Below are 66,598 nucleotides of genomic sequence, written 5' to 3'. Positions count from 1 at the left end.
AGATGGTAAATAATTGCTGTTTTAAGTTATTAAGCTTGGGGATGGTTTGTTATGATGCACTGGATAACTAATACAGGAACCCAAGCATTTCTCACTCCCAGTGCATCCTGAGATAGCCAGTTGGTCCATGTCACTGTGATTGAAGCCACAACTGTGTACAGTCCAGCTGTTCTCCCAGGAAATCATCCTCCACTGGCTCTTTTGCTTACGATGTGGAAATTGAAAACCTAAAAGCCTAAGATGTTGAACTCACAATATAAAAGGGGGACACAGGAGGCAAAGATACACACATCGGATGCTTGCACTTGCAAAATAAAACCACAAGGCAAATTTGAAGAAGGCAGAGTTCCACTATGCCCAGCTCAGCACTGATATGTTGCCTGGTATTCAGGGATAGGTGGGTGCCAGCCAAGACCAGAGCACCCAGTCTGAGAACAGCTGCATCCACTTCCCAGCCAGCCTGCCACACACGCCCTGGGAGCCCTGAGCTGCCCCCTGCTTCAGCACGGTGAGGACTTTCTTTGTGAGTTTGATGCCCACCTGTCCTTTCTCTTTTCTTGGGACTGCTCAAACTAGATATTCAGCTGGGCTTTTGAAAATCCCCTTTCCTCTTCATTGCCTCCCCCAAACTCACGCACCCAAAAGCTAATGAACCTGCGCGATCCCAGGTGAGGCCTGTAGGAACCCTCAGACACTGGCAATTGGGCAAAAACAAGAGTTGTATAGCTGCTCAGAAGTAAAATCTTTTACATCTCAGAAAGTTACAGTTATTTCCTTGCCTGGGATAGATCTGGAAGGGACTGATCTAAGGTTCCTGTTGCAGAAACCTGTCGTTGGAAACTCTCAGAACCTAATAGACTCTGGGAAAACACCACAGATGACCTGCATTCCCAGGGACCTTTGAGCTCGGAGCTGGATGTCTGTGGTGAGGAGGAAGGAAAAGCCAAGGGCATGGGGTGACTGAGGAGGAATGGAAGCCCTGCAGCCAGCTGTGGGCTTCTGATTGTGGCTGTAAGAGGGAAGACCAGGCAGGGCACAGGCAAAGTCTAGATGCAAAGCCCTGGGGCTGAGTCAAGATGCTTCCTTAACTTCAAAGTCAGGATTTCACATAGTACCAGACCCTTAGAGAAATGTTCCTTTGTAACTGATGCCTAATGTACTTCTGGATCCTGTGATCAAACCTAGAGCTAGAACTGCCCAGATCACACAGCAGAGGCTGTAGATGAAAGAGGCTCAGGGGACAAGTGCTGCAGGTATATTGCTGAATGTCACAGTTCCTCTGGTTTCTGTGCTGTCCACGGCAAAGCCAAGCCCAGACAGGCTGGGTTTTGTCTATCATTTCATTTCTAGAGGACTTGAAGGCAAGAGAATTTCTAGAATCTGGGATTGGGCAACACTTCTGGAGTATGGGAAGGCTGGATGTTTAGGGGTGGATATCCAGAGAGGGGAAACTCTGGGGAAGAAGGGCAGGAACATGGGCTTCACGTCTGCAAGCGCTGATGTCTGCTTCCTTTGCTTTGGAAAGAAGCAGATGAACATCTTTGCTCGGGTCAGTGATGTCAGCCCAGCCTAGGGTTCAGGTCCAGCCTTCAGAGAGCCTGTAAATTAAGGGTGGGGACAGGATTTGACCCAAAAGTATCCCTTACAACTAGTCACAATGCCCCATTGCCCTGCTTATCTACCAACTCCACTGTCCCTCAGGCTACACAGGATTAATGACAGGGAAGAACACCGTGTGACAATGGAGGCAGAGACTGGAGGAATGCAGCCACCAGCCAAGGAATGTCAAGGGTTGCCAGCAGCCACCAGAAGCTAGGAGAGAGACATGGAACATAGCCTCCCTCAGAGCCTCCAGAAGGAACCAACCCTGCTGACACTTTGAGTTTAGACTTCTGGCCTCCTGAACTGTGAGAGAATAAATTTCTGTTGTTTTCAGCCACCCAATTTGTGGTAATTTGTTAACCGCAAACAAATACAAGAGAAACTAATACAAGCCCTGTGAAACTAATACAAGAGGAGTAAAAACATATGCTCACAAAAAGATCCGTACACAGGGGCTTCCTGGTGGCGCAGTGGTTGAGAAACTGCCTGCTAATGCAGGGGACACGGGTTCGAGCCCTGGTCTGGGAAGATCCCACATGTCGTGGTACAACTGGTCCCGTGAGCCACAACTACTGAGCCTGTGTGTCTGGAGCCTGTGCTCCGTAACAAGACAGGCCGCGACAGTGAGAGGCCTGCGCACCGTGATGAAGAGTGGCCCCCACTTGTTGCAACTTGAGAAAGCCCTTGCACACATTCGAAGACCCAACACAGCCAAAAATAAATAAATAAATTAATTAATTTTTTGAAAAAAAGTAAGCAAACAAACAAAAGTGAAGACTCCCCAGCATCAGGGTGACCAGCAAGAACTATTTTGAAGGGAGTAGTGGATATTAAGACAGATTTCCATCTTTCAGGGAGCGGTTTCTAAAATTCTGGTGACATTGACATCTTTGCTGAGAGCCTGCTATATGCCAGGCACTGTACTTGATGTGGGGAATATGAAGATTATCAATAAAACAAAGTGCCCGTCTCAGGGAGTGAGACAGACCCGTGCACATATCATTATAATCAGGGCCAGTGGAAATACCCGGATTTTCCTCAAACCCAGATATGTGCTTATTTGTTTAGAGGAGAGAGGGACTGAGCTGGTCAGGGAAAAGGGCAGAGAAGAACAGCTTTCAGACCTAAAATCCCTGCAGACAACTGAACCCACCCTCCACAGAAGGCAGTTTCGACATCATGTTTTTCTGAAGGTCTCTTGGGTGTCCTACCTTTGTCCCCCAACTGTCCCCACAAGGCACTTATCCAAGAATTTCTTCCAGGCACGTATGGTTGTCTCCACAAGAGAAATCCAGATAAAAACGATATTCTCCATCTTTGTACATTTCTGGTTAATTTTAACCCTCCTAATGGACTAACTCCCTGGGAAAATGTTTGACTACAATATCCCTTAATCCAGCTTTTATTGTAATACAAAGAGGTACATGAAATTAGAGGGTTATGAACATTGAGACATATTGGTAGGGCCCTTAGAGTTGGGATTAAATTATCTCACATGAGAAGTACTTCACGAGTTGTTTTACAGAGCATAGGGGGCATTTTTGATGGAGAGGGCAACCTGCTTCCCTCATTCAGGTGACAGGTGAGATGCATTTCAAAGCCTGGTGTCCAGGCATTTGAGATTGGGAAGGTGAAGATTTCCAGTAGCCAGGTGACTCAATGTGGATTATCAGGATTTAAGTGACACCAGTAAAGCTGATCTCCAATGTCCAGCTAGTAAATATCAGCGAGTTTTGCTGCCCAACATCCATTCATCCCTTTTCTGGAATCTACTATAGCAATTTTTCTCTGGAGAATTGCTGTCTCCCTAACTCCTTGTCTAATGTACTTCAGATGACACTGCTTTTTGCTCCAGGTGGCTCTAGCCTGACCAATCAGAGTACTGCATTTTCCTGGCCAGAGATTTGTTTCAAGGATGGATCCAATCAAAGCCCACAATATATCGTGAGACTTTGTGGAAACCACTGAGAGAGCTTTTCCACGGAGTTGATCCTGGAACCGCTGGTACGCACCTTGTTTGCACAGAAGAAGCCTGAGAATGAAGCCAGTGTGAGACAAGCAATGGAGAGAGAACAGAACATACACCATACCTGAATTAAGCCCTACTGCTTTTATTTTTTTTATTTTTTATTTTTTTTTGCGGTATGCGGGCCTCTCACTGTTGTGGCCTCCCCCGTTGCGGAGCACAGGCTCCGGACGCGCAGGCCCAGCGGCCATGGCTCACGGGCCCAGCCGCTCCGCGGCATATGGGATCCTCCCAGACCGGGGCACGAACCCGTATCCCCTGCATCGGCAGGCGGACTCTCAACCACTGCGCCACCTGGGAGGCCCCAGCCCTACTGCTTTTAAAAATTGCAAAAAAAAAAGTTTATAATACATCTTCTTTAAGCAGTTTTAGTTGGGTTTTTTGATACTTGCAATAGAAAAAGTCCTGACCTGTACACTAGGTGATAGAGAATTGGTTTCCTTGGCCCACGCGCCATGAGTAGAGCAGACTTAGTAGGCTTCCAAAGTACAGGTGACCCAGTAGAACTTAGTCTCCAAGGTCCACACTAGTGAGTTCCAAACCTTATTGATGACCAACAGACACAACAAAAATATCAGTGGAGCTCCTTACCAAGAAATTCTTGATCACTCTATCTGGTGAAATGGAGGATAGGCAGAAATGGATATTTTTCAAAAGCACCCGTATCATTTATCTATTGCAGCACCCCAAAACTTAATGGCTTAAAATAACAATACCTATTTGCTCACAGTTCTCAAGGGGCTGCTGACTTGGTTCTTCTCTTAGATTTGCTTGGGATCCTCATGTGGCTGCTGTCATGTGGCAACTCATCTCCTGTCTCAAGTGCTAGCAGTTGATGTTGGCTGAGGATTCTCCACCAATCTAGCTGCAACTTGTCCATATGGTGGCAGCAGATAAGAGAGAGAGAGAGAGAGAGAGAAACTGTAAGGTCTCTGAGGCCTAAACTCATGAGCACACAAGACCAATTCCATCCCATTCTATTGGTCAAAGCAAGTCACATGGCTAGCCAAAGTCAGGAACTGGGAAACTAATCTCCACCACCTAATAGGAGAAGCTGCAAAGAATATGTGGCCGTGTCTAATCTACCATAGTACCCAAGCTTCTTAAGCTTTAATGTACCAAATACCACAAACTTAATGGAGTAAAACAACACAGATTTAATATCTTACAATTCTGGAAGTCAGAAGTCCTAAAATCAATTTGTTGGCAGAGCTGTGTTCTTTCTGGAGGCGCTAGGGGAGAATCTGTTTCCTTACTTTTTTCAGCTTCTAGAAGCCACCTTCATTCCTTGTTTTGCAGCCCCCTCCTCAAGCTTTAAGACCAAAACCAAGCATCAGATCTCCCCACCTCCCCGACTTCTGCTTCCATTGTCACATCTTCTTCTCTGACCCTCCTGCCTCCCTCTTCCATTTTATAAAGACGCTTATGGTTACACTGGGCCCATCCTGATAATTTAAGATAATCTCCCGAATTTAAGATCCTTAATCACACTGCAAAGTCCCTTTCGCCATTTAAGGTGACATACTGACAGGTTCTGGAGATTAGGACACGGACATCTTTGGAGGATGATTATTCTGTTACCACATTTGGGAATCTTAGATCAAGGGAAACTGTCACATAATTCAAAGGATCCAGTGATCTAGTCTGGGTTACCCTGACAGGCTCTGCATGCTCAGGCAGCGTACAGGCAGTCAAAGGACTGGGCTCCATTTTTTTTTTTAATATTTATTTGTTTATTTAGCTGCACCAGGTCTTAGTTGTGACGCGTGGGATCTTCGTTGCCGCATGCAGGATCTTCATTGTGGTGTGCAGGATCTTTTAGTTGCAGCATGTGGGATCTAGTTCCCTGAACAGGGATTGAACCCAGGCCCCTGCATTGGGAGCATGGAGTCTTAACCACTGGACCACCAGGGAAGCCCCAGGACTGGGCTTTAGATTCAAGCAGACCAAGGTTTGAATTCCAGTTCACCACTGTCAACTGAAAAAAAGTACACAACGTGAGAGTGGTGATTAAGTTTTATTTGGGGCAAAATGAAGACTATATCCCAAGAGACAGCCTCTGAGATAACTCTGAGGAACTGCTCTGAAGAAGTAAGAGGGGAGGTCAGTATATATGTGATTTTGGTGAAGGAGGATACGTGCAATCAAGCACACATTTTGGTAGAGGGTTGCTGTTAGTCACAAGGAACAAATGTCTCCACTAATGATTTTAGTATTTTTCTACATACGAGAAGATGCAAGAAATGGGGCTCATGAAATCTTACCCTAAAAATATCTTTCTGAAGGCCTGTTCTGCCAGTTTTTCCCAGAGCACAGAATGCCTCATCCCTGATCTCTTCCCCGAACTCCTTTCAGGGTGTGTTGAAGGTCAGCCACTGCAGTGGCCAGTGACTTCATTCTTGTGGTGCCAGATGGCAAGTGACAACTTTTAGTTGGCAGTGCCCGATCACGGTCATAAATTCGACCATGGTTTGGGAGGCACTTCGTGACCATTTTGTCCCAGAGTGCTAAGACATTCCTGCGCCAGGTGAGGAATTTTTCGATAGGCAACTCAATGTGCTGTTACTGGACTAGGCCCTATTAAGAGTAGCCAAAGTCTCTGGACCACAAGACAGTCTCACTAGTCTGTTATGGTACAGGAAATGATTCCCTCTTGTTGCCTTTTCCCATATCTAGAGTTACACTATTATGGTCATTGATCTGATATAGAACTATGTATCTGGTCAAATGTTCCAAGTTCACCTAGTCATCATTTTATCAAAGTCTCAGTCACACATTTGATAATGCAAAAAACAACAATTTTAGGGCTTCCCTGGTGGCACAGTGGTTAAGAATCTGCCTGCCAATGCAGGGGACATGGGTTCGAGCCCTGGTCTGGGAAGATCCCCCATGCCACGGAGCAACTAAGCCTGTGCACCACAACTACTGAGCCTGCACTCAAGAGCCCGCTAGCCACAACTACTGAGCCCATGTGCCACAGCTTCTAAAGCCTGTGCACCTCAACAAGAGAAGCCACCGCAATGAGAAGCCTGTGCACCGCAACGAAGAGTAGCCCCCACTCGCCGCAACTAGAGAAAGCCTGCGAGCAGTGACAAAGACCCAACACAGCCAAAAATAAATAAATTAAATAAATAAATTTATTACAGAAAAGATTTTGTAAAACAGGCAAAATACAAATGATATAGCTAGTAGTATTAGTAAGGTTATAAATAAGAATTTAAGCTTAGAACTTCTATTAGGTGCAGCCCAGTATATCCCCAGGTCATCTGACTTAGCCTGTTCTATACCAGTTCTTATCTTTAAAGGAAATTATATATTGGTATTGTTTATAAGGCACCCGACCCAATTTCCTACTGTTATTAGCTGGTTATCCTTCGTATGATTTAATATACTAAAAGAGCCTTTAAACTTGAGCATAGCCTGGTGTTAGCCACATAGATACATACCAGAACTGTGTGAGGTTTCCTTGTCATAAACAGGAGGTTATGGTTTTTGACTGAGATTCTGCTTGGTGTTCTGACTGAGCTTGAGTGACCCTAAAAGAAAATTCATATTTATGGTCAGAGTCGGAGCAGGTATTATTAATTGGCCAGGTGAGGGATATCACCTAGTAATATCAATAGTGGCCTAAAGAGAACTATAATTTCTTTCTTCTAGAATAAATTTCCTAAGGGCTATCCAATTAGAGCCTTGGAGTGGAGAGATCCACCAAAGTAATCCAGAAGAACTGGATATAGGTAAATAGCCATAAAGCCAACAATTGGATTAACTTTAAATGCAGTATAAGATGGTGAAATACATTCGGTTCATAAGCAAAGTTGTGAGCAATTATCAGAGTAATTGGTAGACAGGCCTGGTCCAGCATCTTGGGTCAGATGTCTATTTCAGATGTCATCTTCTCATCCTAGTCTGGAAGTTTCTCCTCTGTTTGAGTCTTGTTTTAAGGTGATTTTAAGGTCAGCAATCCTCTCTCTAGGCCAGTCCAGTACAGGGACACTTTTGGAAACATTAATCCAAGAGTCAATTCCTTTCAGTTTCGCTGTGCATGAGCTAGTTAAGAGTACCTGATAAGGGTCTTTCCATCTAGGTTGAAGATAGTCCTTTAAATGATGTATTTTCCAGTATGCATAATCCCTGGCTACAGGTCATGAGGCATCTGATCTTCATCCAAAGATAGATTACTGAGATAAACTTCAGAAACAACTTAGAGTGTCCTTTTAATAATTCAATTAAACTTTACAATAATATAACATAATAGCAAGGAGCTGAATCGGAAGTGAGGCTTAAGCAGTAAATACAGACCTCAATTAACAAAACTAGAATTTGATATCCACTAAAACATAAATTTTTCTCTCTAAAATTACCCTCATTTTTACCAAATATAGACAAATTAAGATTAATTTGTTTGCATATTAAGTCTAATTTCAATAACCTTGGCCTGATTACTTAGGTAAGTGTAATTGATCATATAGGGTCTTTAATATTGGCCGTGGGGAGCTTTTCATTAGGAGTCTCGGACTGAAGTTTTCTTTAAAAAAGCCCTCTCAGGGACTTCCCTGGTGGTGCAGTGGTACGAAATCTGCCTTCCAATGCAGGGGACACGGGTTTGATCCCTGGTTGGGGAACTAAGATCCCACATGCCACAGGGCAACTGAGCCTGTGCACCAAAACTACTGAGCCTGAGCGCCACAACTAGAGAGAGAAAGCCCACGCACCACAACTAGAGAGAAGCCTGCGTGCTGCAACGAAGACCCAGCACATCCAAAAAAAAGTGAAGAAAATAAATAAATAAAATAAAGTAAATGAATATTAAAAAAAAAAAAGGCCTCAAGATCAAGGAAAGCAATGCCAAAGGCTTGTCACAGATTTTGCCTTACAGATTTGGGTGAATTACTCCCTTTTCAAGATCCCCACAATATCACCAGCCAGGAGGTTGCCTTCCTTATTTACCTGATAAGGCTACTGGGAACCTATGAGTTTCCAATTTCTGAAGGAATCAGGTAGACAGAAAAGATAAATGTTTCAATTCTGTTTACAGAGGTACAACTTACCAAATTGCTGTAAGTCATAACTAGCTTGAGGGAAGGGTCTGCTTATGTCTGGAAAACACAGATGAAAAGCCAGTAATGTTTTAGACAGAAACCATAAAAATTATAACCACATTCATCAGTTCACTCAGTCCTATGTAACTAATCGTTTCTGTTAATAGTTTCATGAAGCCATCCGGTTTTCCACTAGAATTTTTAAATTTCTTACCCAGTTCAGCAAAATGATCTAAAAGTTATCAGAAATCTGTACTTGTCCAAAAGTCCTTGCTATGAATCTTCTTGAAGAGGAAGCATTTTTGCAAAGGCATAAGTGTAAGACAATAATTGTCTATGAATGACAAAAGACTTAAGAAGGCACAGTTAAAGACCTGATTACAATGCTATTGACAAAGAAACTTGGTTACTGCTGTGACACTTTAGGATAATAACCAGAATTATGACGGATAAATTTTACCAGGACATACCAGATTTTTAGGAATTTTAGGTAATTTCTAGACTATGTATATTAATGATATTTACCCATGCAATACAACCTAAGAAGACTTATTACTCATTTGACAATAGTTCCCATGTAATTTAACATACCAAATGAACCTAATTAGTTTAATACCTCTCTTTGGGATGTTTCAGGGAGCCCTTTGAAGCTAGCTAGAGGTCAAAGTTAGCTAGAGGTCAAAGGAACATCTTTAGAATTTGATTTGGGAACTTTGTCAAAAAATATCTAAAAGGTTTTAAAACTCTTGGTCAAATAGGATCATAGGTCACTGTGAAACAATGCTTATCCACTTAACCAAAGTGACAAAAAGATTTCAAAGGCAATTACACACAGTTATAACATGTTACAAGTTAAAGGTAAAAGAAACTTTATAATCTGTTATCAAAAGTGGATCAATATTCTAAGAAAACTGAGTCATCTTAACAGAGAGAAAAGCCAAATTCAGGTTTTGCACCAGCTTATTTCTAAAATTCATTTACTCAATTAAATTTATTCTATACTTAGCCAATCCTGACCATGCACAGAACTCTTTTCTCAGGATTCCTTTTCCATAAACCTTCTGTAACTTTCTGTATCCATACTAGTTTGTCCCTTATTTTTTCCCATCCATAAACAACCAGCTCTAGAACAAAATTACTTTTTTTCCCTTAACAAAATGCAATTCCATTCCTCATACCTTCTTTTACTGAAGACACACATCCTACTTTGCTACTATATGCTGAAATGTTTCCTTTATTTTTTCTAGTAGCTTTAATTACATATTTAAATTAGAATTCACAACTCTTAAAACCTTACTTTCTAGTGAAGACTAAGAAGTATGCAATTATGAACTGTTGTTTACATTTTCATTCTGTAGATTGGCAAACATAAATACCAGTAATAATTTCTAAAAAACATGTTTTTTTATAGAAAATATCTCAGTGTGGCCCCAGACATGTTTATGAATAGTCCTTAATGCCTTTAGTTTCCCTGTAAAAGGAGGCCAGTGTTCAGTACCTAAGGTTTCATTATCTTATTTTATTTGGGAATGACCTAGTCATTCAATAAACTTCCATCATTTAGCTTAATTTAGTACATCTCTAAACTTTAAAGTTGCCAAGTATCTGGAGAGAATATTTTTAAGTAGATATTCCTAAAACAATTTTCCTAAAGAGTTCACCCAAAACCTCTTTTCTCATTTATATTTAATTTAGTAATAAAACATTTCATTATACCAAGTTATTTTTCTTGTGGACAAATTTGCAACAGATATAATAAGATCTTATTTGACTTTTATTAAACCTAGGTACAATAAAAGTATACTTAATGTTGATGACTCTAAGACATGTCTGTATTAATTAAATCTACAGACAAACCTTAATACCAGGTATTAATTTAATGCTGAATATTTCCCAGTTCACATGAACTTGAAATTCATTCTGGATAGTTTCCTTTTTTATTTCTGAGAATTTTTATAAATGCTTAATTTACTTTAAGCCAATTAAGTAGAGCTCATTTACAAGTTAATTTTGATAATACCATCCAAAGGTAAAGACATATGTGCACACATGGACATATAGACAGACACAATCAGAGATCTCATCGTTTTATTTTAAAACTTAGTCATGAATCGGGTGTTACAATATAAAACTCACTACTTTGTAACAGTTAGAATAAGTCAAATTTCAAAAGGCCTCTTTCCTCCCTGTTTTTCTCCTCAGTCTCTGGAATTAGAGATGGTCTAGATAACTGTTCCTGAGAGCCCTGATCTCAAGGCACAGGGAGAGAAAAGCATGTTCTCCTAGAAGGACCTGTTCCCTCAAGGGTCAGAATTCTGAAACGATGTTTTATTAAGCCAGCTTTCTCTAACAACTGCATACAAAATAAAAGAGCCCATAGTGGCTATTTTCTGGGCAAAGTTTCCCTTTAATTCCAAATAAGTAAGTACTTGTAAATATAAGTTTTGTACATACATAAACCTGGCAGGGGTGTTAGTCAGAGGCTGGCTTTCTGATGCTCCTCATGTCTCTGTTTGAGAGGCTCTCTATCCCATTTTAAAGTTGAATTTGTCAGGGGTAAAACTTACTAATGAAATTGTGTGATGGGCCAGTGTGCGGCTTGTGAGCTTAACTCCTCCAGGCATCACCCTAGAGTCGTTTCAGCCCTCTTATGTGGCTCAGTTTCACCCTTCAGTGGTCTAAGACCACTGTGAGTGCTCGGATCACTGAATGGCCAATTCTTATACATGATTCCTGGATGAGCAAGTCTTTTAATTAATGTGTGGATTGCCCTGTGGGACCATTGCACGGTATGAGGACTCTGCCTCCACCACTCCCATACATATCTCAGTTGCCTGAGAAAGCTCTAACTGACCAGGAGGAGTCTTGTCCCTCTTCTTTGGAGCAAAGCTCTCATGTAACATCTTCACTTTTATCCTGACAAATTCTATGAAGGCAGCCAAACTGAGGAAAAGAGTCAGATCAGCTTCTTACCAAACTACTCAGCCCAGACCGCTCAGTGTCTTTAAACTGAGCAAACCCCATTGTTTTTCAGCCAGCCCACCCCCGCACACCCCGGAAAGTTTCAACCGGGGGCCAGGTACCTGTTATACACTGCCAAATAAAACTCAGGATCATCAACCAATACAGGAGATCCAAGAACCAGGATAGACTCACCCAAATTCGTCTGGACTCTCCAAGGAGGTGGATGGACACAAGAGGTCTCTGATACTATCAATGTTCCAGTTTCTCCCAGAGTTCAGGTAAAGGAGAGTAGTCTGCTCTGCGTCCCTTCATGGTCGCCAAAACTGTCGACTGGAAAAATATGCACAACATGAGAGTTGTGAGTTAAGTTTTATTTGGGGCGAATGAGGACTATAGCCCAGAAGACAGCCTCTCAGATAACTCTGATAAACTGCTCTGAAGAGGTAAGGGTGGAAGTCAGTATATATGTGATTAGGGTGAAGAGGGATACATGCAGTCAAGCACACATTTTGGCAGAAGGTTGTTGCTACTCATGAGGAGCAGATGTCTCCATTTATGATTTTAGTGATTCTCTAGATATGAGAAGATGCAAGAAACTGGGCTCATAAAACCTTCTGAAAATATCCAACTATCTGAAGGCCTGTTCTGCCAATGTTTCCCAGAGCACAGAAGGCCTCATTCCTGATCTCTACTCTAAACTCCTTTCAGGGTGTGTTGAAGGTCAGCAACTGCAGTGGCTTGAGACTTCATTTTTGTAGTGCCCAATGGCAAGTGACAATTTTTAGTTGGAACCACACGCCAGCTGGGTGAACTTGGACAAGTTGGTAATCTTTGAGAATGTTTTCTGAATTGTAAAATAGGGATAATACCTATCTCACAGGACTGTTATAAGTTTTAAATGAGAAAATATATGTAAAGCACTTCTGATGGTACCTGGAACATAATAGACTTAATAAATGGTAATTAGGGATTTCCCTAGTGGTCCAGTGGGTAAGACTCTGCGCTCCCAATGCAGGGGGCTGGCTTCTATTCCTGGTCAGGGAACTAGACCCTGCATGCATGCTGCAACTAAAAGTCTGCATGCCGTAACTAAAGATCCCACATGCCTCAACGAAGATCCTGCGTGCCGCAGCAAAGACCCAGTGCAGCCAAAATAAATAAATGAATATATTTTTTAAAAACGGTAATTATATTAGAAAGAGTCCTGGTTAGGTTTTCAAACTTCAGAAACATACTTTCACATTGCCCCTCAGGTCTGTCGCTGGAACTGGTCATGTTGACTTGGGAAGAGTTAGAAGAGGTGACAGATATTTTGGGAAAAGACGAGTCTTTCTGGGGTTAGGGATTAATAAGGACAAACTTCAGGATTTAGGAGACATAGAACCAAGTGTCTACAGTGTTGGAAGAAGCATCGGGACTTTATTTGTTGCTGTTGTTGTTGTTTTCAAGATCCTGAAGCATTAATGGGGCAACTTTCAAAGCTTGGGGAAGAGAGAGAGAGGGAAGAAGTACAGGAAGTGAAACCTTGCAGGACCCTGTGGGGCCCTCCAAGGCATAAATCCTTTCCATGTCCCCTGTTTCTTCTCTGTAGGAAATAGTCTTCATTCAGCCTCCTTGACCTTTCCTGAGTTCCAAAGGGTAGATTCAAACAGTTGCTTATCAGGGAAGGGAGGGATTGCAGAAAGAAAGGAGGAGCAATCAGGAAACAGTAGTGCAGCATGGGGCAGGTTCCTGGTTCCTCTTCAAGGAATATACATAACAATATATGTTTGAGTTCTTCTGCAGGAACTAGGGCCCCCTCCCAGGTGGAGGATGGTAACTTCAGGCTAAGCACTAGATTCTGGGAACACCACCCTCTTACCTCACCACCAACCAATCAGAAGTCTGTCCAAGGTAGAAGATAATGAAGACTCTGACCCCCTCCCCAAATGATTCTCCTTTTGAAAACTTTCATGGTCCAGCAGAATCTCTGGAGTTGGTTTTTGGACACAAGTCTGCCTTCTCCCCAGGTTGCCAGCCTCCTGAATAAAGCAACCTTTCCTTTCCAAGCAACACTTGCCTCTCAAGTATGGGTTTTTGAGTGGTGAACAGCTGAACCTGAGTTTGGTAGCAGAAGTCCATGAGGTTCAGAAGAGAGACAGCTTTCTGAAACTTCAGAAAAATGACATGGTTTTAGTGTTTCAGTGAGTTAAATCTCTGTTTCTGAAAATAGCTATACATGTTTCTGGAGCTCAGGTGAACTTGAGGTCGACATAGCTTGAGGAAAATGGTGAGTTTCATAGGTTCTCTATAAATGATTTTTTTTAAGTGCATTCCAATTTTGTGATTAATATGGTATACTATGCATTATGGCACATCATGCTGCAAAGAATAATTTATAGTTATTGAAAAGAATTTAAACTTAACCCACCAACAGGTGTTTCATCACAAAATTCCAGGTGCATGTGGCCATAGGAATATTTTCTTCATCTTTACATTTGAAACTGTTATAATCACATTCTGAATGTTCTGATGATTTTTGAAGAGGCTGGAATAGTTCCATTTTTCTTGCTTATTTTTTAGGGGTTCCTTATTTTGCAGATATATTAGAACTGGCTTCAACAAGCAAGCAGGTATCTTACAGGATATTTGGCTAATCCACGATAGGTAAATCTGGCTTTAGCTGCACTGAGAGAGACAATGGAAATTTTGAACTACTCTTGAGTGGGGCTAGGGAGCATAAGCAGATAGGGTAGGGGATCCTTGGAGAAAAAGAACCAGGCATGGCTTTCTTGACAGAAGCCATTTTGTTGTCTAAGCCTGGCCACAATGCTTGCCCTTGCACAGGTCTCAGTAATTAATGATCTTAAGGGAAGAAAAGAATGCAGAAACATTACCTGTTATTAGGCAAGAGAAGTTCTAAAGAGTCCCAGTTCTCTTTCAATGGCAAAGATTAGCCTGAAGTGCTCAGCTACCAGATCAACTGGAACCTAAGGGATAATGATGTTGACGTTTTATGAACTTCATGACTTCAATCAACTGAAGCTTGAGCTCTGTCAATCATGAATATGCTTAAAACTTCTCCAGTTTGACAGTTCTGGGAGACACTGTTTTGGGAAAGATCCTCAGGGTTCTCCTTACTTGCTGCAAGTAATAAATCCTTCCTTCTCTCACTCTTTGATTTCATTGCATCTTTTGGCTCAACACCCACCAAGAGGCAAACCCAGTTTCTTGGTAACGGGAAGGGAAGAAAGGGTGTAAATGATGTAGAAGCTGCTCAGGAGCTGGAGCGCACAGGGCAGCAGTTCAGCTGGGGTGTGGGGGCTCCTGCTAGAGCCCTCATTGGGCTTTAATCCAGCCACACTGTTATGAAACAGGGGCTCTTTGAAGAAATTACTTGGGTCACTAAGGTCGGAGACTCATGAAGTGCCAGCATCCTCGTGTAATCCTCCCTCCCGTGACCTTGGGATCAATAGCCTAAAGACAAAGGAGGCCTCTGTGCTTCCTATCTCAGGGGCAGGAAGGGGAGCAGAATGCTTCAAGGTGGCTTACATAGCTATGTCTTAAAGCAGACTTGGAGAGAGCAGTGATTCAGAAGGAGGTAAGAAAACTTGGGGGGGGGGCAAGTCCTATCGAAACGTTTAGTGCAGTAAAGTGGTCTGAGGGGTCCACATAAGTACTAAGAACAATGATTATTTAATACAATTTTGCAACCTTAGAGCTGGAAAGGACCTCAGCAACAATCTAGTCCAAACCTTTCGCTGCCATGGAACTCTTCCTTCAAACAAAATCTTCCATAGGAGTCTAAATACAAACCCACATGAAGGCAGGATTGTTCTGGTTGGGGAAGGGTGGGGGAGGGGCTGGGCGAGGTTAGGAAAAAAAAGCTTATTCATAAGATTAGAAAAAAATTTTAAATCATCATGGAAGAAAATCTTTGAATTTATATTTTTATCATAGGCTAAAGAAAACATTGATTGTAAAGTTCCCCAAACGGACACATTAGTAATTTATAAAGTGAAGAGCCTTTGGATTTTAAGGGCATTTTTACTAAAGACATGAGAACAGGGACTCTGACTTTTAGTCTCACGGAAATGAGCCTTGGATGCAAATGTTCAGGTTTCTGGACTATGCTCTGCAGGCTTGGGGCAATGAGTCCCCAAGCCCCACCCCACCAGGTGGCGCCCGTGTTCGGCATTTCCATAACGTTTAGTTCTCTCCTCAAGGGTCAGACAGCCTGCCTCGTGTTTCGTAGGTTTAGATAATCCGACTGGCTGTTACGCTCAAGAAAACAACACTTGTGTTCTTCTGTTTTAACCTCCTTCCCTTTCACTTTCGTTCCAACTATCCAAATCCGCTTACCCTTGGTGTTGCCGAGGCATCTTAACTTTTCAGAAAAGCAAAGGGAAAACCCCCACCCATTCCAAGGAAGAAGACAGGAAGAGCCTTCTTTCCAGGGGGTCTGGTGCAGCAGGACGAAGGCTGGGAATTTGGAGACATTTAGTTCAGGCTTTGCCAACCACAGATCTCCTCTGGCCTCACTTTCCTCATCCTTAAAATGGCTCTGAGCCCTACCATCCGTGGCATCCCATTGCAGGGGAGTCAGACATACCTCAGCTTAAATTCCGGATCCTAGTTAAATCTATATAAAAGAGGGATGTCATCTAGTATGGTTACCGAGGTTAAATGAAAAGATTCGTGGCGCCGGTGGTGTCACAAAATGGGTTTATTATTATTGGTTTCCTCTGTTAACTCATTACCCTCCGGAGGGACGCCCCTCAGTGGAGAAGTCTGAGAAAATTACCCATGTCTTTCGTTCTCATTTTATTCATATTCAAGGGAGGTTTTAGAACTCTAGGCTGCAACTTGCTAAGAGATAGCTAGCTGACCGTGAGGTGCCGGCTGCCACTTCTGAGGCAGAAATCGGGGGCTGCTATTTCACAAACCCTCCATCAGGGCCCTTCTACCTCCCCAGCCGCGGCCCTCAGGCCTCGGCCAGCGACCAGAGAACCTCAGGCGGCGGGTTCCCAGCCTCCCGCCTCCCACCTTCCAGGGCCAGCGAGAGCTTCCGAGACACGCGCCGCTCAGTGGGGAGTGGCCTCGGCCCCGCCCCTGTGCGTGGCCACATTGTTGCGCCGAGGCGTTTCAAGGGGCGTGTCGCGGTTGCTAGGCGACCACACCGCTCCCCTTCCCGCCCCTGCTGCTCCTCTGGCAGTTGTCGACCCCAGCCAGTCCCGAGCGGACGCGCTGGGAGGTGCACTGTGTGGAAGAGAGGTACCGAGGAAACGTCGCGGCCCGGGAGGCAGCCGCCCCAGCTCAGGTGGACGCTGCTCGCCTGACCGTCCAAACGCCGCCCCTCCCTCCGGGGGGTCCGGAGCTAATGGATGGGAGGCACAGCTCGCGGGCCCGGGCGGAAAGATGCGGGGCCGCCAGGAGACGGACTGCCGCCCCAGCCGCGGAGGTAACGGCGCCGGGGGATAACGCGCTGGGGCTCCCGAAGGAGCCGCTGCAGCTGGCAGGCGAGGTCGGGGGGCGTGGATGGACTGGGCTGGAGGTTGAGCGAGCCCCCAAGCAGTAAGGACGAGGGAAGGGGTCTGACTCCCTCTCCGGGACTGGCCCACCCTCTTCCTCTCCATCAGCTCCCCTGCCCCCAGCCCAGCGCGGGAGTGGGCTAGAAAGGAGTTAGGCAAAGAAGAATTCCCACCCTGGGGATTATTTCTGAAGTCCTACATCGGGGGTATATGGTAGGAACTCTGAGAAGCTGGGATGTTTTTGGTGGGGCTTTTTAGCAAACTGGGGGACACAGGGAGCAATACCTTTTCCAATAAGCCCTGTTGCTCAGAGCAGATAACCAAGGGCTTTGCCGTGAGGGGTGTAGGTGAGGGGCTCTGCCGAGTAGGACTTTTTGTGGATCGTGTTTTGAGAGATTCTCCACCTTTCATAGGATTTTACACCTTAATGGAGAGTAGGGACCACCTGCCCACTTCATTTGCATGGAGACTACCTTTGGGTAATTTCCTTTGGCTATTTATAGGAAATCTTGTAGGTCTTCAGTCTGTCTTCTTTGTAAATGTGGACGTCTGTCCCATTTTGTTTGTTTTATTCGTGCTGTTGGCAAAGAATCAGTCACATCCAGAATTTTTGGTTCTTGTCAATGAAGCAGTTCCCGTTAAAGGTATAATTTTATCAGAATGTAAGCATGTTTTTTAAAAAGAGAACATTCCAAAAATATTTGTAGTGGGTTTTCTGTTTGGTTTTTGTTTTTCGTTTTTTTTCTCTTTGTACTCCTATAACACATCGATTAAGAAAACTCTGGAATTTTACAAAACAGTTTTTATAAGCCACTAAAATATTCCAGCATAGTTTTAAAGATTAAAAAAAATTCTTCCCTTGCAGCTGGCTCATTATCATTGTATTCATAGTATATCATGTAAAAATGATACAATGAAATGCTGATGTGTGTTACTGGGAAATCCATGTTCTTGGTGGCAGATGAAATACATTATTCAGCGCCATCCTGTGGATTAAATAAATCCTCTCCGTCTTTTGTGTTCCCTTACAGCGGTGGAGGGAGGCACAGCGTTAAAGAGCAGAGAAAAATTATCATTTGGCATTTAGCTTCCACCATCCACCCGAAAATTAAGTGGGTAAAGATGTGAAATCCAGTACGTTTTGTAATTTAGAGAATCCCTATAGTATTTGCTGTAGAATTCACTGTAGTTTTCTACAAGTTAGATAGATGTTAAGTAGGAAAATAAATAAATAAATATAGAGAAAGCCCTAAGAAGGCCTTTTATTTCTTGCTTGTGAGACCCAGAAGTGCGTAGACTGGAACTATTCTTCCCTTTACAACATGTGGCCAACGGCTCAGAGAGGAAGGTAGAGTAGCCAGTGGTAGAGCTGAGATTAGAATCCAAGTCTCCGACTTGAAAATACAGTTCTCTGTCTTGTTTGTTTGTTCTGGTTAGCTTTTAGGCTTCAGATTTCAACTAGCCTTCGTTTTCAAGTAGTAAGTTAAATGAGATTCTTTTGATGGTCCCTATTGTTAACAACATTCAGAAAGTAAGACGTATTTTAACAATTTCAAACTATAAACCTAGAAATGCTGTTATCTTTAAAAATAAAAAAAGGAGGAAAAGTTGGGTTTCCTCCCTTCCTCTGCCAAATACCCCTGTGGTGTGTATTCAGTGCCAAAATGCAGTGTGGACATTTGTTTGTATTAATTATTCTTTGTAGCAGATATGAAGCAGTTAAAGGGTGTTTTGGAAATACAAATTTATATACTTCAGTTACTGACAGATTTTATCTGTAATCCTTTCAACTAGATTGGATGATTTTGTCTATGATAGTGTCGTGATAATAGATGAAACCAAAGGCTCACCCTGTTCAAATGCACTCTGCAATCCTTCTGAACCACCTCTACCCAGAAGACTAAATGTAAGTAAATGAAGTAATTCTTTGAGCTCTAATGGGCCTGGAAAGGAGGAAGTGCTACTTTAAATGGTCAAGGTACAGGTACATGTCACTGGTAACCCAGGCTCTTTTCTATTCACTTTTGGTTTCTCTTGACTTTGAAATAACAATTTCTGTGGTCCAAGTTCAGCTTTTCAGAATGATTTTGATTTGGAGCCCACCTATTCCTTTCAATCACTGGGGTAAATAGGGAAAAAAACAACATGCTACTTTTATCTAGATAGTGTTTGTTTGTTTGTTTGTTTTTTTGCGGTATGCGGGCCTCTCACCGTTGTGGCCGTTGTGGCCGTTGTGGCCTCTCCCGTTGCGGAGCACAGGCTCCGGACGCGCAGGCTCAGCGGCCATGGCTGACGGGCCCAGCCACTCCGCTGCATGTGGGATCTTCCCGGACCGGGACACGAACCCGTGTCCCCTGCATTGGCAGGCGGACTCTCAACCACTGCGCCACCAGGGAAGCCCTTGATAGTGGTTATTTTTTTTTCATAGAATGATATGTACAGTATATTATGATGGCTCATTTTAACAAGAACAAGAAACAGAAAATACCTCTGAACTTACAGATCTGCAGATTTTTCCTGCACGGTAGAAATGCAGTCCTAGCTTATTAGTATGCTTAAGAGAACCATTTTATAGATCATAAATGAAACTTGAGCAATACATTTTGGTTTCGATGCATTTAATCATTTTGGAGCTTGCAGACATTTAGCTTTTGACACCGTTTTATGTTTAAGAGAATAAATTAATTCCCATTCCCTCGGCACTCATAGAGAGGTAGGGAGAGCAGGGTTTTGGACAAGTTCCATGACAGGGAGAATCTATCCTGTGACTTTAAAATTTGCTGCATATATCATCAACGAACAAACTGAATAATTGAGTAGACTAATTTATCAATAGTTCTCCTTCATATTTCTGTTTAAGACCTAAAATTATTTCTATGTAAAACACTGCTTGCATTTTTCATAGTCCTTCCCAACGGTTTGTCAGCTTTTGCCATTAAAAATCAACCCCTTCACTACTTTCAAGGCTAATAATATTACAAGATACGGGCTACATATATTTGGAAGGCTGGTCACCCTATTTTTAATCTCCTTTCCAAAGTGCAGTAAGTTTCCATTCTCCACAAGCTTATTGTTTTTAATATGTAAAAACCTCTAAGAGCTCCAGAACCACCTATATACTCGTGTGTTGACTATCAGATTTCGTGGTTACTTGCTGACAATTAGCACATCTCTCTGGGAAACTTTTACAGTCCGTCATCATGTGACTTAAAGTCCATTTTAACTTTACTTCAGTTGGCCAGTGCTAATCACCATATAGTAGGGCAATTAAATTGTATGTTTCAGGATCAAAATGAATTTTTTTTACTGTGTGGTATTCAGAGTAACACAGCTTGCAAAACACAAGATTTTAGATTCTAAAACAATGCTGTCTTTGCAAATTTTGCTGAAAAAAGTGCTTTTGACCTCTTAGTAACACTGATAGTTCATTATGCCATGACTCCATTGCGAGACGCTATTGCTCATTTCACAAAGTGCTTTGGCTTCCTTGTTTATCCAAGATGCCCTTACATTCTTGTTGTAAACTATAAATCATCTGCTCATAGGCTTTTATTGGGTTAGCTTTGTGTTGCAGAGATTTAGGGTCGAGAATGAGGGAGGGGGTGGTGTTTTATATCTGGACGAGAAGGATGTTCCTTTTCTGAATTTCTCAACAAGATCTTTAAGACTTGATTAACGCAGTTGAAGATTCTATTTGAAATGTCAAGAGTGCTCCAAATTGATCAGCTCGGTGCTTTGTGACCACCTAGAGGGGTGGGATAGGGAGGATGGGAGACGCAAGAGGGAGGAGATATGGGGACATATGTATATGTATGGCTGATTCGCTTTGTTATAAAGCAGAAACTAACACACCATTGTAAAGCAATTATACTCCAATACAGGGGTGTTAAAAAAAAAAAAAAGAGCGCTCCGAATTAACAATGTACATGAAGCATTCTTAAATAAAACAGGATTAATCTGGCATTATTTGTCTCTCTGGATATAATTACATAGTTAAAATATTTGAAGTCGATAGCAGACATTGGTCAGTTATTGTGATTATCACCCTAGACTAGAAATATATAGTGTTTTGTAACTACTTTAACATGTGTGAAAATTCTAGATTCTCCTAGAACGGAAGGAAGATTTTATTTATAGCACAGCAGACTTGATACATAATTGATTCAGAGCAGTATTTGAGTTATTACAGGAAAGGAAAGAAAGCTAAGGTGAGAACCCCTCCCTGTGTGGAAAAATTTCTTTCTGGAATTCTTCAGATTCATTGGAGGTTCAAACCTTGACAGTCCTCAGGGGACTAGACCTGAAGTGTCTTGTTCTGTTCTGGAAGGCACACTTGCAGAGAGATATAACGTGCAGCCCATAACGTGTTGAGAACGTGAATAGGATATAGTAAGGCAGCCTGACCCAGGCTGTGTGAGGTGGAGGATGTGATGGGGATGATGAGCCTCGAGAAAAAATGGTGAAGGCAGGACAGCCCCTTTTAGGTATCTGAAGGGCTTTAACATGGAAATTTGGACACTCCTGTGTAGTTCCGGAGGGCAAAATAAGACTTAATTTGCAGAGAGAGAGATTTAGGCTCACTTTAAGGAAAAACCATGAGTCAGGAAATCCAAATGACATCCTTAATCTTATTGTAATAGTTCTGTGGAAGTTAAATTTCTGTTCTTATTAACAGTCTGTACCTGAGACCCTCTCTTTACCACAAACAGAAATGAATACCTCCAGAGCCAGCACAGCCTTACAAGTAGGTAGAGTAGGTGAAATGCCCAGGGGTGGACCCTGGACCACAAATACCTTTCCTACCAGCTTGTCATTGATGACCGCGGGTCCTAGAGAGTCATTCCCTTGTGTTAAGGCATTGATCTTTTTAAAGGTCAAATATGTCTGGAGAGATAACCCATTAAATTGCATGGCAAGTTGAAAGGAGGTTTTATGTGGGGGAGAAAGTGGGTGAGGTGTTTCCATGCATCCTAAGGGAAGGCTGATTGTGCAGGCCTTCACGGAGCAGAAGGCATAGTTAATGCCAGATGTCTGGTGGAGGGAGTCTGGAACTGCAGAGGAAGGCACCACAGAGAGAAAAGAGAAGCTGAAAGGGGATAGGGAGGGTGTATTGGAGTTTAAACAATATATTGAGAATTTTGCCTAACTGTTACCAGTGTTTTTAACATGTTTTATAGTTTCTGAGGGTCTTTCACATATATTATTAATTATAATTTGATTCACACAACATCCTGCAAGGAGGTATTATTATCCACATTTTAAAGATAAAGAAATTGAGGCTAAGAAACTGGGCTAAAGGTTAAGCCTACCCTGGGACCTACAGTTTTTGAGCAGTGTAGCCAGGACCCCAACCTAGGCCTTCTGACTTCACATTTCTTCAGAATGTGTCCCCAGGATTTTAGCAGTAAATATTTAGATGCATTTAGGTTAGGTAGTAAAAATTTAAGGAAAACTGGTTTAGATGCATGCAAATATTTGGTTTTGTTATGTAAATCTACCTAAAACCAAATAATTATAATTCCCTAGTTCAGCCAAACCTATCTCCTAATAGATTGTAGTGCCTTGAGGTAACCTGTTTTTTGGCACTTTTATAATTGTGAACAATTAGTGCTCATGTGAATGTTAGATGGATGGATGAGGCCTTTTTTTTCCATCCCTAAAAACAGGAATGGTTATTTGACTTAATTGCTGATAAACAAAATGTTGCATTATATTTACATCTTAGCAAGGTATTTAGGTTCTGTCTGCCAGCCTGTGTTTTATTTTCTTGACTAGTGATAGTTCTCTATTTTGGTATCAGAGACCTCTCCTGGTCCGTATCTTGCCTCTTTATTGAGAAACTCAATGCCAAAGTATGGCTACCGTTGTACTGGCTGCTTTGCTTATATGTAAGATGGTGCAGTGCCTCATTTTTGTAACTGTAGTACTATATAAATGTTTAAATTGATTAAATGACCTAAAAGAAGCAGGCAGGAACTAATGTCGTGCTTTTATAACTAAATTAGGGGCTGTCTAAAGTATGCCAACACTTAATTTTTTTTTCATCCCTTTTTTGTTTTTTATATTTACATCTTTTATATTTTTATTTATATAGGTGATGGGTCAGGTGTTGTTTGCTTAGGTTATATTAAAATTCTCTTTTTTAAATGGTTGGCCACTTTGGATCATTACCTTATAATTTGCGTTATATTTTAAGAGATCATAAAGATAGCTCAGAGCTTCTCTGGAATTATCTACCCCTGATCGTAGAGGCTCTCAATCATACAGATCGGGGGTAAAGTTCTTCAGGGTCTGTTAAGAAAACAGTTGTTCTTTGAAGTATCCCAGACTTTTTCTTTTAAACAACAGATGTAGCACTTTTTTTCTTCTTTCCTTCTAGCACATTCTTATATTTTTCTTAGTATTCTTTTTAGCGTTTGGCTTTTTCATTGTCTTTCCCTCCATCGAGTTTCAAAGAATCTTATTTCATTTCAGAGGTATTTAATAAGTAGAGTTTTCTTCTGTGGGTTATTGTTCCTTGCAGGAAAAGGTGATGCCAAATCAAGTAAAAAGAGTTGTATGCCTTTGTCACGTAGGCGTTTGCTGAGGGAGACTAGTGTATGTGTCTATGAGCAAGGGAAGGAGAGAGAAAGGAGACTCTTTGTCTTTAGGAGAGTTTTACAAGCAGCACCCTGGGGCCTTAGATTCTCACTGCTATTCATCAGATACATAAAGAATTGGCCTTGGTGATCTCAAGAGTTCTCTCTGGATTAGAAATTTTGTGATTCAATGAACTGAGATAGGAAGATGCGATCATTTATTTGGGGACCCAGGAGTAGATGATGAGGCCTTGGTTGATTCCAGGCCAAGGTCAACATTCAGCCCTACTGGAGAATAGTACAGGCACTAGGAGAAGCTGGTACCAGGTTATGTTAATGTTCTGGACCAAGATTCAGAAGACCTGGGGATCACATCCTGCCTCTGTCCCTGTATCATTTACAGAACACTTTAATATGTATTCATTTGCTCCTGGTACATGCCCTTAAGATTTGGGAAGATACCTGAAACAGTTTGTGAACAATATAGGACAGTATATATATAACAAGGGCCAGATTACGTGGTAGACTCGAAAAGCTGCAGCTAAGATGTGAGTGGAGCCATAGTTAGTATGGGCTTGGAGTAGTTCTAAGTGGAAGAGGGAGGACTAGCATTGGGCTATGAAAGAGCGTAGGATTTGAGTGGATGGGGTGAAAAGATTCTCGGTAGGAAGACATACCAGTTAGAAGGAATCTAGCATGTTTCGGGTATGGTAAGATGACCGTCTTGTTTTGAACAAAGGGAGGCCTATGTAGTGGGGCTGGGGTGGCCACAGCAGTCAGGGAACCTAAGGATTAACATAACACGAGTTTCTAGAGACTCCTGCTTTTCTTATCTCACTTTTGGGCCTTTTAACTACACAACTGGCATGTTTTGTTGTTTTGTTCAGTCAGGGGGATGATTCTTTCGTTCTTCCACCGTTTTTAGTGACTTTAACATAGATTCACTTCTCTTTGCCGTAGATCACCACTGAGCATTTAACAAGAGATCCTACTCAGTGCTTCCTGAATGGAGGTGAGATGAAGGTAGAACAACTATTTCAAGAATCTGGCAACAGAAGATCTGATACTTTTCAGTCAGATGGCATCAACGACTCTGAAAAATGCTCTCCTACAGTTTCTCAGGGTAAAAGTTCAGATCGTGTGAATACAGTAAAATCCAGCAGTTCATCCAAAGCATCCAAAGTGTTGCCTCTGACTCCAGAACAAGCACTGAAGCAGTATAAACACCACCTCACTGCTTATGAGAAGCTGGAAATCATCAATTATCCAGAAATTTACTTTGTGGGTCCAAATGCCAAAAAAAGACATGGAGTTATCGGTGGTCCCAATAATGGGGGTTATGATGATGCAGATGGGGCCTACATTCACGTGCCTCGAGACCATCTAGCTTATCGATATGAGGTGCTGAAAATTATTGGCAAGGGCAGTTTTGGGCAGGTAGCCCGGGTCTATGATCACAAACTTCGACAGTACGTGGCCCTGAAGATGGTACGCAATGAAAAGCACCTCCATCGCCAAGCAGCCGAGGAGATCCGGATTTTGGAGCATCTTAAAAAGCGGGATAAAACCGGTAGCATGAACGTTATCCATATGCTGGAAAGTTTCACGTTCCGGAACCATGTTTGCATGGCCTTTGAGTTACTGAGCGTAGACCTTTATGAGCTCATGAAAAAAAACAAGTTCCAGGGTTTTAGTATCCAGTTGGTTCGCAAGTTTGCTCAATCCATCTTGCAATCCTTGGATGCTCTCCACAGAAACAAGATCATTCACTGTGACCTGAAGCCAGAAAACATTCTCCTGAAACACTATGGGCACAGTGCGACTAAGGTCATTGACTTTGGGTCCAGCTGTTTTGAGTACCGGAAGCTTGACACCTATATCCAGTCTCGGTTCTACAGAGCTCCAGAGATCATCTTAGGAAGCCGCTACAGCACGTCCATTGACATGTGGAGTTTTGGCTGCATCCTTGCAGAACTTTTAACAGGACATCCTCTCTTCCCTGGAGAGGATGAAGGAGACCAGCTGGCCTGTATGATGGAGCTTCTAGGGATGCCACCACCAAAACTCCTGGAGCAATCCAAACGTGCCAAGTACTTTATTAACTCCAGGGGCCTACCTCGCTACTGTTTTGTGACCAGTCGGGCAGATGGGAGGGTTGTGTTTGTGGGAGGTCGTTCACGGAGGGGTAAGAAGCGGGGTCCCCCAGGCAGCAAAGACTGGCGGACAGCACTGAAGGGGTGTGATGATTACTTCTTCATAGACTTTTTGAAAAGGTGTCTTACCTGGGACCCCTCTGCCCGCCTGACCCCAGCTCAAGCACTAAGACACCCTTGGATTAGCAAGTCTGTGCCCAGACCTCTCACCACTGAAAAGGTGTCAGGCAAAAGGGTAGTAAACCCTGCAAATGCTTTCCAGGGCCTGGGTTGCAAGCTGCCTCCAATTGTACGAATAGCCAATAAGCTTAAAGCTAACTTAATGTCAGAAACCAGTGGTGGTATACCTCTGTGCACTGTATTGCCAAAACTGATTAGCTAATGGACAGCTGGTGTGCTCAGAGATGATATGTAGGTATTTTTAATCATCTTGCAAACCTGAAAATGGAAAAAAAGAAACAACACCAAGCCCATTAATGGATATGTTTTTGGTAGACTAGATATCTTTTTTTAACAAGGCAAAGCATTTTTATATGACTGTAAAAGAACTCTTGAAGGGCTAATTACCTAACCAGCTTGTATTGGCCATCCTGGGATACATAGTAAAAGACTTTTTATAAGTCAGTGCATCTTTTGTTATTATTGTCAGGTGTTCACCAACCTGTGTATTATTCTGTGGGTTTAAATCCTTTTCTCTCAAGGTAGACGATATACCAGAAAGTATATCCTGAACGTTCACTTCTAGTCTCCCTCGGCATCTGTTCCAGAGGCTTAATTTGGGACATGGCCGTAGTTATAGATGAGACTGAAAACTAGATCTGCCGCGCACTCCAGACCCCACATGTGTATAGGATGCCTTAAAGAAGCTCACATGTAGAGGAAGAGAATTACATTAAAACCCCTTGTTTAAAAAACAGAGCAAAATCCTCAAAAAGAAAGAAGTTCAGACTTGAGGTGAAAATCAATAAGCAAATCTCCTGACATGATAATATTTACTGGGTGCTTATTAAATGTCAGGTTATTCGATCTTGACAGCAATCTTACAAGTGTTAGAAATCAGGGCTCAGAGAAGCCTGGTAATGGGCTCAAATACACCTTTGCTCCAACACCCTGGGGAGCTGGCTTTTGAGCCCAGATGGCTCAGTCTTCAAAGTCCAGGTTCAACCCACATGTAACACTCCCTCTGCTGGTGGCTGTGTGTGCGGGTCGGGTGGGGGGTTCACACCGATTCTTCCTGCTGACACAACCTAATCTGGCCCACCTACTCTTCAGAAAGGTGAGGGGACTGAAGCCTCCAGAACAAACAGGCTGCCCCAGGGCCCTTCCGGGGCCGGACATGCTGCCCAATCCGTAAAAGAGCCCAGAATCACCACAGCAGAGGCAGTGATCAAAGCGCCTTGCGAATTTTAACCTTCATTTCCTCGACGTCCTTTCACTGGCTAAAACTGAAGTCTTTAAAACTCAGTATTTGCCAGGTCAACCCTCCACTTCGCTCTTTCCACATCATGTCCCTAAAACAATTCCCCCATCAGCCTTGTCCCATCCTACCACCAAAGAGCAGGAGACAGACCCACCGCCCGGCCCCCAGCCCACACCATGCCTTCCATACCAGCAGGAGAACATGTGGCTGCCCAGGAGAGTGCTGGTGAGTAAAGGGAGGTCAGCCTTTTTGACGCAGTACTTCAAAGCACGCAAGAAGCATCTCTGCAACAGTTCGTCCATTTGCTCTGCAAGGAGAAGACAAGAACCACATCTTTCCTGAGGGCCGCAGAAGGCCCGCGCAGCACAAGATAAGTCCCCGCACGGTGACATCCGTACCTCACCCCTCAGCTCTGAAGGAGCCCATTCCCAGGCACCAAAGCTCCCAGACTCTCTAGAACACTGAGCCTTTACAGAGGTCTGACCCCACAGAGGGGGTCAGGCCACAAAGTCCCACCCAGACAGGCGCAGATGCTTCTCTGATAGAGAAGTCAGAGCCAGAAGAAAACTAAGAGGGCCGTGTAGCTGGGAACAGTCCAAATAGCAGAGCCGACGCGTATCCAGGGAAAAGCGACATATGCGCAAGACTCCCAGGTAAGATGGCAAAGGGCTGTGGCACCACCCTCACCAAAACTAAGGCCTTTCCCTGCCCCTCCCGGAGCCGTGGCGCTGCTCTGGGCGGAAGCAGAGCCGAGCGCTTCAGTCCCTACACTGAGAGGCGAGCGCCCTGCTCCTGCCAGAGCTGTACCTGGAAGGGTCTTGCTGTCCGTGGGCTCTGGGCTCAGGCCCCCGACACTGGGGTCTTCTGTAGCTTCCGACGGGGACTTCTCCCCACACCTCTGCTGAACCTCCCCCTCCTCCTCCTCTCCCGCCAGGGTCAGGCGCCTCATGTCTCCCTGCAAGGTGGTGTCTGCCTGGACAGACCCCTTCTCTTCACTGAGATCTGGGGGATCCAGGGCCAGTGGAGCAATGGATGGTGGAGAGGACTTGTCTCCAGATCGCCTGCAAAAGCCTCATGTCAGAAACACTGAGCAGCAGCCACAACACTCTCCAGCCCCGGTCAGGGGGTCAGCAGGGGTCCAGAGAGAGTAAGACCCACAGGCAGGGGTGTCCAGGAGAGGCCAGAGAACCTGGGTGTGCCTCTCAACTCTGTTTCCAATTCTGGGCCCAGAGAAGTCCCATGCCTCAGTTTCCTCATCTTTGAAATGGGGAGAGTAATTCTTGCCTCCTCCTTAACCCAAACAGAAATTCAGGGACAGAGAAAAATTAAAGACAACATAGTTAAAGTGGAGCTCCCCTTCCAAAGTATTCCCTTCATAGAAATTAAAAATAAAACCATTTTGAATTAAATAACCAAATGAAGATTGCAAACGCATCTGTAGTACCAGGTTGGTGAAATACAAACCCAAGGTTGAGCGTATGGAACAAATTACAAACACCTGGACTGCTCAAGACTGCTCAAGACTGCTTCTGTGTTAAATCAGAATGCAATCTAAAATAGATAAATGACAAGGACCAACTGTATAGCACAGGGAACTATATTCAATACCTTGTAATAACCTTTAATGGAAAAGAATCCGAGAAAAAACATATATGTATATATCTACATCTAGAATCACTAGATATACTAATGGTCACTAGAATCACTTGGCTGTACACCTGAAACTAACACAACACTGTACATCAACTATACCTCAACTGAAAAAAAAGAATGCAATCTAACCTGCAGAGTAGAGATTACAATGGCTTTATGCCACTAAGCCTTATGAAGACAGGAAAAAAAGGGATGCCACATAGCAGAGCGGTAAAAACAAAAAGCTTTATGTTAACTAAGATTATGCAAGTCAAACAAAGTTTTACTAACAGCCGCAGCAAGGCTTATTAAGTATGGCTACTAGTGAGGCCAGAGCGTATGTTTAGGCTATTCTGATCGGGTAAATACCGTAAGTGTTTTCAAAGGGTGGGAGGACGGGAGACTGAGGCAGCCACTGAGAAAACAATTTAGACAACAGGACCTTAACTGCCCAGACTAACAGTCAGAAAACAAGGTGCTGGGAGTACGTGAGTAAGCAGCCCTCAGATGCCTGCTGAAACCCACACTGATGAGGCTGTACCTCCAGCAAAGCAGGGCTTGGCCAATATTTGTAAAATAAGTAACTCCAAGACTGACTCAAAACGTAAGGGTAAATCTATACCAACAGGCCACACAACACTTGGCCAGAAGACCAGGTATACTGCTTTCGAGAAAAGCACTACTTACTATTTTGGTTAAATGACAAGAAAATAACCAGAAAATAAACTCACATACAGCTCCAGAGAGCAACCGTCACAGTGAGAAAGTGCAAGTTCTGTAATGAGGAGGAGATCCTAAATGTGGAACTTGAACAACAGGAAAGTCATCAGGTTGTCACCCTGGTGCCTGAGGACCTACTCTACTTTGATTTGGATTCAGATGTGAGAATTCCCGAGCACTCATCATGGGGTCAGAAAATGCCTAAATGTACACGGCAGAAAAGGCTAGATCGACCAGTGCCATAAAAATAAAGAATATCACTGTACTGAGAGGCAGAGAAGACAATCCCTAAGGCCTTCTTCCAGCCCTAGGATTCTATAATTCACCTAGAAAATAAAGTTCTCGGTAATTTCTTTTCTAAACAGGCCAAAAAAAAATCTTTTCTCCACATTTTGCAAGGAAATTAATGTCTAGGGTCAGCAACTTGACTAAGGACACAGCAGGGATCAAAACTCTCGCTTCTCAATCCAGGCCCTGTGCTCCCTCCGCCCACCCAGCTCCCTATAAAACAGAAAAAGCATGGAACCCACCACAAGTGGTCCTGGTAGGTGTGGAGCACAGAGAAGCCCCTTCCCTTCACACCTGAGGTCAGCATCTCGGCTGTGGACATGGCAGCAACTCCGATGGCAACGGGGGCTCTGAGAAGGAGGAGGTCAGAGACGAGGGTCAGGGAAAGTCTTCCAGGAGGGCACATGTCAGGACCAGGTTTCTACACATGTGTTCAAAGCACCACGGTTGCAAATCTGAAGCATCCACTTGTATCACAGAGCTAAAACTCGGTGCAGTCTCAATCTTATTCAAATTACCTACACATATGACTTTCAAAAATTCCTTGACCAAATATTCCCTTCTGTGTAAGTAACTCCTCTACTGATGTTATCATTCTTATATTCTTATTATGAACCAAACCCAGGCAGGACTCAGAAGGATATTTAAAGTTCCCTTTCTTTAATTTCAAAAAATAAATTATCTCCCCTATCTTAAAAAAAGGCATAGCCATCCTATATGGAAATTCAGAAGGGAGGCCATTCATATGCCATAAATTAGGCTGAGGGATGCCAGAGGGAAGAGAGAAGAGAGATACAGTGGTACCAACGAAAGGTTCCTTCTGAGTGGGTTCTTTATAACAGGGCTTGCTCTGTATATCATCTATCTAAGAACTGGATGTGTCCAAAATATCAGAAACAACCACATTTACAATAACTACAAAAAACTTCCAAAGCCCAAATGGGAAATCTCTGTCAGCCCACTGTTACTCAGCAATGCTCACACATTGCCTGTAAGGATCGGTGTCCAGCTGGCTAACAGGAGGGGAATATACAAGCCTGGCAACGTTGCCTGGACCCAAGGGAGACGATTCAAGGGCAGATTTCCCAACACCTGAACTTCAAAAAAAACGTTTGCTAATCCGGTGGCTCCACTTCCTGTGCCCATGGGTCAGTTCCTGCCACAGAATCTTTGAATTTGGCTTCTTTCCCAGTTCCTAAAAGACGGGTCTTTGTCTTCCACCCTTGGAATCGTCAATGGCTCAAGAACTTCGGTCTCGAACCTGTCTTGTAGTTTTCGTAAACTCCCTTGTACCCTCACCCCCTTCCATAAACCACCTAGGATTCATTCCCACATACATTCTAAATGCCAAACTCAGAGGCCAAATACACATTTATGTAGTTTTCTCCGATCTTGGATAGAATACTCGGGGGAAAAAAACAATAATTTCACCATTCTTTTCAACTTCAAGTTTTGCTACAGGTAAACAAGGAAGGAAACATTTCTAGGTGCTTGGTTCCCAAAGGTTCAAGGAAAATGGGAGAATATAAGCAACAAAAATAAGATCTTTAAACACTGACCCCTCCCATGCCTACCATGTTTCCCTCTCAAAGAAGCAATGAGTAAAATAATAAGATGTCATTTTTCATTCAGGATGATACAAATGAAAATGACCCATCATATCCAATGTCGGTGAGCATGTAAGGAAACAGGCTCCATATACCCTGTAGGTAGGAGGGAAAACTGACACAGCATTTTTATAGGGCAACAGAACATATGCACGATCTTCAGCCAAACAGTTCTGCTCCCTAGTATCTACTTTAGAAAAATATTGGCACTAGTGTCCCTAGAGGCCTCAGGAAGATCTTGTTTGTGATAGAGACGAAGTAGAGGCAACCACAATGTCCACTAGAAGAGGACTTTTCCCATCACCCCACAGTGGGTAAAAAGATTCAGCTTATCTGTGCTTGCTGACATGGAACATGTCCCCACTACCTGAAGTGAAAAAGTAATAGGGATAAAGTTTGTTCATTTGTATTTTTAAACATACACACCCCAAACCATACATTTTATATGCACGTGTATATATGCATTGAAGAAGGCTGACAAGGACATGCATCAGAATAATGGTTACTTCTAGGAGAAAAGGATTATGGGGTGAGAGGGTTTCGATTTTTCAGAACTGTTCATACCATTACTTCCTAATTTATTTTAAAAAAGAGACACTGTGGTGATGGCTGAACAACCCTGTAAATATACTAAAAAAAAATCACTGAATCGTACATTTGAAACAGGTGAATTTTATAGTATGAAAACTATATCTCAATAAATCTATTAAAAATAATTAAAAGATGAGGATGATGATGTGGATGTTCGACAAAAATAATGTTGAAGTCATGCAAGGCAGGAAAGACCAAGAAAATGTCACAGAGAGGAGACTAAGAAGACATGACAACTAAATGCAATGTGGTACCCTGGACTGGATTCTTGAACACAAAAAAAGAGAAAAAAGACATCGTGGGAAAACTGGGGAAATATGCATAAAGTCTGTAATAGTGTCAAAAGGACTGAACCAATGTTAATTCCTTAGTGTTGATAACTGTACTGTGGTTATACAAGATGTTATCATTACAGGAAGCTGGGTAAGGAGTATTTCAGGACTCTGTACTATACTTGCAACTCTTCTGTAAATCTAAGAAAAAAAGTTTTAAAGGAGAAAAAAAACAAATAAATTTTAAAAAGGAAGAAGCAGCAGCAGGAGCAAATACCCTTGGCCCAGATGTATGGACACCCCACAGGCTCACTGCCATTCCCCACTCTCTGATTGCTCAGGAAGAATATGTTTTTTCTTTTAATCCTTTATCCATATGCTGTGAAGTTGTCATTCCCACCCCTCCCAAGTTTTCCCTAAGTTTTTTCCCCACAGGCACAGCTGACTGGCACAGTTCCTGTTCCCCACCAAGGCAATGGCACAGAGGTCACCCTTCTGTACCCGAGGCAGACCAGCAGGGGGCACCACTAGCCCTGGCAGCATCAAATCTGCAGGAAACAAAAGCATCGCAACTAACTCCACAGTTTACTGCGTCATTTACTCACTTGCTCAACAAACATACATTTGTTAAGCATCAACTACATTATTCATAGTGAAAATAAAAAGTGGCAAACTGAGGATCAGACCTTTTCCTTCTGGGAGACTAGTGGTCAAACTGAAGCACCAAGCTGAGGGTCCACTTCCATGATCTATCTTATTCTGGTTTCCTAAATTCAGTTTATTAATCTAAAGTATAGCATATGGCAGTTCACAGAGCACTTTCATGTCACTTATCTTATTTAAGCCTTACAGCAGGGTCAGAGAGCTTATGGAAGCAGCCAAGTAAGAGATGCAACAGACATGAGGGAAGAATTCTATTTTTCAATCATATGAATGCACAAAATGGGTACATTTATTAAAGTAGTTGGCCTTTACTAAGTAGGTTTCAGCCACTATCCAGAATATAGGAAAATACTCTTACCTGCTCCCCCCACCAGTTTTTCAAGCACCAGGGGCCATGTTGTAAATGTTGCTAGAAGATCAGGATAAGACCACAGGGTGTACACTGTCCAAGAAGAGAGCCAGAAAACACTTACTGCCCAAAAGTCAACCCCCTGGGGAATGGCAAAGCCAAACACTGAGGCCACATTAATCAACATGTAGAAAAGAAACTCAAGTCAAAACTAGAGAGAAGGTTGTAAGGGGATGCCCAAAGAAGCTGCATTCTTTTTTTTTTATTAGGTTACCCCAAGTTTGTGAAGCGGTTTATATGTTATATGCTATTTACTTGAGAATCCTTGCTTCCTTTAGCCTTAGAGACCTGCATTCTTTACATATTTATACTGAGCTCTTTGCAGTAGTTTCTCTCAATCTACGATCTTGAGAAGTTATCACTTTTACTGGTCGGAAGACACATGAAGTGAGCTACAGCTCTAAGAGTCTGTTTAGCTGCCAAAGTTGGATATTTATGTGTAAGGCTAAAACTAGTGATGAAGTGAACATCTGCTTTTGCCTGTCCAGTATCCCTTTTCCCCTCTCTGGGAACTGAGTGCCCCTTTTCCTGTGGGAAACACATTCCATATAGTTTACATCAGGCTGACTCCCTTCTCAAAGAGGCTGCAGTCTTGAAGAAGGCGGAGACTTAAGAAACTGGGTGTCACTTGAGACTTGGAGGCACCTATTGTTCCACCTGGACGGCAGCAGCCAAACATGGCCATAGTGGATAAAAGTAGGGACAGAGCCCCAACGAGGATTCCTTTTATGTCCTCAGAAGCAAGTAATCCGAAACCAGGGCGCCAACCTGTAAGAAATTCTGAAACTTTCCCATGTTTATTATTTTTATTCTCTCTGTTTCCACAGGGATTAGCAGTAAAACCCTTAGATCAAAAAGGGCTTGTATGTGTACAGCAGCAAAGCAGGGTCGGGGTGGGGGTGGCCTGGGGTAGGAGACTGCACTGCACTGCTGCAGCCAAGCTGGGAGGAAGAAAAGCCCCCAAATGACAAAGTAGGTGTCAGCAGCCATGGAAAAGAGAAAAGGACACTGCCTCTCTGAGATCTGTGACAAAGAAAGCAAGCAAAGTATCCTGAGAGCCAGACAAGAGCCTAAGAAAGAATCCCTGTGAGACATCGCAACCAAAGTCCACCACTAAGACAGCTGGGTATGGAGTTTAACTAACCCAGCTTCTTTCCCATCACAGTATCTCTTCAGTATCTTAAGAAAATTCCACTAGTGAAAGTTTTAAGAAGCATTTTTTACATGCCCTGAAACTCCACCCTTTTCACGACCTCGGCTCCAATCCCTACTTAACCCACTAGAAACCAGTGTTTCCTCACCTCAGAATTTCCCTTGGCAACCACCCTCTTTTTGTGTTAACCCTTTTTTCCCCTCACTTCTATAGCAGTTTCTGATCTTGAAAGACCCAATTCTAGGGACACTAAGTCCAAAAAGATTCTTAGGGAGATTTTGCATTTATTTGTTTTAAGGAAGACAGATTAATGGAAGAAACAGATGTTAGGCAAGGACCATAGTAATGGCCATCTCCATCCCATTGCCATACCTGTCGGATATAGATTTTTCTCCAGTTCAAATAGGATGGGGTTACCACCACTCACGTACACAGTCACTGCATCCCCTCTGTGAGCATACAACTTCACAATGTTGAGTTCTTCCTTTCCAGGTACTAACTCAGAGACCTGATCCGTTCCAAGAGTGGGGAAAACAGCTGTCACATCGGCCCGAAGCTTTCTCCTGCAGAGAGCACACATACCTGGTATGTATGCTGCCTGGATGGATTTTAATAAATATTGAGGACTCAAGACTTACTATAAAATCACGAGGCCCAAGAAAAAGACTGGTTGATGATGCCTTATTCTCACTCTTCCAAAACATCCCATTCTCTTTCTCATCCAATGTCTCATCTATTTTCACATGTTCCTGGGGCATGTCTTTCCATTTTACAAAGAGAGGAAAAAACTGAGATCCGGTAAGCGACCCAAGTTAGCCTGCCACTGGAAACTAAGCCCTGCCTTCCTGACTCCACACATAGCTCCTGGACCCACTCCTTTCTCATCTATGCTTGCCAAATCTGTCAACTTATGATTAAACAGCTCTGCTAGGGCACCAAGAATGACAACTATAGAACACTGCCTCCAAAATTCCCAAGGTGACACCTTCATTTGCAAAACTGAACAGATACAGTTCTTACCACATGTGCCTTATCCCCTCTCACCTCACCCTCCACCTGTCTCTCCTGCCAGTGGTAATCACTAGACACTTCTTCTCGTATACTTGTAGTTCTCTGTGCCCCATCTAATCTCTCCCAAGGGACTCAAAGCTCTTGGTAGGGCAGGGACCCCGTTTTCCTTCATTTTGGCATCCTCCACGACACCTTAAACAGACTGCAGTCAATACGCGCTGATTGAATTATACGCTTTCTCGTAAACTCACTAAAATATCCAAAAGACAGCCTGGGAGATAAATCAGGCCTCCTCTCCATCTTCACTCTCAAAACACGTCTAACTCACCCTTGCCCGCCCCCCGGGGTCCCTTCTCCGGCTGTACCCCTCGGCCTCAAGCCCAGAAAAGGCTGTGAGCCAGCCGAGCTTGAGAGATGTCTGGGTGCCCTGGTGGGCAGAGCAGGCTCTTCTCTCCCTCACCTGTCCGACCCCTTGATGGCCGTGTTGGACTTGACCCGAAAGGCCTTGGCAAACATGTCTGCTGGAGTGGCCTGGGGAAGAGAAGGCGACCACAGCAGCCAGGGACTGTCAGGAAAGCGTGAGCACCGCAGCTTCCCAACCCGCAGTCCTGGGGGCAGCCATGCTTGGGCCCGGCTGGGAAAAGGGCCCGGCTGGAAACCGGGGCCGCGCAGCTTCGCGGCCGCCCCTAATGGCAACGCTGGGAACTGAAGCATGGGGGGCGGGGCCGGAGAAAGCGGGGCGGATCCCTGCGCGGAGCGGTGCACCCTTTGGCCTCACCCCTTCTGCCGGGCTCTGCGCCTAGGCGAGTGGCTTGAGCGGGCGCGTCTGTAGTATCTCTGGGGCCAACAGCGATTCCGTTCATTTTTACTCCATCAGCGTTCTAGTGTGTTGAGTAGCAGCTCTGCCAGCTCTCATTCCATGCAGTTTAGTTCAGCTGCACAAAATTAATTGAACTCGTGTTTTCTTAAACTTGCAGGCCTCTTGAATGGTTTTCTTCAGGGCTTTTGTTTCTTAAGATCTTTACATTTTATTGCACACTTGGGGCCTCAGCTAGAATTCTTTCCGAGATTTTCTCCTTCCTGTTTTTTAATTTACATGAGGTGATAATAACAATAACAGGGAATCCACTTTAGTCCGAGGTTTGACCTCCTGTTAAGAGGAAAAAACTATACAAATGATCTTCAAATCTGTTATTTAAAACTATTTTTTTTTTTGCGGTATGCGGGCCTCTCACTGCTGTGGCCTCTCCCGTTGCGGAGCACAGGCTCCGGACGCGCAGGCTCAGCGTCCATGACTCAGGCTCAGTGGCCATAGCTCAGGAGCCCCGCCATTGCGCGGCATGTGGGATCTTCCCGGACCGGGGCGCGAATCTGTGTCCCCTGCATCGGCAAGCAGACGCTCAACCACTGCGCCACCAGGGAAGCCCTGAAACATTTTTGGTTACAAAACCCCACATTTTTGGACCTTTTTAGGTGCCTTTTGCATTCAGGCATTATTTGAGGGGATTTTGTTTCCAAAGCAATTTTAAAAACTCAGAGTGCTTATAAAAAAATAATTTTGAGGCATAGTAAAATCAAATTATGGTTTGGCTTCTCCCTAGCAGTTTGATCTTGGGCCAATGGCTTATCCTTTCTGAAACTCTTACATTCTCTGTAAGATGTGGAGGTAATACCTACTTCACTGGGCTTCTGTGAGAAACCACTGAGATAACGCATGTGATATATTGCAGGGTGCTTTGAAATTTTCCCATAAATGGTAGATATTAGTCCAAAACAAACAAACAAAAAACAGTCTCAGGCAGGGGTGAGGGATTGGGTTTCCCTGAAAGGGACTGCTGTGTACCCTGGAAACAAGGATATAATCACCTGGGGTCCTGGCCCCTACTAAACTTAATTTTGCTAATGAAAATTTCAGAGCAGAGTGTCCATCCACCAAGAAAAAAAAAATCCTGATTGCTTTAATGTGGTGATACAGTCACACAGAGGAGAAGTCCATCTGGGCTATAACAAAGATGAGGCCTTGCACAGTCTCTGTCCACCACCATCTCTGCCCTTAATCTGGGGTCAGCCACAGCTCCATCTCCTCCTGCACTTCTGACCCACCATGCCTTTATTCTGAACCACCCCAGCCATAAAGCCAACGTCAGAGGAGCCCAGAGGAGGAGAGTGCCACAGATCCTTCTCCGCTTGGGCCCCCACCCAGCCACACTCGGGCGGGGTGTGATGCCAGACTCTGTGCTGCTGACCAGGCCTATTGCAGTACAACCATGGAAGCAGTCTCTGACCAAGGAGCCGAGGAAGGTTATTCAAGGGCATACTAGAAATTTCAAGCTGTGAAAACTATTGTACACACCATATGTCCTGGCTAAGAAGGCACAGATTAGCAGCCTAAAAATTAATTCATGGTTGGCAAGTAGGAGCCAAGACCCAAGGGGATTCTGTACACAGCATCCTGCCTCCCTATTGGCAGAGCAAGATCTCCCTTTCCCCAGGAGGGTGCCATCCCAACTTCTCTGCCTGCATCAGGGACCTGTGTGCTCCCTGCCGGTGGCCCTGTTGCTAGGCAAGCTGGCTGAACCCTGAGTCCAGCAAGCCTAGATTCTTTAACTTTCCCTTTGTGGCTCCAGTACAGCCCCACAGGGCTACCAACCTGCTGCCCACTCTTGGGTAAGCTGCAAACACAGGCTCTCTTTGATTTATGATTTGTATAAAAGGAAAGGTAGAAGTTAGAGTCCAGAGGGTAGAGCCAAGAACTGTCATTCACAAGACTTCAGCCATAATCAAGGAACTGGCAACACATGCCTTGATGCATTTCATATTAGCTATAATCAGTGACTCCATTTTTCTCCCCGTTGAGGAGTGTCTACAATGGTTACAGGTGGTTATAATATGCCTGTCCCAACATTGTATGTCAAATTTGTTTGGGGCAGAAAGCTTGTGTCTTTTGTTCACAGATCTTCAGATCAAGAACTGTACTCAAGCAGCTATACTCAAGGAAATACACCTGAGGCTCATTATCCACAGCTGGACCTGATTTAGATGATGCGATCCTTCATTTTGAACAGATAAAAGAGTGAAATTTGAGGGGACCTGGGGAAGAAGTTAATATGTTTTGCAATTAAGAGGCACATGCGTCATTGAAGGTCAGAGGGTAGATGCTGGTAGCCAGACTCCAAGAGGGCTCTCAGTGGTCTTCATGTGCTTATGTGGTCCCCTCCCACATGAGACCAGGGCTGACTTCTGTGACCATTAGCATATGGCCAAAGTGATATTGTGTGACTCCTTATGGCTAAGTCATTGCCATTTCTACCTTGGTCTCCTAGATTTCTTGCTCTGGGGGAAACCCCCCACCATCTTGAAAGGACACTCAGGAAGCCCTGTCAAAAGGTCCGTGTGGAGAGGAACCCATCTCCTAGCACCAACTTGCCAGCCATGTGATTGAGCCACCTTGGAAGCACAGCCTCCAGCACTGGGCAAGTCGTCCCATCCCACATGCTTTCAAGACTTCCAGCTGAGGCCCCAGCCATCAGGGATCAGAGACTAGCCAGTCCACTATGCCCTGTCTCAAGTCCTGATCCACAGAAGTCATGAGATGGTAAATAATTGCTGTTTTAAGTTATTAAGCTTGGGGATGGTTTGTTATGATGCACTGGATAACTAATACAGGAACCCAAGCATTTCTCACTCCCAGTGCATCCTGAGATAGCCAGTTGGTCCATGTCACTGTGATTGAAGCCACAACTGTGTACAGTCCAGCTGTTCTCCCAGGAAATCATCCTCCACTGGCTCTTTTGCTTACGATGTGGAAATTGAAAACCTAAAAGCCTAAGATGTTGAACTCACAATATAAAAGGGGGACACAGGAGGCAAAGATACGCACATCGGATGCTTGCACTTGCAAAATAAAACCACAAGGCAAATTTGAAGAAGGCAGAGTTCCACTATGCCCAGCTCAGCACTGATATGTTGCCTGGTATTCAGGGATAGGTGGGTGCCAGCCAAGACCAGAGCACCCAGTCTGAGAACAGCTGCATCCACTTCCCAGCCAGCCTGCCACACACGCCCTGGGAGCCCTGAGCTGCCCCCTGCTTCAGCACGGTGAGGACTTTCTTTGTGAGTTTGATGCCCACCTGTCCTTTCTCTTTTCTTGGGACTGCTCAAACTAGATATTCAGCTGGGCTTTTGAAAATCCCCTTTCCTCTTCATTGCCTCCCCCAAACTCACGCACCCAAAAGCTAATGAACCTGCGCGATCCCAGGTGAGGCCTGTAGGAACCCTCAGACACTGGCAATTGGGCAAAAACAAGAGTTGTATAGCTGCTCAGAAGTAAAATCTTTTACATCTCAGAAAGTTACAGTTATTTCCTTGCCTGGGATAGATCTGGAAGGGACTGATCTAAGGTTTCTGTTGCAGAAACCTGTCGTTGGAAACTCTCAGAACCTAATAGACTCTGGGAAAACACCACAGATGACCTGCATTCCCAGGGACCTTTGAGCTCGGAGCTGGATGTCTGTGGTGAGGAGGAAGGAAAAGCCAAGGGCATGGGGTGACTGAGGAGGAATGGAAGCCCTGCAGCCAGCTGTGGGCTTCTGATTGTGGCTGTAAGAGGGAAGACCAGGCAGGGCACAGGCAAAGTCTAGATGCAAAGCCCTGGGGCTGAGTCAAGATGCTTCCTTAACTTCAAAGTCAGGATTTCACATAGTACCAGACCCTCAGAGAAATGTTCCTTTGTAACTGATGCCTAATGTACTTCTGGATCCTGTGATCAAACCTAGAGCTAGAACTGCCCAGATCACACAGCAGAGGCTGTAGATGAAAGAGGCTCAGGGGACAAGTGCTGCAGGTATATTGCTGAATGTCACAGTTCCTCTGGTTCTGTGCTGTCCACGGCAAAGCCAAGCCCAGACAGGCTGGGTTTTGTCTATCATTTCATTTCTAGAGGACTTGAAGGCAAGAGAATTTCTAGAATCTGGGATTGGGCAACACTTCTGGAGTATGGGAAGGCTGGATGTTTAGGGGTGGATATCCAGAGAGGGGAAACTCTGGGGAAGAAGGGCAGGAACATGGGCTTCACGTCTGCAAGCGCTGATGTCTGCTTCCTTTGCTTTGGAAAGAAGCAGATGAACATCTTTGCTCGGGTCAGTGATGTCAGCCCAGCCTAGGGTTCAGGTCCAGCCTTCAGAGAGCCTGTAAATTAAGGGTGGGGACAGGATTTGACCCAAAAGTATCCGTTACAACCAGTCAGAATGCCCCATTGCCCTGCTTATCTACCAACTCCACTGTCCCTCAGGCTACACAGGATTAATGACAGGGAAGAACACCGTGTGACAATGGAGGCAGAGACTGGAGGAATGCAGCCACCAGCCAAGGAATGTCAAGGGTTGCCAGCAGCCACCAGAAGCTAGGAGAGAGACATGGAACATAGCCTCCCTCAGAGCCTCCAGAAGGAACCAACCCTGCTGACGCTTTGAGTTTAGACTTCTGGCCTCCTGAACTGTGAGAGAATAAATTTCTGTTGTTTTCAGCCACCCAATTTGTGGTAATTTGTTAACCGCAAACAAATACAAGAGAAACTAATACAAGCCCTGTGAAACTAACACAAGAGGAGTAAAAACATATGCTCACAAAAAGATCCGTACACAGGGGCTTCCCTGGTGGCGCAGTGGTTGAGAGTCTGCCTGCCGATGCAGGGGACACGGGTTCGTGCCCCGGTCCGGGAAGATCCCACATGCCGTGGAGCGGCTGGGCCCGTGAGCCATGGCTGCTGAGCCTGCATGTCCGGAGCCTGTGCTCTGCAACTGTAGAGGCCACAACAGTGAGAGGCCCGCGTACTGAAAAAAAAAAAAAAAAAAGATCCTTACACAGTGTTCATAGGAACTTTATTCATAAAGAGCTCCAAACTAGAAACAGCTCAGATGTTCACTGACAGGTGACTGGATGAACATGCTGTGCTAAATCCACTCAGTGCGCTCCTACTCCTTGATAAAAAAGAATCAACAACTGAGATAGGCACCCATACAGGTGAATCTCAAAAGCAACTTGTTGAGAGAAAGAAGCCAGACACTAAAGAGAACATACTGTATAATTCCATTTATATGAAGCTCAAGAACAAGCAACACTAATCTACAGTGGTTGTCTCTGGGGTGAGGTAATTAACTGGAAAGGGGTGCGAGGGAACTTTCTGGGGTTATAGAAATAGTCCACATCTTGATTGGGGTGTGTGTTTCACAGGGGTGCACATTTGTCAAAACTCATCGAAATATACATTTAAGATATGTGCATTTTACTGGGTGTAAAATTTACCTTAAAAAATTAGTAAATAAAACAACCCAAAAATTAAAAAAGAAAGTGGGAAACAAGATTATACGCACTTGAGTGTTTGTGTTTCAGGGGAAAAGGTGGGAGAGGGGAGTTACTTAGGGTGATTTTTCCAAGACCAGATTTCAAGTCTAATCCAAAGTAGTTCAGATAAAGATTTTATTCCCTACCTGTAGGGCTGCCAGATTTAGCAAACAAAAATAGAAGGTGCCCAGTTAAATTTGAATTTCAAATGAAAAATGAATCACTTTTTGTATCAGTGTGTCCCCAATATTGCATAAGACATACTCATACCCTACCTATGTATTGGGTCATATGGTGGGAATATGCTGATGACCTGTGAGGTCCAGCCCAGGAAAGGCAGGTAAAGCCAGAGAAAAAAGGAGTATTTAGGAAAAGTGAATGAAAAGTGTTCAATTCCTATGGTAGGTATAAATTCAATGACTATGAGCTGAGAACTGATTCTTAGTGTCTGAAAAACAAAAAGGGGCAGGGGAAAGAGGGGCTAGGGCATGGGGATTTTGGTGTGTGGATGAAAACCTAGATCCTCTGTGCACCTAGCAAAGGGCCTTGCCTATAAAAGACACTTGATAAACTCTGATTTTGGTGCACACACTGGAGGACAGGAAGCAGAAACTATGGGTTTGAGGTCACATTCATGTTGATGGTATTTCCTGGAATGCTTAGGCAGTCTACAAATAAAGCTATTTGTTTAAAAAAAAGACTGTATGAGGGAAGAGGATGCCTTGCTTTCTAATCATCAAATCCCAGGGAAAATGAAAGCATTCTCATTGCTCTTACAGAGATCAGTTTCAAAAAGTCAAATTTCCTTTCCATTACTCTTCAGTTCTCAGGACCATGGTATTTCTGGGAACACTTGATATGAGGACATATTGTTCTTATTTCAGTAAGGTTTTTTTTTTTGGCCACACAGTGCGGCTTGCAGGATCTTAGTTCCCAGACCAGGGATCAAACCTGGCCCTAGCAGTGAAAGCGCTGAGCCCTAACCCTGGACCACCAGGGAATTCCCCCAGTGAGCCTTCTTGAATTTCGTGCTCAGTAGGGTGAAGGACCACAAATCAGAATATAGGTGGCATTTTCTAAAGATATCTTTTTCCTTATTGAAAGCTGTGATTTCCTAATTCACTAGTGCTTTCTGTATCCAAGAAGGGCAGCAGATGAAAAAGACTCAGGGGAGGGAGCAACCCCTGGGGCTTTGGACAAAGGAGAAACCCACCAGGAGCTCTGGAAGGCTGAAGAAAAGTATTACCACTTTCCAGAGCCCATGGGCAACATGCTTCCTGCTCTCTGTGGTTCTTTGAGGAGGCTCAGTCCAGAAGGACTGTGTTTCTTCATGAGCAAGACCAGGTTTCGTCTTCAAAAGCAAGCAAACAGGGCTTCCCTGGTGGCACAGTGGTTGAGAAACAGCCTGCTAATGCAGGGGACACGGGTTCGAGCCCTGGTCTGGGAAGATCCCACATGTCGTGGTACAACTGGTCCCGTGAGCCACAACTACTGAGCCTGTGCGTCTGGAGCCTGTGCTCAACAACAAGACAGGCCGCGACAGTGAGAGGCCTGCGCACCGCGATGAAGAGTGGCCCCCGCTTGCTGCAACTTGAGAAAGCCCTTGCACACATTCGAAGACCCAACACAGCCAAAAATAAATTAATTAATTAATTAATTATTTTAAAAAAGCAAGCAAACAAACAAAAGTGAAGACTCCCCAGCATCAGGGTGACCAGCAAGTACTATTTTGAAGGGAGTAGTGGATATTAAGACAGATTTCCATCTTTCAGGGAGCGGTTTCTAAAAGTCTGGTGACATTGACATCTTTGCTGAGAGCCTGCTATATGCCAGGCACTGTACTTGATGTCGGGAATATGAAGATTTTCAATAAAACAAAGTGCCCGTCTCAGGGAGTGAGACAGACCCATGCACACATCATTATAATCAGGGCCAGTGGAAATACCCGGATTTTCCTCAAACCCAGATATGTGCTTATTTGTTTAGAGGAGAGAGGGACTGAGCTGGTCAGGGAAAAGGGCAGAGAAGAACAGCTTTCAGACCTAAAATCCCTGCAGACAACTGAACCCACCCTCCACAGAAGGCAGTTTCGACATCATGTTTTTCTGAAGGTCTCTTGGGTGTCCTACCTTTGTCCCCCAACTGTCCCCACAAGGCACTTATCCAAGAATCTCTTCCAGGCACGTATGGTTGTCTCCACAAGAGAAATCCAGATAAAAACGATATTCTCCATCTTTGTACATTTCTGGTTAATTTTAACCCTCCTAATGGACTAACTCCCTGGGAAAATGTTTGACTACAATATCCCTTAATCCAGCTTTTATTGTAATACAAAGAGGTACATGAAATTAGAGGGTTATGAACATTGAGACATATTGGTAGGGCCCTTAGAGTTGGGATTAAATTATCTCACATGAGAAGTACTTCACGAGTTGTTTTACAGAGCATGGGGGGCATTTTTGATGGAGAGGGCAACCTGCTTCCCTCATTCAGGTGACAGGTGAGATGCATTTCAAAGCCTGGTGTCCAGGCATTTGAGATTGGGAAGGTGAAGATTTCCAGTAGCCAGGTGACTCAATGTGGATTATCAGGATTTAAGTGACACCAGTAAAGCTGATCTCCAATGTCCAGCTAGTAAATATCAGCGAGTTTTGCTGCCCAACATCCATTCATCCCTTTTCTGGAATCTACTATAGCAATTTTTCTCTGGAGAATTGCTGTCTCCCTAACTCCTTGTCTAATGTACTTCAGATGACACTGCTTTTTGCTCCAGGTGGCTCTAGCCCGACCAATCAGAGTACTGCATTTTCCTGGCCAGAGATTTGTTTCAAGGATGGATCCAATCAAAGCCCACAATATATCGTGAGACTTTGTGGAAACCACTGAGAGAGCTTTTCCACGGAGTTGATCCTGGAACCGCTGGTACGCATCTTGTTTGCACAGAAGAAGCCTGAGAATGAAGCCAGTGTGAGACAAGCAATGGGGAGAGAACAGAACATACACCATACCTGAATTAAGCCCTACTGCTTTTAAAAATTGTAAAAAAAAAAAAGAAAAAAGTTTATAATACATCTTCTTTAAGCAGTTTTAGTTGGGTTTTTTGATACTTGCAATAGAAAAAGTCCTGACCTGTACACTAGGTGATAGAGAATTGGTTTCCTTGGCCCACGCGCCATGAGTAGAGCAGACTTAGTAGGCTTCCAAAGTACAGGTGACCCAGTAGAACTTAGTCTCCAAGGTCCACACTAGTGAGTTCCAAACCTTATTGATGACCAACAGACACAACAAAAATATCAGTGGAGCTCCTTACCAAGAAATTCTTGATCACTCTATCGGGTGAAATGGAGGATAGGCAGAAATGGATATTTTTCAAAAGCACCCGTATCATTTATCTATTGCAGCACCCCAAAACTTAATGGCTTAAAATAACAATACCTATTTGCTCACAGTTCTCAAGGGGCTGCTGACTTGGTTCTTCTCTTAGATTTGCTTGGGATCCTCATGTGGCTGCTGTCATGTGGCAACTCATCTCCTGTCTCAAGTGCTAGCCGTTGATGTTGGCTGAGGATTCTCCACCAATCTAGCTGCAACTTGTCCATATGGTGGCAGCAGATGAGAGAGAGAGAGAGAGAGAGAAACTGTAAGGTCTCTGAGGCCTAAACTCATGAGCACACAAGACCAATTCCATCCCATTCTATTGGTCAAAGCAAGTCACATGGCTAGCCAAAGTCAGGAACTGGGAAACTAATCTCCACCACCTAATAGGAGAAGCTGCAAAGAATATGTGGCCGTGTCTAATCTACCATAGTACCCAAGCTTCTTAAGCTTTAATGTACCAAATACCACAAACTTAATGGAGTAAAACAACACAGATTTAATATCTTACAATTCTGGAAGTCAGAAGTCCTAAAATCAATTTGTTGGCAGAGCTGTGTTCTTTCTGGAGGCGCTAGGGGAGAATCTGTTTCCTTACTTTTTTCAGCTTCTAGAAGCCACCTTCATTCCTTGTTTTGTAGCCCCCTCCTCAAGCTTTAAGACCAAAACCAAGCATCAGATCTCCCCACCTCCCCGACTTCTGCTTCCATTGTCACATCTTCTTCTCTGACCCTCCTGCCTCCCTCTTCCATTTTATAAAGACGCTTATGGTTACACTGGGCCCATCCTGATAATTTAAGATAATCTCCCGAATTTAAGATCCTTAATCACACTGCAAAGTCCCTTTCGCCATTTAAGGTGACATACTGACAGGTTCTGGAGATTAGGACACAGACATCTTTGGAGGATGATTATTCTGTTACCACATTTGGGAATCTTAGATCAAGGGAAACTGTCACATAATTCAAAGGATCCAGTGATCTAGTCTGGGTTACCCTGACAGGCTCTGCATGCTCAGGCAGCGTACAGGCAGTCAAAGGACTGGGCTCCATTTTTTTTTAATATTTATTTGTTTATTTAGCTGCACCAGGTCTTAGTTGTGACACGTGGGATCTTCGTTGCCGCATGCAGGATCTTCATTGTGGTGTGCAGGATCTTTTAGTTGCAGCATGTGGGATCTAGCTCCCTGACCAGGGATTGAACCCAGGCCCCTGCATTGGGAGCATGGAGTCTTAACCACTGGACCACCAGGGAAGCCCCAGGACTGGGCTTTAGATTCAAGCAGACCAAGGTTTGAATTCCAGTTCACCACTGTCAACTGAAAAAAAGTACACAACGTGAGAGTGGTGATTAAGTTTTATTTGGGGCAAAATGAAGACTATATCCCAAGAGACAGCCTCTGAGATAACTCTGAGGAACTGCTCTGAAGAAGTAAGGGGGGAGGTCAGTATATATGTGATTTTGGTGAAGGAGGATACGTGCAATCAAGCACACATTTTGATAGAGGGTTGCTGCTAGTCACAAGGAACAAATGTCTCTATTAATGATTTTAGTGTTTTTCTAGATACGAGAAGATGCAAGAAATCGGACTCGTAAAATCTTACCCTAAAAATATCTATCTGAAGGCCTGTTCTGCCAGTTTTTCCCAGAGCACGGAATGCCTCATCCCTGATCTCTCCCCCGAACTCCTTTCAGGGTGTGTTGAAGGTCTGCCACTGCAGTGGCCAGTGACTTCATTCTTGTGGTGCCAGATGGCAATTGACAATTTTTAGTTGGCAGTGCCTGATCATGGTCAAAATTCGACCATGGTTTGGGAGGCACTTCGTGACCATTTTGTCCCAGAGTGCTAAGACATTCCTGTGCCAGGTGAGGATTTTGTCGATAGGCAACTCAATGTGCTGTTACTGGACTAGGCCCTATTAAGAGTAGCCAAAGTCTCTGGACCACAAGACAGTCTCACTAGTCTGTTATGGTACAGGAAATGATTCCCTCTTGTTACCTTTTCCCATATCTAGAGTTACAATATTATGGTCATTGATCTGATATAGAACTATGTATCTGGTCAACTGCTTCAAGTTCACCTAGTCATCATTTTATCAAAGTCTCAGTCACACATTTGATAATGCAAAAAACAACAATTTTAGGGCTTCCCTGATGGCACAGTGGTTAAGAATCTGCCTGCCAATGCAGGGGACACGGGTTCGAGCTCTGGTCTGGGAAGATCCCCCATGCCACGGAGCAACTAAGCCTGTGCACCACGACGACTGAGCCTGCGCTCTAGAGCCCGCTAGCCACAACTACTGAGCCCGCGTGCCACAGCTACTGAAGCCTGTGCACCTCAACAAGAGAAGCCACTGCAATGAGAAGCGTGAGCACCGCAACAAAGAGTAGCCCCCACTCGCCGCAACTGGAGAAAGCCTGCGAGCAGTGACGAAGACCCAACACAGCCAAAAATAAATAAATTAAATAAATAAATTTATTACAAAAAAGATTTTGTAAAACAGGCAAAATACAAATGATATAGCTAGTAGTATTAGTAAGGTTATAAATAAGAATTTAAGCCTAGAACTTCTATTAGGTGCAGCCCAGTATATCCCCAGGTCATCTGACTTAGCCTGTTCTATACCAGTTCTTATCTTTAAAGGAAATTATATATTGGTATTGTTTATAAGGCGCCCGACCCAATTTCCTACTGTTATTAGCTGGTTATCCTTCGTATGATTTAATATACTAAAGGAGCCTTTAAACTTGAGCATAGCCTGGTGTTAGCCACATAGATACATACCAGAACTGTGTGAGGTTTCCTTGTCATAAACAGGAGGTTATGGTTTTTGACTGAGATTCCGCTTGGTGTTCTGATGGAGCTTGAGTGACCCTACAAGAAAATTCATATTTATGGTCAGAGTTGGAGCAGGTATTATTAATTGGCCAGGTGAGGGATATCACCTAGTAATATCAATAGTGGCCTAAAGAGAACTATAATTTCTTTCTTCTAGAATAAATTTCCTAAGGGCTATCCAATTAGAGCCTTGGAGTGGAGAAATCCACCAAAGTAATCCAGAAGAACTGGATATAGGTAAATAGCCATAAAGCCAACAATTGGATTAACTTTAAACGCAGTATAAGATTGTGAAATACATTCGGTTCTTAAGCAAAGTTGTGAGCAATTATCAAAGTAATTGGTAGACAGGCCTGGTCCAGCATCTTGGGTCAGATGTCTATTTCAGATGTCATCTTCTCATCCTAGTCTGGAAGTTTCTCCTCTGTTTGAGTCTTGTTTTAAGGTGATTTTAAGGTCAGCAATCCTCTCTCTAGGCCAGTCCAGTGCAGGGACACTTTGGGAAACATTAATCCAAGAGTCAATTCCTTTCAGTTTCGCTGTGCATGAGCTAGTTAAGAGTACCTGATAAGGGTCTTTCCATCTAGGTTGGAGATAGTCCTTTAAATGATGTATTTTCCAGTATGCATAATCCCTGGCTACAGGTCATGAGGCATCTGATCTTCATCCAAAGATAGATTACTGAGATAAACTTCAGAAACAAATTAGAGTGTCCTTTTAATAATTCAGTTAAAGTTTACAATAATATAACATAATAGCAAGGAGCTGAATCGGAAGTGAGGCTTAAGCAGTAAATACAGACCTCAATTAACAAAACTAGAATTTGATATCCACTAAAACATAAATTTTTCTCTCTAAAATTACCCTTATTTTTACCAAATATAGACAAATTAAGATTAATTTGTTTGCATATTAAGTCTAATTTCAATAACCTTGGCCTGATTACTTAGGTAAGTGTAATTGATCATATAGGGTCTTTTATATTGGCCGTGGGGAACTTTTCATTAGGAGTCTCGGACTGAAGTTTTCTTTAAAAAAGCCCTCTCAGGGACTTCCCTGGTGGTCCAGTGGTACGAAATCTGCCTTCCAATGCAGGGGACACGGCTTTGATCCCTGGTTGGGGAACTAAGATCCCACATGCCACAGGGCAACTGAGCCTGTGCACCAAAACTACTGAGCCTGAGCGCCACAACTAGAGAGAGAAAGCCCATGCACCACAACTAGAGAGAAGCCTGCGTGCTGCAACGAAGACCCAGCACAGCCAAAAAAATGAAGAAAATAAATAAATAAAATAAAGTAAATGAATATTAAAAAAAAAAAAGGCCTCAAGGTCAAGGAAAGCAATGCCAAAGGCTTGTCACAGATTTTGCCTTACAGATTTGGGTGAATTACTCCCTTTTCAAGATCCCCACAATATCACCAGCCAGGAGGTTGCCTTCCTTATTTACCTGATAAGGCTACTGGGAACCTATGAGTTTCCAATTTCTGAAGGAATCAGGTAGACAGAAAAGATAAATGTTTCAATTCTGTTTACAGAGGTACAACTTACCAAATTGCTGTAAGTCATAACTAGCTTGAGGGAAGGGTCTGCTTATGTCTGGAAAACACAGATGAAAAGCCAGTAATGTTTTAGACAGAAACCATAAAAATTATAACCACATTCATCAGTTCACTCAGTCCTATGCAACTAATCGTTTCTGTTAATAGTTTCATGAAGCCATCCGGTTTTCCACTAGAATTTTTAAATTTCTTACCCAGTTCAGCAAAATGATCTAAAAGTTATCAGAAATCTGTACTTGTCCAAAAGTCCTTGCTATGAATCTTCTTGAAGAGGAAGCATTTTGCAAAGGCATAAGTGTAAGACAATAACTGTCTATGAATGACAAAAGACTTAAGAAGGCACAGTTAAAGACCTGATTAGAATGCTATTGACAAAGAAACTTGGTTACTGCTGTGACACTTTAGGATAATAACCAGAATTATGACGGATAAATTTTACCAGGACATACCAGATTTTTAGGAATTTTAGGTAATTTCTAGACTATGTATATTAATGATATTTACCCATGCAATACAACCTAAGAAGATTTATTACTCATTTGACAATAGTTCCCATGTAATTTAACATACCAAATGAACCTAATTAGTTTAATACCTCTCTTTGGGATGTTTCAGGGAGCCCTTTGAAGCTAGCTAGAGGTCAAAGTTAGCTAGAGGTCAAAGGAACATCTTTAGAATTTGATTTGGGAACTTTGTCAAAAAATATCTAAAAGGTTTTAAAACTCTTGGTCAAATAGGATCATAGGTCACTGTGAAACAATGCTTATCCACTTAACCAAAGTGACAAAAAGATTTCAAAGGGAATTACACACAGTTATAACATATTACCAGTTAAAGGTAAAAGAAACTTTACAATCTGTTATCAAAAGTGGATCAATATTCTAAGAAAACTGAGTCATCTTAACAGAGAGAAAAACCAAATTCAGGTTTTGCACCAGCTTATTTCTAAAATTCATTTACTCAATTAAATTTATTCTATACTTAGCCAATCCTGACCATGCACAGAACTCTTTTCTCAGGATTCCTTTTCCATAAACCTTCTGTAACTTTCTGTATCCATACTAGTTTGTCCCTTATTTTTTCCCATCCATAAACAACCAGCTCTAGAACAAAATTACTTTTTTTCCCTTAACAAAATGCAATTCCATTCCTCATACCTTCTTTTACTGAAGACACACATCCTACTTTGCTACTATATGCTGAAATGTTTCCTTTATTTTTTCTAGTAGCTTTAATTACATATTTAAATTAGAATTCACAACTCTTAAAACCTTACTTTCTAGTGAAGACTAAGAAGTATGCAATTATGAACTGTTGTTTACATTTTCATTCTGTAGATTGGCAAACATAAATACCAGTAATAATTTCTAAAAAACATGTTTTTTTATAGAAAATATCTCAGTGTGGCCCCAGACATGTTTATGAATAGTCCTTAATGCCTTTAGTTTCCCTGTAAAAGGAGGCCAGTGTTCAGTACCTAAGGTTTCATTATCTTATTTTTTTGGGAATGACCTAGTCATTCAATAAACTTCCATCATTTAGCTTAATTTAGTACAACTCTAAACTTTAAAGTTGCCAAGTATCTGGAGAGAATATTTTAAAGTAGATATTCCTAAAACAATTTTCCTAAAGAGTTCACCCAAAACCTCTTTTCTCATTTACATTTAATTTAGTAATAAAACATTTCATTATACCAAGTTATTTTTCTTGTGGACAAATTTGCAACAGATATAATAAGATCTTATTTGACTTTTATTAAACCTAGGTACAATAAAAGTATACTTAATGTTGATGACTCTAAGACATGTCTGTATTAATTAAATCTACAGACAAACCTTAATACCAGGTATTAATTTAATGCTGAATATTTCCCAGTTCACATGAACTTGAAATTCATTCTGGATAGTTTCCTTTTTTATTTCTGAGAATTTTTATAAATGCTTAATTTACTTTAAGCCAATTAAGTAGAGCTCATTTACAAATTAATTTTGATAATACCATCCAAAGGTAAAGACATATGTGCCCACATGGACATATGTACAGACACAATCAGAGACCTCATCGTTTTATTTTAAAACTTAGTCATGAATCAGGTGTTACAATATAAAACTCACTACTTTGTAACAGTTAGAATAAGTCAAATTTCAAAAGGCCTCTTTCCTCCCTGTTTTTCTCCTCAGTCTCTGGAATTAGAGATGGTCTAGATAACTGTTCCTGAGAGCCCTGGTCTCAAGGCACAGGGAGAGAAAAGCATGTTCTCCTAGAAGGACCTGTTCCCTCAAGGGTCAGAATTCTGAAAAGATGTTTTATTAAGCCAGGTTTCTCTAACAACTGCATACAAAATAAAAGAGCCCATAATGGCTATTTTCTGGGCAAAGTTTCCCTTTAATTGTAATTTAATTTACAAGTAAGTACTTGTAAATATAAGTTTTGTACATACATAAACCTGGCAGGGGTGTTAGTCAGAGGCTGGCTTTCTGATGCTCCTCATGTCTCTGTTTGAGAGGCTCTATATCCCATTTTATTTTTATTTTTTTTTTCTTTTTTTTTTTTTCTTTTTGCGGTATGCGGGCCTCTCACTGTTGTGGCCTCTCCCGTTGCGGAGCACAGGCTCCGGATGCGCAGGCCCAGCGGCCATGGCTCACGGGCCCAGCCGCTCCGCGGCATATGGGATCCTCCCAGACCGGGGCACGAACCCGTATCCCCTGCATCGGCAGGCGGACTCTCAACCACTGCGCCACCAGGGAGGCCCTATATCCCATTTTAAAGTTGAATTTGTCAGGGGTAAAACTTACTAATGAAATTGTGTGATGGGCCAGTGTGCGGCTTGTGAGCTTAACTCCTCCAGGCATCACCCTAGAGTCGTTTCAGCCCTCTTATGTGGCTCAGTTTCACCCTTCAGTGGTCTAAGACCACTGTGAGTGCTCGGATCACTGAATGGCCAATTCTTATACATGATTCCTGGATGAGCAAGTCTTTTTTTTTTTTTTTTTTTTTTTAGCTGTACGCGGGCCTCTCACTGTTGTGGCCTCTCCCGTTGCGGAGCGCAGGCTCAGAGGCCATGGCTCACGGGCCCAGCCTCTCCGCAGCATGTGGGATCCTCCCAGACTGGGGCACGAACCCGTGTCCCCTGCATCGGCAGGAGGACTCTCAACCACTGCGCCACCAGGGAAGCCCTGAGCAAGTCTTTTAATTAATGTGTGGACTGCCCTGTGGGACCATTGCACGGTATACATATCTCAGTTGCCTGAGAAAGCTCTAACTGACCAGGAGGAGTCTTGTCCCTCTTCTTTGGAACAAAGCTCTCATGTAACATCTTCACTTTTATCCTGACAAATTCTATGAAGGCAGCCAAACTGAGGAAAGGAGTCAGATCAGCTTCTTACCAAACTACTCAGCCCAGACCGCTCAGTGTCTTTAAACTGAGCAAACCCCATTGTTTTTCAGCCAGCCCACCCCCACACACCCCAGAATGTTTCAACCGTGGGCCAGGTACCTGTTATACACTGCCAAATAAAACTCAGGATCATCAACCAATACAGGAGATCCAAGAACCAGGAGAGACTCACCCAAATTTGTCTGGACTCTCCAAGGAGGTGGATGGGAACAAGAGGTCTCTGCTGGTATCAATGTTCCAGTGTCTCCTAGAGTTCGGGTAAAGGAGAGAAATCTGCTCTGCATCCCTTCATGGTCGCCAAAACTGTCGACTGGAAAAATATGCACAACATGAGAGCTGTGAGTTAAGTTTTATTTGGGGCGAATGAGGACTATAGCCCAGAAGACAGCCTCTCAGATAACTCTGATAAACTGCTCTGAAGAGGTAAGGGTGGAAGTCAGTATATATGTGATTAGGGTGAAGAGGGATACATGCAGTCAAGCACACATTTTGGCAGAAGGTTGTTGCTACTCATGAGGAGCAGATGTCTCCATTTATGATTTTAGTGATTCTCTAGATATGAGAAGATGCAAGAAACTGGGCTCATAAAACCTTCTGAAAATATCCAACTATCTGAAGGCCTGTTCTGCCAATGTTTCCCAGAGCACAGAAGGCCTCATTCCTGATCTCTGACCTAAACTCCTTTCAGGGTGTGTTGAAGGTCAGCAACTGCAGTGGCTTGAGACTTCATTTTTGTAGTGCCCGATGGCAAGTGACAATTTTTAGTTGGAACCACACACCAGCTGGGTGCACTTGGACAAGTTGGTAATCTTTGAGAATGTTTTCTGAATTGTAAAATAGGGATAATACCTATCTCACAGGACTGTTATAAGTTTTAAATGAGAAAATATATGTAAAGCACTTCTGATGGTACCTGGAACATAATAGACTTAATAAACGGCAATTAGGGATTTCCCTAGTGGTCCAGTGGGTAAGACTCTGCGCTCCCAATGCAGGGGGCCGGCTTCTATCCCTGGTCAGGGAACTAGACCCTGCATGCATGCTGCAACTAAAAGTCTGCATGCCGTAACTAAAGATCCCACATGCCTCAACGAAGATCCTGCGTGCCGCAGCTAAGACCCAGTGCGGCCAAAATTAATAAATGAATATATTTTTTAAAAACGGTAATTATATTAGAAAGAGTCCTGGTTAGGTTTTCAAACTTCGGAAACATACTTTCACATGGCCCCTCAGGTCTGTCGCTGGAACTGGCCATGTTGACTTGGGAAGAGTGAGAAGAGGTGACAGATATTTTGGGAAAAGACGAGTCTTTCTGGGGTTAGGGATTAATAAGGACAAACTTCAGGATTTAGGAGACATAGAACCAAGTGTCTACAGTGTTGGAAGAAGCATCGGGACTTTATTTGTTGCTGTTGTTGTTGTTTTCAAGATCCTGAAGCATTAATGGGGCAACTTTCAAAGCTTGGGGAAGAGAGAGAGAGGGAAGAAGTACAGGAAGTGAAACCTTGCAGGACCCTGTGGGGCCCTCCAAGGCATAAATCCTTTCCATGTCCCCTGTTTCTTCTCTGTAGGAAATAGTCTTCATTCAGCCTCCTTGACCTTTCCTGAGTTCCAAAGGGCAGATTCAAACAGTTGCTTATCAGGGAAGGGAGGGATTGCAGAAAGAAAGGAGGAGCAATCAGGAAACAGTAGTGCAGCATGGGGCAGGTTCCTGGTTCCTCTTCAAGGAATATACATAACAATATATGTTTGAGTTCTTCTGCAGTAACTAGGGCCCCCTCCCAGGTGGAGGATGGTAAGTTCAGGCTAAGCACTAGATTCTGGGAACACCACCCTCTTACCTCACCACCAACCAATCAGAAGTCTGTACAAGGTAGAAGATAATGAAGACTCTGACCCCCCCCCCCCCAAAATGATTCTCCTTTTGAAAACATTCATGGTCCAGCAGAATCTCTGGAGTTGGTTTTTGGACACAAGTCTGCCTTCTCCCCAGGTTGCCAGCCTCCTGAATAAAGCAACCTTTCCTTTCCAAGCAACACTTGCCTCTCAGGTATGGGTTTTTGAGTGGTGAACAGCTGAACCTGAGTTTGGTAGCAGAAGTCCATGAGGTTCAGAAGAGAGACAGCTTTCTGAAACTTCAGAAAAATGACATGGTTTTAGTGTTTCAGTGAGTTAAATCTCTGTTTCTGAAAATAGCTATACATGTTTCTGGAGCTCAGGTGAACTTGAGGTCGACATAGCTTGAGGAAAATGGTGAGTTTCATAGGTTCTCTATAAATGATTTTTTTTAAGTGCATTCCAATTTTGTGATTAATATGGTATACTATGCATTATGGCACATCATGCTGCAAAGAATAATTTATAGTTATTGAAAAGAATTTAAACTTAACCCACCAACAGGTGTTTCATCACAAAATTCCAGGTGCATGTGGCCATAGGAATATTTTCTTCATCTTTACATTTGAAACTGTTATAATCACATTCTGAATGTTCTGATGATTTTTGAAGAGGCTGGAATAGTTCCATTTTTCTTGCTTATTTTTTAGGGGTTCCTTATTTTGCAGATATATTAGAACTGGCTTCAACAAGCAAGCAGGTATCTTACAGGATATTTGGCTAATCCACGATAGGTAAATCTGGCTTTAGCTGCACTGAGAGAGACAATGGAAATTTTGAACTACTCTTGAGTGGGGCTAGGGAGCATAAGCAGATAGGGTAGGGGATCCTTGGAGAAAAAGAACCAGGCATGGCTTTCTTGACAGAAGCCATTTTGTTGTCTAAGCCTGGCCACAATGCTTGCCCTTGCACAGGTCTCAGTAATTAATGATCTTAAGGGAAGAAAAGAATGCAGAAACATTACCTGTTATTAGGCAAGAGAAGTTCTAAAGAGTCCCAGTTCTCTTTCAATGGCAAAGATTAGCCTGAAGTGCTCAGCTACCAGATCAACTGGAACCTAAGGGATAATGATGTTGACGTTTTATGAACTTCATGACTTCAATCAACTGAAGCTTGAGCTCTGTCAATCATGAATATGCTTAAAACTTCTCCAGTTTGTCAGTTCTGGGAGACACTGTTTTGGGAAAGATCCTCAGGGTTCTCCTTACTTGCTGCAAGTAATAAATCCTTCCTTCTCTCACTCTTTGATTTCATTGCATCTTTTGGCTCAACACCCACCAAGAGGCAAACCCAGTTTCTTGGTAACGGGAAGGGAAGAAAGGGCGTAAATGATGTAGAAGCTGCTCAGGAGCTGGAGCGCACAGGGCAGCAGTTCTGCTGGGGTGTGGGGGCTCCTGCTAGAGCCCTCATTGGGCTTTAATCCAGCCACACTGTTATGAAACAGGGGCTCTTTGAAGAAATTACTTGGGTCACGAAGGTCGGAGACTCATGAAGTGCCAGCATCCTCGTGTAATCCTCCCTCCCGTGACCTTGGGATCAATAGCCTAAAGACAAAGGAGGCCTCTGTGCTTCCTATCTCAGGGGCAGGAAGGGGAGCAGAATGCTTCAAGGTGGCTTACATAGCTATGTCTTAAAGCAGACTTGGAGAGAGCAGTGATTCAGAAGGAGGTAAGAAAACTTGGGGGGGGGGCAAGTCCTATCGAAACGTTTAGTGCAGTAAAGTGGTCTGAGGGGTCCACATAAGTACTAAGAACAATGATTATTTAATACAATTTTGCAACCTTAGAGCTGGAAAGGACCTCAGCAACAATCTAGTCCAAACCTTTCGCTGCCATGGAACTCTTCCTTCAAACAAAATGTTCCATAGGAGTCTAAATACAAACCCACATGAAAGCAGGATTGTTCTGGTTGGGGAAGGGTGGGGGAGGGGCTGGGCGAGGTTAGGAAAAAAAAGCTTATTCATAAGATTAGAAAAAAATTTTAAATCATCATGGAAGAAAATCTTTGAATTTATATTTTTATCATAGGCTAAAGAAAACATTGATTGTAAAGTTCCCCAAACGGACACATTAGTAATTTATAAAGTGAAGAGCCTTTGGATTTTAAGGGCATTTTTACTAAAGACATGAGAACAGGGACTCTGACTTTTAGTCTCACGGAAATGAGCCTTGGATGCAAATGTTCAGGTTTCTGGACTATGCTCTGCAGGCTTGGGGCAATGAGTCCCCAAGCCCCACCCCACCAGGTGGCGCCCGTGTTCGGCATTTCCATAACGTTTAGTTCTCTCCTCAAGGGTCAGACAGCCTGCCTCGTGTTTCGTAGGTTTAGATAATCCGACTGGCTGTTACGCTCAAGAAAACAACACTTGTGTGCTTCTGTTTTAACCTCCTTCCCTTTCACTTTCGTTCCAACTATCCAAATCCGCTTACCCTTGGTGTTGCCGAGGCATCTTAACTTTTCAGAAAAGCAAAGGGAAAACCCCCACCCATTCCAAGGAAGAAGACAGGAAGAGCCTTCTTTCCAGGGGGTCTGGTGCAGCAGGACGAAGGCTGGGAATTTGGAGACATTTAGTTCAGGCTTTGCCAACCACAGATCTCCTCTGGCCTCACTTTCCTCATCCTTAAAATGGCTCTGAGCCCTACCATCCGTGGCATCCCATTGCAGGGGAGTCAGACATACCTCAGCTTAAATTCCGGATCCTAGTTAAATCTATATAAAAGAGGGATGTCATCTAGTATGGTTACCGAGGTTAAATGAAAAGATTCGTGGCGCCGGTGGTGTCACAAAATGGGTTTATTATTATTGGTTTCCTTTGTTAACTCATTACCCTCCGGAGGGACGCCCCTCAGTGGAGAAGTCTGAGAAATTACCCATGTCTTTCGTTCTCATTTTATTCATATTCAAGGGAGGTTTTAGAACTCTAGGCTGCAACTTGCTAAGAGATAGCTAGCTGACCGTGAGGTGCCGGCTGCCACTTCTGAGGCAGAAATCGGGGGCTGCTATTTCACAAACACCCCGTCAGGGCCCTTCTACCTCCCCAGCCGCGGCCCTCAGGCCTCGGCCAGCGACCAGAGAACCTCAGGCGGCGGGTTCCCAGCCTCCCGCCTCCCACCTTCCAGGGCCAGCGAGAGCTTCCGAGACACGCGCCGCTCAGTGGGGAGTGGCCTCGGCCCCGCCCCTGTGCGTGGCCACATTGTTGCGCCGAGGCGTTTCAAGGGGCGTGTCGCGGTTGCTAGGCGACCACACCGCTCCCCTTCCCGCCCCTGCTGCTCCTCTGGCAGTTGTCGACCCCAGCCAGTCCCGAGCGGACGCGCTGGGAGCTGCACTGTGTGGAAGAGAGGTACCGAGGAAACGTCGCGGCCCGGGAGGCAGCCGCCCCAGCTCAGGTGGACGCTGCTCGCCTGACCGTCCAAACGCCGCCCCTCCCTCCGGGGGGTCCGGAGCTAACGGATGGGAGGCACAGCTCGCGGGCCCGGGCGGAAAGATGCGGGGCCGCCAGGAGACGGACTGCCGCCCCAGCCGCGGAGGTAACGGCGCCGGGGGATAACGCGCTGGGGCTCCCGAAGGAGCCGCTGCAGCTGGCAGGCGAGGTCGGGGGGCGTGGATGGACTGGGCTGGAGGTTGAGCGAGCCCCCAAGCAGTAAGGACGAGGGAAGGGGTCTGACTCCCTCTCCGGGACTGGCCCACCCTCTTCCTCTCCATCAGCTCCCCTGCCCCCAGCCCAGCGCGGGAGTGGGCTAGAAAGGAGTTAGGCAAAGAAGAATTCCCACCCTGGGGATTATTTCTGAAGTCCTACATCGGGGGTATATGGTAGGAACTCTGAGAAGCTGGGATGTTTTTGGTGGGGCTTTTTAGCAAACTGGGGGACACAGGGAGCAATACCTTTTCCAATAAGCCCTGTTGCTCAGAGCAGATAACCAAGGGCTTTGCCGTGAGGGGTGTAGGTGAGGGGCTCTGCCGAGTAGGACTTTTTGTGGATCGTGTTTTGAGAGATTCTCCACCTTTCATAGGATTTTACACCTTAATGGAGAGTAGGGACCACCTGCCCACTTCATTTGCATGGAGACTACCTTTGGGTAATTTCCTTTGGCTATTTATAGGAAATCTTGTAGGTCTTCAGTCTGTCTTCTTCTTTGTAAATGTGGACGTCTGTCCCATTTTGTTTGTTTTATTCGTGCTGTTGGCAAAGAATCAGTCACATCCAGAATTTTTGGTTCTTGTCAATGAAGCAGTTCCCGTAAAGGTATAATTTTATCAGAATGTAAGCATGTTTTTTAAAAAGAGAACATTCCAAAAATAATTTGTAGTGGGTTTTCTGTTTGGTTTTTGTTTTTCGGGTTTTTTTTTTCTCTTTGTACTCCTATAACACATCGATTAAGAAAACTCTGGAATTTTACAAAACAGTTTTTATAAGCCACTAAAATATTCCAGCATAGTTTTAAAGATTAAAAAAAATTCTTCCCTTGCAGCTGGCTCATTATCATTGTATTCATAGTATATCATGTAAAAATGATACAATGAAATGCTGATGTGTGTTACTGGGAAATCCATGTTCTTGGTGGCAGATGAAATACATTATCCAGCGCCATCCTGTGGATTAAATAAATCCTCTCCGTCTTTTGTGTTCCCTTACAGCGGTGGAGGGAGGCACAGCGTTAAAGAGCAGAGAAAAATTATCATTTGGCATTTAGCTTCCACCATCCACCCGAAAATTAAGTGGGTAAAGATGTGAAATCCAGTACGTTTTGTAATTTAGAGAATCCCTATAGTATTTGCTGTAGAATTCACTGTAGTTTTCTACAAGTTAGATAGATGTTAAGTAGGAAAGTAAATAAATAAATATAGAGAAAGCCCTAAGAAGGCCTTTTATTTCTTGCTTGTGAGACCCAGAAGTGCGTAGACTGGAACTATTCTTCCCTTTACAACATGTGGCCAACGGCTCAGAGAGGAAGGTAGAGTAGCCAGCCAGTGGTAGAGCTGAGATTAGAATCCAAGTCTCCGACTTGAAAATACAGTTCTCTGTCTTGTTTGTTTGTTCTGGTTAGCTTTTAGGCTTCAGATTTCAACTAGCCTTCGTTTTCAAGTAGTAAGTTAAATGAGATTCTTTTGATGGTCCCTATTGTTAACAACATTCAGAAAGTAAGACGTATTTTAACAATTTCAAACTATAAACCTAGAAATGCTGTCCTTTCTTTAAAAATAAAAAAAGGAGGAAACGTTGGGTTTCCTCCCTTCCTCTGCCAAATACCCCTGTGGTGTGTATTCAGTGCCAAAATGCAGTGTGGACATTTGTTTGTATTAATTATTCTTTGTAGCAGATATGAAGCAGTTAAAGGGTGTTTTGGAAATACAAATTTATATACTTCAGTTACTGACAGATTTTATCTGTAATCCTTTCAACTAGATTGGATGATTTTGTCTATGATAGTGTCGTGATAATAGATGAAACCAAAGGCTCACCCTGTTCAAATGCACTCTGCAATCCTTCTGAACCACCTCTACCCAGAAGACTAAATGTAAGTAAATGAAGTAATTCTTTGAGCTCTAATGGGCCTGGAAAGGAGGAAGTGCTACTTTAAATGGTCAAGGTACAGGTACAGGTCACTGGTAACCCAGGCTCTTTTTTATTCACTTTTGGTTTCTCTTGACTTTGAAATAATTTCTGTGGTCCAAGTTCAGCTTTTCAGAATGATTTTGATTTGGAGCCCACCTATTCCTTTCAATCCACTGGGGTAAATAGGGAAAAAAACGACATGCTACTTTTATCTAGATAGTGTTTGTTTGTTTTTTTGCGGTACGCGGGCCTCTCACCGTTGTGGCCGTTGTGGCCGTTGTGGCCGTTGTGGCCGTTGTGGCCGTTGTGGCCTTTCCCGTTGCGGAGCACAGGCTCCGGACGCGCAGGCTCAGCGGCCATGGCTGACGGGCCCAGCCACTCCGCGGCATGTGCGATCTTCCCGGACCGGGACACGAACCCGTGTCCCCTGCATTGGCAGGCGAACTCTCAACCACTGCGCCACCAGGGAAGCCCTAGATAGTGGTTATTTTTTTTTTGATAGAATGATATGTACAGTGTATTATGATGGCTCATTTTAACAAGAACAAGAAACAGAAAATACCTCTGAACTTACAGATCTGCAGATTTTTCCTGCACGGTAGAAATGCAGTCCTAGCTTATTAGTATGCTTAAGAGAACCATTTTATAGATCATAAATGAAACTTGAGCAATGCATTTTGGTTTCGATGCATTTAATCATTTTGGAGCTTGCAGACATTTAGCTTTTGACACCGTTTTATGTTTAAGAGAATAAATTAATTCCCATTCCCTCGGCACTCATAGAGAGGTAGGGAGAGCAGGGTTTTGGACAAGTTCCATGACAGGGAGAATCTATCCCGTGACTTTAAAATTTGCTGCATATATCATCAACGAACAAACTGAATAATTGTGTAGACTAATTTATCAATAATTCTCCTTCATATTTCTGTTTAAGACCTAAAATTATTTCTATGTAAAACACTGCTTGCATTTTTCATAGTCCTTCCCAACGGTTTGTCAGCTTTTGCCACTAAAAATCAACCCCTTCACTACTTTCAAGGCTAATAATATTACAAAATACGGGCTACATATATTTGGAAGGCTGGTCACCCTATTTTTAATCTCCTTTCCAAAGTGCACTAAGTTTCCATTCTCCACAAGCTTATTGTTTTTAATATGTAAAAATCTCTAAGAGCTCCAGAACCACCTATATACTCGTGTGTTGACTATCAGATTTCATGGTTACTTCCTGACAATTAGCACATCTCTCTGGGAAACTTTTACAGTCCGTCATCATGTGACTTAAAGTCCATTTTAACTTTACTTCAGAGTTGGCCAGTGCTAATCACCATATAGTAGGGCAATTAAATTGTATGTTTCAGGATCAAAATGAATTTTTTTACTGTGTGGTATTCAGAGTAACACAGCTTGCAAAACACAAGATTTTAGATTCTAAAACAATGCTGTCTTTGCAAAATTTGCTGAAAAAAGTGCTTTTGACCTCTTAGTAACACTTATAGTTCATTATGCCATGACTCCATTGCGAGACGCTATTGCTCATTTCACAAAGTGCTTTGGCTTCCTTGTTTATCCAAGATGCCCTTACATTCTTGTTGTAAACTATAAATCATCTGCTCATAGGCTTTTATTGGGTTAGCTTTGTGTTGCAGAGATTTAGGGTCGAGAATGAGGGAGGGGGTGGTGTTTTATATCTGGACGAGAAGGATGTTCCTTTTCTGAATTTCTCAACAAGATCTTTAAGACTTGATTAACGCAGTTGAAGATTCTATTTGAAATGTCAAGAGTGCTCCAAATTGATCAGCTCGGTGCTTTGTGACCACCTAGAGGGGTGGGATAGGGAGGATGGGAGACGCAAGAGGGAGGAGATATGGGGACATATGTATATGTATGGCTGATTCGCTTTGTTATAAAGCAGAAACTAACACACCATTGTAAAGCAATTATACTCCAATACAGGGGTGTTAAAAAAAAAAAAAGAGCGCTCCAAATTAACAATGTACATGAAGCATTCTTAAATAAAACAGGATTAATCTGGCATTATTTGTCTCTCTGGATATAATTACATAGTTAAAATATTTGAAGTCGATTGCAGACATTGGTCAGTTATTGTGATTATCACCCTAGACTAGAAATATATAGTGTTTTGTAACTACTTTAACATGTGTGAAAATTCTAGATTCTCCTAGAACGGAAGGAAGATTTTATTTATAGCACAGCAGACTTGATACATAATTGATTCAGAGCAGTATTTGAGTTATTACAGGAAAGGAAAGAAAGCTAAGGTGAGAACCCCTCCCTGTGTGAAAAATTTCTTTCTGGAATTCTTCAGATTCATTGGAGGTTCAAACCTTGACAGTCCTCAGGGGACTAGACCTGAAGTGTCTTGTTCTGTTCTGGAAGCCACACTTGCAGAGAGATATACCGTGCAGCCCATAACGTGTTGAGAACGTGAATAGGATATAGTAAGGCAGCCTGACCCAGGCTGTGTGAGGTGGAGGATGTGATGGGGATGATGAGCCTCGAGAAAAAATGGTGAAGGCAGGACAGCCCCTTTTAGGTATCTGAAGGGCTTTAACATGGAAATTTGGACACTCCTGTGTAGTTCCGGAGGGCAAAATAAGACTTAATTTGCAGAGAGAGAGATTTAGGCTCACTTTAAGGAAAAACCATGAGTCAGGAAATCCAAATGACATCCTTAATCTTATTGTAATAGTTCTGTGGAAGTTAAATTTCTGTTCTTATTAACAGTCTGTACCTGAGACCCTCTCTTTACCACAAACAGAAATGAATACCTCCAGAGCCAGCACAGCCTTACATGTAGGTAGAGTAGGTGAAATGCCCAGGGGTGGACCCTGGACCACAAATACCTTTCCTACCAGCTTGTCATTGATGACCGCGGGTCCTAGAGAGTCATTCCCTTGGGTTAAGGCATTGCTCTTTTTAAAGGTCAAATATGTCTGGAGAGATAACCCATTAAATTGCATGGCAAGTTGAAAGGAGGTTTTATGTGGGGGAGAAAGTGGGTGAGGTGTTTCCATGCATCCTAAGGGAAGGCTGATTGTGCAGGCCTTCACGGAGCAGAAGGCATAGTTAATGCCAGATGTCTGGTGGAGGGAGTCTGGAACTGCAGAGGAAGGCACCACAGAGAGAAAAGAGAAGCTGAAAGGGGAAAGGGAGGGTGTATTGGAGTTTAAACAATATATTGAGAATTTTGCCTAATTGTTACCAGTGTTTTTAACATGTTTTATAGTTTCTGAGGGTCTTTCACATATATTATTAATTATAATTTGATTCACACAACATCCTGCAAGGAGGTATTATTATCCACATTTTAAAGATAAAGAAATTGAGGCTAAGAAACTGGGCTAAAGGTTAAGCCTACCCTGGGACCTACAGTTTTTGAGCAGTGTAGCCAGGACCCCAACCTAGGCCTTCTGACTTCACATTTCTTCAGAATGTGTCCCCAGGATTTTAGCAGTAAATATTTAGATGCATTTAGGTTAGGTAGTAAAAATTTAAGGAAAACTGGTTTAGATGCATGCAAATATTTGGTTTTGTTATGTAAATCTACCTAAGACCAAATAATTATAATTCCCTAGTTCAGCCAAACCTATCTCCTAATAGATTGTAGTGCCTTGAGGTAACCTGTTTTTTGGCACTTTTATAATTGTGAACAATTAGTGCTCATGTGAATGTTAGATGGATGGATGAGGCCTTTTTTTTCCATCCCTAAAAACAGGAATGGTTATTTGACTTAATTGCTGATAAACAAAATGTTGCATTATATTTACATCTTAGCAAGGTATTTAGGTTCTGTCTGCCAGCCTGTGTTTTATTTTCTTGACTAGTGATAGTTCTCTATTTTGGTATCAGAGATCTCTCCTGGTCCGTATCTTGCCTCTTTATTGAGAAACTCAATGCCAAAGTATGGCTACCGTTGTACTGGCTGCTTTGCTTACATGTAAGATGGTGCAGTGCCTCATTTTTGTAACTGTAGTACTATATAAATGTTTAAATTGATTAAATGACCTAAAAGAAGCAGGCAGGAACTAATGTCGTGCTTTTATAACTAAATAAGGGGCTGTCTAAAGTATGCCAACACTTAATTTTTTTTTCATCCCTTTTTTGTTTTTTATATTTACATCTTTTATATTTTTATTTATATAGGTGATGGGTCAGGTGTTGTTTGCTTAGGTTATATTAAAATTCTCTTTTTTAAATGGTTGGCCACTTTGGATCATTACCTTATAATTTGCGTTATATTTTAAGAGATCATAAAGATAGCTCAGAGCTTCTCTGGAATTATCTACCCCTGATCGTAGAGGCTCTCAATCATACAGATCGGGGGTAAAGTTCTTCAGGGTCTGTTTAGAAAAATAGATGTTCTTTGAAGTATCCCAGCCCTTTTTTTTTAAAACAACAGTTTTTAGCACTTTTTTTCTTCTTTCCTTCTAGCACATTCTTATATTTTTCTTAGTATTTTTTTTAGCGTTTGGCTTTTTCATTGTCTTTCCCTCCATCGAGTTTCACAGAATCTTATTTCATTTCAGAGGTATTTAATAAGTAGAGTTTTCTTCTGTGGGTTATTGTTCCTTGCAGGAAAAGGTGATGCCAAATCAAGTAAAAAGAGTTGTATGCCTTTGTCACGTAGGCGTTTGCTGAGGGAGACTAGTGTATGTGTCTATGAGCAAGGGAAGGAGAGAGAAAGGAGACTCTTTGTCTTTAGGAGAGTTTTACAAGCAGCACCCTGGGGCCTTAGATTCTCACTGCTATTCATCAGATACATAAAGAATTGGCCTTGGTGATCTCAAGAGTTCTCTCTGGATTAGAAATTTTGTGATTCAGTGAACTGAGATAGAAAGATGCGATCATTTATTTGGGGACCCAGGAGTAGATGATGAGGCCTTGGTTGATTCCAGGGCAAGGTCAACATTCAGCCCTACTGGAGAATAGTACAGGCACTAGGAGAAGCTGGTACCAGGTTATGTTAATGTTCTGGACCAAGATTCAGAAGACCTGGGGATCACATCCTGCCTCTGTCCCTGTATCATTTACAGAACACTTTAATATGTATTCATTTGCTCCTGGTACATGCCCTTAAGATTTGGGAAGATACCTGAAACAGTTTGTGAACAATATAGGACAGTATATATATAACAAGGGCCAGATTACGTGGTAGACTCGAAAAGCTGCAGCTAAGATGTGAGTGGAGCCATAGTTAGTATGGGCTTGGAGTAGTTCTAAGTGGAAGAGGGAGGACTAGCATTGGGCTTTGAAAGAGCGTAGGATTTGAGTGGATGGGGTGAAAAGATTCTCGGTAGGAAGACATACCAGTTAGAAGGAATCTAGCATGTTTCGGGTATGGTAAGATGACCGTCTTGTTTTGAACAAAGGGAGGCCTATGTAGTGGGGCTGGGGTGGCCACAGCAGTCAGGGAACCTAAGGATTAACATAACACGAGTTTCTAGAGACTCCTGCTTTTCTTATCTCACTTTTGGGCCTTTTAACTACACAACTGGCATGTTTTGTTGTTTTGTTCAGTCAGGGGGACGATTCTTTCGTTCTTCCACCGTTTTTAGTGACTTTAACATAGATTCACTTCTCTTTGCCGTAGATCACCACTGAGCATTTAACAAGAGATCCTACTCAGTGCTTCCTGAATGGAGGTGAGATGAAGGTAGAACAACTATTTCAAGAATCTGGCAACAGAAGATCTGATACTTTTCAGTCAGATGGCATCAACGACTCTGAAAAATGCTCTCCTACAGTTTCTCAGGGTAAAAGTTCAGATCGTGTGAATACAGTAAAATCCAGCAGTTCATCCAAAGCATCCAAAGTGTTGCCTCTGACTCCAGAACAAGCACTGAAGCAGTATAAACACCACCTCACTGCTTATGAGAAGCTGGAAATCATCAATTATCCAGAAATTTACTTTGTGGGTCCAAATGCCAAAAAAAGACATGGAGTTATCGGTGGTCCCAATAATGGGGGTTA

General features: G+C 43.2%; 3 protein-coding genes across 3 annotated transcripts in view; 2 read left to right on the top strand and 1 right to left on the bottom strand.

The window, feature by feature from the left end:
* Positions 1–24,608: 24,608 nt before the first annotated feature.
* On the top strand, positions 24,609–26,257 carry LOC309800705 (dual specificity tyrosine-phosphorylation-regulated kinase 3; the record flags this gene model as incomplete). The annotated part of the gene is made up of 1 exon (XM_082615016.1): positions 24,609–26,257. Exon 1 carries the CDS (start codon positions 24,740–24,742, stop codon positions 26,255–26,257), a length of 1,518 nt encoding a protein of 505 aa, XP_082471142.1. The 5' UTR covers positions 24,609–24,739.
* Positions 26,175–33,492, bottom strand: LOC309800706 (eukaryotic translation initiation factor 2D-like). Its single transcript, XM_082615017.1, has 5 exons — positions 33,427–33,492; positions 30,178–30,285; positions 28,103–28,356; positions 27,485–27,602; positions 26,175–26,313 (listed from the first exon to the last, which is right to left on the bottom strand). Exons 2-5 carry the CDS (start codon positions 30,255–30,257, stop codon positions 26,301–26,303), a joined length of 465 nt encoding a protein of 154 aa, XP_082471143.1. The 5' UTR covers positions 30,258–30,285; positions 33,427–33,492; the 3' UTR covers positions 26,175–26,300.
* A 24,880-nt stretch (positions 33,493–58,372) lies between these two features.
* Positions 58,373–66,598, top strand: part of LOC309799739 (dual specificity tyrosine-phosphorylation-regulated kinase 3-like) — a gene marked incomplete at its 3' end in the record, with an annotated part of 9,421 nt that continues 1,195 nt past the window's right edge. Inside the window, exons 1-3 of the mRNA XM_082613235.1 lie at positions 58,373–58,577; positions 60,455–60,566; positions 66,219–66,598. The exon at positions 66,219–66,598 is cut by the window's right edge and continues 1,195 nt beyond it. Of these exons, the coding sequence (XP_082469361.1) occupies positions 58,501–58,577; positions 60,455–60,566; positions 66,219–66,598 (569 nt within the window). The 5' untranslated portion in view covers positions 58,373–58,500. The remainder of the gene's footprint in view (positions 58,578–60,454; positions 60,567–66,218) is intronic.

The sequence above is a fragment of the Mesoplodon mirus genome, assembly GCF_964341445.2.
Source record: "Mesoplodon mirus genome assembly, chromosome: 3".
Classification (NCBI taxonomy): domain Eukaryota; kingdom Metazoa; phylum Chordata; class Mammalia; order Artiodactyla; family Ziphiidae; genus Mesoplodon; species Mesoplodon mirus.
The sequence above is the reverse complement of the archived record's forward strand: the minus strand, read 5'-3'. Positions and strand labels throughout refer to the sequence as shown.

Excerpts from the sequence above, each read along its gene's own strand:
- LOC309800706 (XM_082615017.1), bottom strand. The coding sequence starts at position 30,257 with ATGTCCACAGCCGAGATGCTGACCTCAGGTGTGAAGGGAAGGGGCTTC. Across the intron at positions 28,357-30,177 it reads ACCTACCAGGACCACTTGTG|GCGATCTGGAGACAAGTCCT; the intron begins GTGGGTTCCATG and ends AGGCTTTTGCAG. Across the intron at positions 27,603-28,102 it reads GGACAGCAAGACCCTTCCAG|AGCAAATGGACGAACTGTTG; the intron begins GTACAGCTCTGG and ends TTCTCCTTGCAG.